Source organism: Vigna unguiculata, chromosome 7, assembly GCF_004118075.2.
Source record: "Vigna unguiculata cultivar IT97K-499-35 chromosome 7, ASM411807v1, whole genome shotgun sequence".
Taxonomy (NCBI): domain Eukaryota; kingdom Viridiplantae; phylum Streptophyta; class Magnoliopsida; order Fabales; family Fabaceae; genus Vigna; species Vigna unguiculata.
This window is the reverse complement of record NC_040285.1, coordinates 13,782,449-13,849,609: the sequence shown is the minus strand read 5'-3', so window position 1 is coordinate 13,849,609 and position 67,161 is coordinate 13,782,449. Positions and strand designations below refer to the sequence as shown.

Genomic DNA, 67,161 nt, shown 5'->3' with positions numbered 1-67,161 from the left:
ATTCTTTAATGGAAATCATTTAACTGTTTGGAGGTTGGTTATTATTTGCACAACTTTGGTTTGCTCTCATGGTTACTGTAAATTTTTTTTCCTGCTTTTATAGATTTTTCATGTAGTAACTTGTGATTAACAAAACTTAAAGATGTTAACCTAGTTAAAATGATAATATTTCATAAGGTATCTTAATATTTCACACTGATGTTTAACGTGATTTTAAAAAAAAGCTAAATGACTTTAAAGAATTTGATATCATTATGTTGATTATTCTTAAATTACTTTTCATTTTTTAAATTAAAATTCACCACAAAAATGATAAGAACTTTCATGTTTTAAATCAATTTTAAGATGTTTGCTAATTCAAGTTATGGTTAAAGAATGATGATTAAATTCTTTCAATATTAAATATAGGTCCAAAAATATCCTATTTAGGCTTGTCAAAATGGGTTCGGTCCACAGGTCAGCCCACTGACCCACCCAAAAAAATCGGGTCAGGATAAAGAACGCAACCCGTCAACATGCACCAACTCGACCGGCTTGGCCCGCTAACCTGACGGGCCAACACGTAGGCAAAAACGACCCAACTTGTGACCCGCACTTCTTAAAAATAAACTTGCACAGTATGTTGTGGTCAAACAATGATGAGTGTTAAGTGTTGTTGTGTTATTAAGGCATAAAAAAGAAGTTCTTTTACACTATCGCGAAGTCATTAGAAAACACTCTTCTTTTCTCTGCATTCACAACACTATTGCGTCTTTCTCTTCTCCTTCATCTTTCTCCTTCGTCCATCGCGAGACCTTGATGGTGTTGAAGGCAACACGACCACCACAGCGCAATGGTGACGGGACGCAGAGCCACGATACGACTACACCACGAGGACAACATAGAGCCACCACATCGCGATAACGGTGATTCTGATGAAGGGCTACCACCACGACATAGGTTCATTCCTAATTCGACATTTCCATCCCTAATTTTCAATTTTTAGCCCTAATTCGCAAATTTCCTAACTCTAATTTCGATATTTCCCCAATTGGAGTTGAAGGTGTCGTTGTGATTCATTGATGTAAGTTCGAGTTCCCCAATTCGGATGCTGTGAAAATCCATGTTTTTCTTTAGTAAGCAATGTGTTTGACAGATTGTAATGGTTTGCTGCAAAATTCTTATGTTTCGGATATTTATGTTGCACATTAAAGGACTATGTTATGTTATGTTTTGGATATTTCTACTGCACATTAAATTATGAGTACCACTCGTTTGTTCCTCGCTTCTGCCATCTAAAAGGTTGATGATGTTTGTTAAGGATTGATTTGTTTTGAAAAAATTAAATAATGATTCATTTGCGTCAACGTTTTGATTTGGGCCTCCACAATTTGAAATTTGATAAAAAAAAAGTCAAAGTTGACGGGTTGGCCCGTCAACCCACCAGTCCATGGGTCGGGTTAAATGATCGAACCTATATTTGTTTGTCAGGCCAACCCAACCTGTCCCATTTTTTGCAGGTCAGAATCGGGTCGGGCTGGCCCATTTCGACATCCTTAATCCTATTACATGTTACTTTTTTGGGGCTTTCTTTATGCATCTCCAAATTTTCTTGTTGTACTTCTAAACTTTTTTATATCCCTACAATAACCTTTGCTTTGATTTTGACTGCTTAGGTAAAAAGTTAATTACCTTCTCTATCCTCATTTATTCTCTCACCAACCTTTACTCGCTTCACATTTAACCTAGCGATGCTCCTTATTTCTTCTTCTCTTCTTAGCAACCCTCACCCCTTATTTATTCTCTCTCACAACAACCTTTATCCCCTAATCTCGCACAAGTTATTCTCCTTTACACCCAAAAAATCACAACCTTCTCCTCTACACATTGTCTTCTTGGCAAGCGAGGTAAGTTGATTTTTTTTACTTGCTTCTTAATTTAGGAATAATTTGTGTATGAAAATTTTGAGATCCAAGTATTTATATGTGTTCTTACTGGGACCCAGACCGAGGACTTTTAGACAAGTGGCAAGATCTGACTGGCTTGATGAATGCTCTTGAAGATTGGAACACAGAGGAAGATTGATGACATATGTCCAACCATGCTTTCAAATAAGAGTTATACAAAGATCAAATTTATTTGGGCCTAGTACACTAGCATCAATTTAATTTGAGCCTTGTATTTAGGCCTTACTTAAAATAATTGAGTTGCACATTAAAATTGGATCATGGAAAATCACCTAGCATTTAAATTAATTTAAATGCTAGGTCGAGAACTATCTTCTTAACACCACACATTTAACATATTTAGCACATGGTGCAAAGCATGGTAAATGTGAGGTGCCACTTGTTGTAACATCCCTAAAAAATATTACTTTTATAATAAATATAATAAAATAATTAAACAAATTATTAACGGTCAAATCTCATTTATAACAGTACTTTCCCAATAACGCGGGAAAATTAAAACCATGGAATCGCATACATTACAAATATTCGCAATAAAAAATTTATTATAACCATAAAACAACTAAAATAGCTAATGTTCAAAAACATAAAAAGATCAAAAGATCAAAATCTTAAAATGCCCATATATTCCCACTCTCTAAACTCAAGCGTCTTCTGGCTCACCTGTCAAATCATGTGCTCCTGGATAACAAGTTATCCGATCATCGCCACACACAAACAGATAGGCTGAGCTATGCACATATAAATATAAAATAAATATGACACCCATCCCAAGAAATAAATTTTACTCAAATGTGTCAACTTCAAATTACCCATCCCTGATCTCATAGTCCTTCATGAGTCATATGCATGAAACTAGGTCTTGGGACTTTACTGTGCTCCCACGAAACTATCCCGCTCATAGTCCAGCCCCACAGACTCCTCATCTGTAGTAAAACATCCAAGCCTTCCTAGCTTGGACCCTGGCACGCACGCAATCACCATACTATGGACTCCTCGCCCAATAGCAGCCAACGGGAATAAAACTACTCATTGCCCATCGTGCGTCCGACGCATGTAATCATCATACTAAGGACTCCTCGCCTCTTAGTAGCCGACGAGAACTAACAAGTTCCATGCCCATCATGCGTCCCACCACCAAGCACATCCCAAACACCTATTGGACTTAGTCCATCAAGCCCAAACACAAAGATAAGTGAACTTAGTCCTTCAAGTCCACTAATCAAAGCAACAACAAATTTCACAGCAACCAAAAACCGCCTGGCGCCGCCTATACACCGTTAGTCGGAAACTGGAAGCAAACCGCTTGGCGACCAAACCCCCACCGCGAGGCACCACTAAACAACAGGAGCCACATAGCTCTGTCACCACCTAGCGGACACAACCCTGCCGCCAGGCGCCTCCTGCAGACAGTGGCCACTGCCACTGCTTTAGAGCCCTATCGCTTGGCGGCTCGTCCCACATGGCCAGGCGCCATACCAGTAGCGCAATGCTACTAGTTTTTGGCACTATTCACAGATCTTAAGAGGACCCAAAATTGCAATGCATCTTTCACACATAAATCATAGCATTTAGAACATAACACGGCAACCACCACTACATATGTACAAGTATTTCACGCCCAACCAAGTAATTTCAATTCCTTAGCTTACTTTACTTTATTCACCGATTTAGGACAATTCACAAAATATCAATGTTGTAACCCTTCCCATTTGCCCCAATACAATTTTACAGTTTACAGTACCCTTCTTAAATTTCATTTACACCTAAGTCATACCACAAAATGATCCTTAGTACACACACACACGTTAAAATGTTCACCCTCACCCAATTCTAAAGAGGAAAGCCCTGACCACTAATCCAATTCTCACAGAAATCACCCGCGACTCCCTAAGAACACAACTCGCAGCAAACATCGCCAAGCAACCTCTACTCTGATGCGTCGCCTGGCGGCAACCTAAGTGCCGCCAGGCAGTTCGTGCCAATATTGGGTTCTGCCACATTTTACCCAATCCAGCAAGATTCACAAACACCCCCATTTTAGTTCACATTCAAACTGACATGCTTTCACGTACACACAGTATCCAGTTTTCATAATCTAATCATGTTAACTTCAATTTCCACATCAACATTGCTAATCACAAAGATCATCCACGTTTTTCAATTCCCATCCCACATGAACCCTAAATCCCCAATTCAAGTAAAAGTTCATGCAATAGTCCACCAATTACAAATTTACAGACAATAATTCGTCATACTGATTAATCTCGTATCATAAGAATCACTTTCAAGCGCCCCCACATCACGAAAATACCAAAATCATAGAGAACTGGGCAAGGTGTCGCCTGGCGGACAACACTTAGTCGTCAGGCAGTGCATAGTAGAAAACCCAGAAAATGGGTTCTGGAGGCATGAGCCGCCTGGCGGACCTTCAACGCCGCCAGGCAGTTTCTGGAAATTTCCAGAAACGCGACAGATTTCAACGAAAGTCCAATTTTCACAATCCATTTAATCCAGAATAGCACGAAAACATATACAAGATATAAAACACACCAAATTAACTCCCCTAACCTGGTTTCCTCGCTTAAAATTGGACTCCTTGAAAGCTTCCAATGATCACCAATGGCTTCCTCTCAACTTATTCTCCTATCTCAGCTCCCCTATCACTTCAGAACACACGTTTCTTTCTGAATTTTTGCTCCTCACAGTACCCTCTCCAATGCCAGCCAACCAAACCTTCCTTTTTACCACTAATAGGCCTTATAATGGAGGCTTAATGATGATTAATTGTCAAAAACACAAATAAGGATTAATGGTAATGTTAATTACCATTCAATTGTTTGATACCTTCTATTTTTTCAGCCATCCTTGGCTGCTAGGTCTGCTAGGGTGTCCTTTAACCCTTCAAATTCAAGCCAAAACTAAAAATAGCAAAATAGAGTTTAATTTGGGTTCTCCAAGGTTCGAACCTATACCATGATTGTCATCAAGTCAATGCACAACCATTCAACCAATTTATCTTTCATGCTAACTAATATGATTCAATTATTATTAGAAAACATGTGTTGAATTATTTGAATTTTTCCTCCAATAGTGTGGATGAAATTTGGAGCTCTACTTCCTATAAATTGAGAGCTCCACCTCATATATAAACACTTTTGAGATATTGAATGTTATCCTTCTCCAAGTTTGCTTCCACGCTGCTCATCCAATGAAGCTCTCATTCTCCATCAATTCATGTATTTGGAGCCTCATCAAGTGGTGTCAAGAGTCAAATCAAACCATGTTTGTCTTGGGTTTGAGCTAAGTTCTCGGTTCCATCTTTATTTTTGTGTTGTTCTTCATGATTCCTTTGATGTCTTATTGTTTCCACTATTTATTTTGAGTTTATATGCTTGAATGATGGTTCAACTTGTTCATCTTCTTGAATCCTTCGGTACAAATTAATTATGATTCCTATGTGTCATTTTGTGTGCTTTTGCACTTTTGTTTGAGTCTTCTTCATTTTATGTAGTGATTTTTTTAAATTGAGTTTAATTTTGATTTGAGCATCTAATCCATGTTGTTTTAGTCATGTGCATCAATTACATGTCAAATTCTAAGAGTTTAACCGATTAAAATCATGTCCATTTTGAGATCTCTTTGAAGGTCTTGGGCATGATTCCATCAACTACTCTGAAATTTGGTTTCAAGCATGGAAAGAAGGGAATGCCTTCTTGAAAGCACATCCTCCACTATGTTGGATTTCCCTTGTTTATGCTTAATCACATAGGGGAATTGTTCAAGAAACTCTACCCATCTTTCATGTCTCTTGTTCAACTTGCCTTAGCTTTTCAAAAACTTTAAGGATTTATAATTACTATGGATCACAAGCTCCTTGGAAAGAGGGTAGTGTTGTCAGGTTTGCAAAGTTCTCACAAGAGTATAAATATCTTTGTCATAGGTGAAGTAGTTAATGTGACTACCCTTAAGCTTCTCACTAAAGTAGGCTATGAGGTGTCCTTCTTGACGAAGCACGACCCCAATACCACATTTGGTGCATCACACTCAATTTCAAATGTCCTGGAAAAGTTGGGAAGGGCTAGAAGTGGTACATTGATAAATTTTTCTTTTAAAGATTCAAAGGCCTTTGTTTTATCAATTCCCACTTGGAGCCCACACCTTTCTTAACCAACTCATTAAAAGGGATGCTATTGTGCTAAAGTTTGGCCCAATTGTCCTATAGAAGATAGCTAGTCAATGAAAATATCTAAGCTCACTCACATTCTTGGGTGTAAGGCACTCCTTGATAGCCACTACTTTTTCTTGGTCCACATGGACCCCATGTTGATTGATTTTAAACCCTAGGAAGATCACATGATCCATTCCAAAAATGCATTCCTCCATGTTAGCATACAAGGACTTCTTCCTTAGGGTCTCTAGCACACTTTTTAAATGATGCATATGCTTCTTCCTTGACAAGCTATAAATGAGAATATCATCAAAGTAGACCACAAAAAACTTGCCTAAGTAGTCTTTAAGCATATGATGCATGAGTCTCATGAAGGTACTAGGTGCATTGGTCAAGCCAAAAAGGTATGACTAACCACTCATACAATCCAAACTTAGTCTTGAAAGAGGTTTTCCATTCATCACCTTCTTTAATTCTAATTTGATTGTACTGATAATTCAAGTCTATTTTGGAGAATATGGTGGCACCATGTAACTTATACAACTATAGTAGAAAACCATTTAACATGTTAAAAACCCAATTAACAAGCTAAAAGACACCAACCATACCCTAAACATTTATACAATGCCAAATTGTCTACACTAAGAGCACCAATCTTCAAGCTTTGTGATTTTCATGTGAAACCCAAATTTAGCACACATTCCAAGCTTGATCAACATTCAAGTCTCCAAGTCTTCACTTCTTCATCAATTTATCATAGCTTCATCACATCCCAATGTAATGTCTTCATATATCTTCGTCAAATCTTCAAGCATTAAATCATTTGTGCGAGCAATTTCCCCTAATTTGATGAAGCCAATCTCTATTGAATTGTATCATAGCTTCATCACGTCCTAATGCAATGTCTTTATATATCTTCATCTAATCTTCAAGCACCAAATCATTTGTGCTAACAAATCAAACAAGGAAAACATGGTCTCTTTATATATTAATCAAAATATTACACTAAATTGCTGAAAAAGTTCCAAATGGACAATTGCAAAGAATCATCAACCCCAATGTTTATAAACTGTTGTTTAGATGCTGATGAATCTGGAAAGAATGTTGATCAAACCAAATACAAAGGTGTGCACAATGTTTGTGTGTGTGCCAGATTTCAATCATGCCTTAAGGAATCACATTTAATTGTTGTTAAAAGAATCTTAAAATACCTAAAAGGAACCAAATCCTTAGGTTGTGGTATCCTAGAGGGGCAAATATTTTATTAACTAGGTATAGTGATTCAGACTTTAAGATCTACAAAACTGGTAAGAAAAGCACTAGTGGGCACTTTCAACCATTGAAGCCTAATACATTGTTGTTTGTAGTTGTTGTGCCCAATCTATTTGGATTAAAACCCAATTAGAAGACTATGGCATCTATCTAGAACATATTCATCTCAGATGCAACAACACTAGTGTTATAAATCTAACCAAGAACCCTTCCTGCATTCTAAAACAAATCATATCGAGGTCAGACACCTTTTCATTAGAGATCATGTACCTAAAGGGAGTGCAAAATTGAGTACATAGACACCTTAAATCAACTAGCTGATGTGTTTACCGAACCCTTAGCATGAGAAAGATTTTATACAATCAGAAATGAAGTAGGCTTACTAGATATTCATGCTCAAATTGAAATACATGCATCATATGTGCTTCTGCACAAATTAATTGATTATGGTCCACTTTAATTGATTAATATATGATTATCTAATACTAAAATTGCTTTTTGTTTTAATTGATTATGACTCGTCTTAATTTATTATACTTTATTGACTATGTATCCCTTATGTAGCTATACTCTTTAATCGATTACATTAGTTTTCCATTAATTAAATCTGTGAACCTTACCATGTGTCATGTAAGACCGGGAAAATTAATTAATTAAATAATTAATTAATTAATAAATGCCGGTAAAAGGCGTCTTTGTGATAATTGTTGTTGTTTAATAAGGTGTGGAAAAGTACTAGCTCATGTGGTTAAGAGTACTTTGGTTGTGTGAGAGGACTTAGGTTTGAGTCCTATGTATGCCAATTATGTATTGTTATTTTATTATTGCCTTTTTATAATACGTATGAGTATGGGATGGATGATGTAAACTGTTTAGGTTAGAGGATATCATCAAATGTGATTTGACATAGTGGTTGTGCTTTGGCCTTAGGAGTGGAAGGTCATAGGTTCAAACCTTGGTGGGGTAAAGCATAAGTTTTATTTGTTTTGCTAATTATTAGTTATGGCATGAATGTGAAGGGGTAAAGAAAACCTAGCAGTAGGAGGTGCTGAAAAATCACTCACTAAAGGACTTGAATAGTCATTAAGGCCACCCTAAAGCCAATCCCAAGGAAGGGTTTTGGAAATTGTGGTGAGCTGCTCCAGAGAGAGCACGAAATTGAGGTTGAGAGGTGAGGTTTGGGTGCAAAAAAGGGGTTGAACTAAGGAAATCTCATTTTTCTTCCAATTTTAATCAAACTTTCAGGTTAGGGGAGTTGTATTTTGAGTATGCTAATAAATTGCTATGTGTTGTGATTTTGAGTCATTGGTGTCTCAATTGATTTCTATTTGATTGGTAAAATTCGTACCTTATGCATTGTGGTTGTGAATTGGAAGTTATTTGGGGTTGGAAGCATGATTAAGTATGTGTAATAGGTTGTGGGATAAGGGTTTTGATAATCTTGGTTATTTCTGATTGTATTTGGGATTGGAAAGCGTGGTTTTGGGTGCTATTTGCCATTACAATTAGATTAGTATCGATTGCATGTTTGGTGGTATATTGTTGGGTATGAATTGACACTGTTTTGGGTAAAATGCGTGTGTGACAGTGAAGGAACTCTGCAAGTCTCGCCCAAGCGAGTCCATCTCGTCTTGGCGAGAGTTGTAGAACCTCACGTCTGGTTTGGGTCGCGTTGTTCGCCCAGGTGACCTTGGTTTGGTGTTGAGCGACTTAGTCTCGCTCAGGCGAGGGACAGCTCGCCTAAGCGAGGTCACAAGGAAACTTGGGCGCTTTTGAGCGCGATATCTCACCCAGGCGAGAAGTATTGGTGTTTTGAGCGACTCCGTCTCGCTCAGGCGAGAGACATTCGCCTCTCGCCTGAGCGAGGTCACGATGTGAAATGACATTGTTAAGTGGTTCTTCGTTTAGGTGAGGGGTGGGTGTTACTTTGAGCGATGGTGCAGCTCGCCCAAGCGAGGGAATCTCGCCTAAGCGAGATAACGTGAAGGTTGTGGCTGATTTAAACTCGCTCAGGCGACGTGGACTAGCCTAGGCGAGACTGAGGGTCTAGCTTGGGCGAGGGGTCCTAGCTTAAGCGATTTTATGTGATTTACTATGTTTCTATGTGCTTATGAGTGTGTTTAGCTGTTATACCAAGTTTAGATTGTTTATGCATGTGGTGTGATGTTTGGGCTTGAAGGACTAAGTCCAATAGGGGTCTGGGATGTGCTCGGTGGTTAGACACATGATGGACATGGAACTGGTTGAGTTCCCGTCGGCTACTAATGGGCGAGGAGTCCTTAGTATGGTGATTGCATGTGTCGGGCGCACGATAGGCAAGGAACTGTGATGTTCCCGTCGGCTGCTATCGGGCGAGGAGTCCATAGTATGGTGATTGCGTGCGTGCCAGGGTCCAAGTGTGAGACTTGGATGTTTATACTACAGGCGAGGAGTCTGTAGGGCAGGACTATGAGCGGGATAGGCTCATAGGATTGGACCACGAATGAGTTAGTTTCGTGGGAGCACAGGGAAGTCACAAGACCTAATACATGCATATGACTCATGAAGGACTATGAGGTCATGGTTGGGAGATTTGGAAATTATGAACTTAGTTATGTTATTTTGGGTTGGGAAACATATTTATACTTATGTTTTCTTTATATATATGTTTACATTGTTTTGTGCATAGCTCACCCTATCTGTGTATGTATGGCGATGATCAGATAATTTGTTATCCGAGAGCAGATGATGTGACAGGTGAGTCAGGAGCTGCTTAGAGACGGAGAGCATGGGCTACTTGGGATTTTGAAAGAAACTCTACTGTTTTGTTTTGATGTAAATATTTTGATGTTGAATTTTAATATCAGTTGTATATAACGATATGGTACATTCAGATTATGTATGGTACCAGTTATGTTCTTTTAAAATTTTCCCGCGTTTTTGGGAAATCGTTTTATGATTCAATGTAGTATTTATTGTGATTCCAATTTTATTTAATTAAAATAGGTAATATTCCTTAGGGATGTTACATGTCATCCTTTGATATACTTCACGTCATGCTTTACTTTACCATTATGTTTGACCGCCAGTATGTAAAAAAATTGCCTTGACCACACATTTAAATTTTACATTTAAGTTGACCAAGTCAAATACATTAAACCTTATGGGCCTGAAACCTTTTGCCCCACAAAACCCCTAATCTACATCTCTCTCACTACGAGAACCAAACCCTAGAAACCATACTTCATTTGTCTTTTCTACAAACCAACCATGTCTTCATCCTTGAAACCCAAGCGCATTTAGAGAAAGGCCCAAATACAAGTTTGTGAAGCTGATGTAGAGGGATGAATGAGTGATGAAGAGGTGCAATAAAACTTCATTTGCTTATGTTGAATATACAATGTCATCAATCACATGTATATAAACCTGCAATTTTATCAAAGTGAGGGTTCTCTTTTCTAGATTTGCTCGCCTATTAGGGTTTGGAGCGTTGTGCAAAGGACTAGTACGTGGTGTCTTGATTTAGTTAAAGTATTCTATGTTAATGTCATAGTGGTGGATGGAACCACTGTCTCTTGAGTGAAAGAAATACACATAGTGTTAGATTATGACATCTAGACCTCTATTGTTGGGTTTCAGCTGGACAGAGCAACATCCCACAAGGTTTTTCCAGGGATGAACAAACTACTGATTTTCCAATCTTGTTTAAGGTATCGTAATGAACCCAGAGATTACACACTCTTTAAAGTCAGTGGCATGAAAAGGGATGATTGTTTGTTGGTGTTTATTATTACATGGCTTTTGATTCCCAAGGGGAGCAATCATGCTTAGTTAACTAGTAAGACATTTATCTCATACATGCTTTTAAGGAACACATTCTCACTAATTGGGTTGAAGTTGTTAGTGATACCATCATCGAAACTACGAGGTTACCCATGGTTGCATTACCTTATGTTGTGTTTCTCTTTAAAGTATTTTAATACTATCATGCGAATTTAACTGATGAAGTATCCAGAGCCACTTCCAGTTCCCACAAAATTGAAAAGTCTACACTTCATCACAAGGGATTAAGATAGACGGAAGATGGATGAATTTTTAAAGATGAGCCTCAAGCTAACCTAGGAGAAGATGTTGATCTTGTTAATGTTGATATGTCTCAAGCTTTAGCTGTTGTGCATCCAAAGAATGATTTTCATAAATGTGTACCCCAAGCAACTAAATTCGCTTATCTCCGACCATCCTTTCTATCTAGACATATTTGATGGCTTAGACAAAGCAATAACAACCATCCAGAAGCACCTTGGAGAACACAACATTGGTAGTGGTAAGGATGATGTTGTTGAGGAGGAAGAAAAACATGAGGAGGAGGAAGCAAGTGGGGACTTTGATGAAGAATAGATACTATCGACCCTTCGAACCCTTAGGACATATTTTGTAATGGTCTCGTTTGACTTAGTTTCATGTTTACTTTCCTCTTGTTCATTGTGTCCTATTTTTTAAATATCATGAACTCTGTGACTTATGTTTTTGTTCATTGTTTTGCTATTGTTTGTAATATTTTGCATGACTTAATTTACAATTGCCTTTGTGGTTTATGACTATATTCTATCTTATTCCCATTTTTTGCGGATGCCCATAGGGGGAGAAAGACATGTTTTCCTGACCGCAAGTTGGCATCTAAAAAAAAGGAGATTGTTAAAAGGGGGTGCTATAGATCTTCAAGTTATTCAAGTCTTTGATTTTTGATGATGTCCATCTACTATCTAAGTCCAGATAAGTATTTTGAGTTTAGATAATGTTGTAAGCCATGCAAAATGTTTTAAAATCAAGTTAATCATAGGATAATCAATTAAGACCAGTTTTGGTGCGAAAAAGGATTCATTTTAAAATATATATTTGCCATTGACCTTCATTAACTAAGTAGCTCACTAATCCAATCAATTAAAACAGAACACTTTTATAAAGTTTGAAAGCTAAAGAATATTAATCGATTATAATATTTTTCATAATCAATTAATATCATAAGTAAACATATTCGCCTTTAAAAACCAGCTTCGTTCACATTTTGAAAATACAAATACTAATTTCAAGGAGATGTGATTGTGAACAAAAAAGCAATCTTGCATTTTGGTATGTACATTGATCGAGGTCATATCCAACCAAATAAAACAAATAAATGCAATACTCAAGAGTTAACCCAAGATCGTCTTCCAGTGACCATTGTTTTTAACCAAAGGTTCCAAATTCAACATAGGGGGGTTGGTTTAGCAGATTCGGATTCAAACACAAAATTAACAAAACGTAATTGCAAAATTTAATTAAACAGATTTCAAAGCGTATTGATTCCTTGATTCAACTAAAATTTCACCAATCACATATTACACAATTAATTGTTCTATCTAATTTTCTCTCATGAAATCCGAAATTAATCAACTAAGCGATAATTAACACGAGTTCAATATGTCATTAAGAAAATCATACTTGAAGCAACTAACACCCACGAATTAAGCATACTGTGAACAACTCATACTCATTAAGCATGATTATAAGTCGATTTAGGTGTAGAAACACAAAATTGAGATTAAACATACATCAATTTCGTGTTTTACCATGAAAATGCAACCTGAAGAAGGGCAAACCAGAACATAATTCGAAAACGAACAATAACCTCATGGTTTGATTTCAATTTCTTCAAGGAATCAATACAAAAAATTTAGCTAGACATGAAATTCGAAATACTCAAACAAAAACAAAATTGAATTATAAGAGTAAGGAAAGATTTTTGAAGAAACACAATTTAGATTGAATGGGACGAAAATCCTAAGTTGGGTGGTGCTCCAATGGTCTCAAAATCACCAAAATCGAAAAATCCCAACTGGGTGCTCTCATAAAAATGTGAAAACATAATGGAGGAAGAAGATGAAGTCTAAAACCCTCATAAAACCCTAGAAAAATGTGGTGCTCTAAAATTTGTCACTCATATTTACAAAAATGACATTAAAGACTTCGAAATTACAAAAATGTCATTGTAGGCCTAAAATGTTGGTCCAATGACATTGACAGATTAATTGACATGGTGTAGATATGACAATGATGTGGAAATGATGTGACAACTCTGTCTTCACCTTATGATTAGCGTCCAAGCTTCAAAATTGTTTCACAAAATACCTAAAAATATTTAGAAACAAAAATTAGACCAATTAATTTCAAATTAATCAAAATTTGGAATAATGACCCAATAAAGCCCATCGGATGAAAATGCACTAAAGATAGACAATTAAGCAGTAAACATCCATAAAAATGAACACAAAAAGGCAATGGAATAGGAAAAAATAATGACTCATCGTACATATATTTTATTATTATAGTTATTATTTTGGATAATTGTATCAATACTATATATATGAGTTTAACTTTCTATTTTGAAACACCGATTTTATAATATTTTATTTAGTAGTTCATGTTATTAAATGAGATGTTACAATAAGGCTACTCAAAACTTAGGGAGTTAGAGCAAGGTACCCAAACATTTGAATCACTTTTATCAATTGATCCCACCAATATTGACGACAAAATCCTAAGAAAAATAAGAGAAGAAAAAATGTACAGAACAAATAAAAACTTAATCTAAAATCAGGTCACACAAAAGTGTTCTCTGACTCCTCAACTATTGTGAGGTGCAATCTAATTCTGAAAGAGATGAAGATTGGAGGTGAAATTTAAAAAAATAAAGAAGAGGGAATGGATTTTTTTTCTTTTGTTAGAAAGATATTTTACAATAGTATTTTAATAGACAAAATCATCAGAAAAAAAAAGCTTAACTTACCCACCAAATCTATTAATGAAATAACATTACCACTAGGGATGTCAATAGGGTGGGTAGGGTACGGGTAGTAGCTCCCTCATACCCTACCCGCCGGATAAATATCTATCCGTACCCGTAACCATATTGGTTTGAGTATCCGTTATGCGGATACCCGCATATTTTTTTAAAATCCACGAATATCCACGGGTACCCGCGAGTATTTACAAAAAGAAAAATTTAATATTTAACAACAAATTTTAGCTATAACTTCAAATAAAAATACAATGCATAACATTTATAAATTTCAAACAAAGTGCAAATAACCTATTTAAATAGTGTTGAATGATAGTTTACAAATAAACGGAGATTTTTTAAAACCAATTGATAAAAAATAACTCATTCAAAATCAATGTGTTAATATTTTAATCATTTTTTTATTTTTTTATTTTTAATTTTAATTAAAGTATAACGGCGGATACTATGATACTCGTATATGTCCTGTTAACATGTAGGTATAAAAATTACTCGTACTTGTTACCAGCGATATCTATTTTTAATATTCATTCTCTATGCGTTATGAGTTTTATCCATAGATATCCACGGGTACAGATTTTTTTGACATCATATTGTCACTCATATTTTTAAATTATTATTTTTGGATTAAAAATAAAATATAGTGAAATAAATAAAAGAGATGAAATTAACATAAAACATAAAAGAAGATAGATGTAGAAGTGGTGGATGAAGCATTGCAATCAACCACCACGTCGCCCCAAAAATGAAGTCAATTATTATATTTGGCGGGTAATGCTGCTGTCATGTATTATTCGTCGAAAACGACTGCCTACGCTTTAAGACCGCTGCATGAAGGATTATTCTGTCATACAATTCATCAAATATTAATTTATTTTTTATTTTGTTAGGTTAATCTTCAAATTTCATAACTTTTGTTTGAATACTAAGTTTATAAGATTCGTATATCAATAATTTCTTTTTAAGTTTATTTTCTAAGTTTTAATTTGTAAGTTTTGAAAATTGTTTTTAAAATATTTTTTTTTATTCTAATAATATAAAAAGCTCATATTTTAAATTTATAATCTAGTAAATATGTTATTGTAAGGCTCAATTATTTTCTATTCTTATTTTTAAGGGCGGCCCCTAATCAGTTGGACCTAAAGGCTGACCCATAGGGTGCCAAGGTCTCTCATTCTGCACCCGCTTCGCTCTTCCTTTTTCTCTCCACAGTAGGTTTGCTAGGGTTTGGGTCTTACCCTTCTTTGCATTAACTCAACCACATTCTTCAATCCATGTAAGTTGATTCTCCACCATACCTTTTTCATTCCCAACTCTGTCATCATGATTCTAATTAGGGTTCACCATGGTAACCCATTTTGAATATATTCCACTGTTTTACAAATCGTGAATCTGCTCCGTGGTCGGTAGTACTCACTTGCTTGGGTGTCGGATATTCTGCTAACTTTTTTCCAGGTAATGGAAGCTAGGGTTTATATATTTAAAGTTATTTTGCCGATTTTTGGTCTGTTTGTATGGTTATGATGCTTGAATGATGTTGTTGGTCGAATAAAAATGTATGGTGTGTGAGTATGTTTGATTGATGTGGCGCTACTCTTTTTCTACATTGCACACTTTTCGTAAAATGAAGATTCCTACTGCGTTAACCGTTGGATCGAACTGATATTTTAAAAGTTGATCCTTAACACAAACGTCTTGACTTTGACTGGTCGGATCTTTAATCGGAGCTCTGTAGTGAGAGCAGTTTTTATCGCAAGGTCACTGTACTTTGGTTGTTGACAACACTGTACACTTTTCGTAAAATGAAAGTTACTACTTCGTTAACCATTAGATCGAGTTGATATTTTAACAGCTGATCCTTAACACATAGGTTTTGACTTTAACCGGTCCGATCTTGAATCGGAGCTCAGTAGTGAGAGCAGTTTTTATCGCAATGATCATTGTAGTTTGGTTGTTGACAACATTGACCTTTGTTGCTTGTTTGGTGTACAACCTTCTTTATAGTTATTCAATTAAGTTGGTTCTTGTTTCATTTGGTTCTTGATTCAATCATATTTAATTTGAATATAAATACAAAAATTTTCTGAGCTTTACACAAGCTGTGGTTTTATTTCTAAAATCCCAAAATCGTTTGCACAATGTGATGTTAAGTTGGATTGCTATGTTAAAGCATGAGATGAGTGAATATGCATGAGTAAAGATAGTTTATGGGTGGTGAATGATGAGTTTGGCATGATCTTGGTATGGAATATACATGAATGGTTGGTTATATATGTGGTCATGAATTTGGTATGAATAAGAAAATCTATAGTCTGCGATGAATGAGTTTAACATGATTTGGATATGCTACATGTATGGTTGGTTCCATGGTTTGAGAATGATGAGTTGGTATGGATTTGACATGGAATACGAGTGAGGGTTGGTTATAAAGGTTGACATAATATATATACATGCATGATAAATATTACTTGGTTGTTTGAATATGTTTGGTATGTGGTCATTGCGTAATTCCTTGAAATCTCTAGGTGAGATTTCAGGGTCGTGCTTCAGTAGTCGGGACGTAATTCCATGGCCCCTATTAGTGGGTGTCCATGGTGGTGCCCCATCTATATAGTCTGGTAAGGATTCAAGGTAAGGTTGCATCCTGATACTCTAAGGAGTAAGTTATCTCACTTAGAGCAGACTGACTCTTGTGGTGAGAGTAGCAGGAGGCCTGAAACTCATTAAGGGCTAACCTTGTGTGGGGGGGATTGAAACATTGTAACACTTATAACACTTAGCTCGGGGGTGAGCAGAGATATGCACCACAAGTGCAAGCATCCGCTGAATCCGACTAGATTATATGTATCCGGATGAGTTGAGTCAGAGTCTAGTGTATTGCTTGAGAAGTCATAACATGATTGGATGATATATGTACTGCTTGGATTGTGTAATAGTATGTGACCGCTTGATGTATGGTTTCTACTCTACCTTACCCTATTTGTTTGTTTGATTGTCTTGTATGTGGTTCTTCTTCTTTTACGATGATCATCAACTTGTTGATGTGAGTAGATGCGAGAGGCACTCGAGGTCAACCGGGAAAAAATGATTCCGCTACATAGTCTGCTTGGGTTGGACATTATGTTTTCTTTGGGCTTTTCGTTAGGGATATGGCCCATGTATTGCTTTACTCTTTAATATTCTATCATCTACTGTTAGTCTTTAGTTCTTGTATTATGTTATATTTTGGCATCATGGTATGTGGTGTGCCTCGAATATCGTAAGGAATAAGGTTTAAACTCTTGGATCGCATTTCTATATTATTCAGTGTGATACTTCCTTTAATTATATTTATTAATTAAATGGGACGTTACTTTATAAAGACGCAAAAAATTATATATTTTAATATGTTCTAACATGTAATTAATGGAAGACATCAAATACTTTTATAATTATTTTATAATTAAAGTATTTTTTTAAATTAATTTAGTTAAGTTTTAGTTTATAATTAAAAATGATGTTATGCACTTAGCTGAAGTTAGAAATATTTTAATATGATATTGAAGGGATAATTGAACTAAAAATAATAATATCTCATGTAAACATGAATCCTTATATTATATTATCTATATTATATTACCTCTCACTAATTTTGACTTTATTACCCCTTTATTATTTCTCATAAACACTAACTTCTTAATATGTTAATAATAAAAATATTAATTTCGTTTGAAATATGTTAATAATAGAAATAATTAACATATATTTAATCTTCGGCAATTGTTACTCGTATTTATTAAAAGAAAAATTAAGTTTAGTATATAATTAATCTTTAAGGACTATTTTACTCTTTTTATTTTTTATTTTGTAAATTTAAGATATTTACTGTTTTTTTAAAAATTAATCACATGTTATTTTAATTTGTTTTAACAAATACACAGACTAATTTTAAAGTTAGAATACTTCATGAATTATATTAATTATTAATACAAATTAGAATAAAAATAAAATTATTATTACCAAAATAAAATATATGATTATTTTTTTATATTTGTCAGACCATTTACTTTAAAGTAATCAGACCGATACAAATATCTAATATAAATAAAAATTCAAAAGGTGGTAGTTGGGAAAGTTAGTCCAAAGAACTTTGTAGCAACTTTCAGTTAATTTTACAATATTAAATTTATTTCACATCAATCCTCTAAGACAAAAGTTTTCCATAAAAAAAATACAAGACTTAATTATTTTTGTTAATTTTAGCATTTATTTGTTTTGTTATTTTTTGTCTATCAATTAAATATTCAATCAATATTTTAAATTTAAAAAATATATCATTTTAAATTTTTACCGTCTTGATTGATTTGATTTTTGGTATTTTAAAGCAATTTTACTAGATGAAGAATCATTAAACTAAAAGTTGATATTACTTTGAGGTACATTAATTAAAAAAATCTGAAGCAATAATGACTACCCCTATCCTTCAATTCAAATGAATTGCACGATTTGAAAAGAAAAATCAAAGGGATGAAATTCAAAAGATCATAACCCTTACAAAGGGCAACATTGATTTTTCAGAAGTCAATCTTTAGCAGGACCTATACCAAACCAAAACCTTAATGGTGACAACGATTTCACAGTCAAAACTTAAAACCCTTTGTCTATTGTTTTCACTAATTGCTCTCTTCATCTTCACACACACCTTCTTCCACTTTTCCTCACCACTTGCCACTTTTGTGCTACCATCATCACAAGGTTTCTCTGGTAAATTGAAGTACACTCATTTCTCATCTCACGTTATTCTTCTTATAAATATAACATATGGTACGATGATATATGACATGATTGCTAACTTTTCCCAGGCTGAAGAACAGATAATGTCTTCTGATTCTGTTCTTCCTCTCCTCGAAACTCCCATCATTGTGAGCATCATTACTACCATTCTGATTCTCATAATGATTCTTCTTAATTCAATTTATGAGTGTGTGTTGTGTTTATTTGGCAGGTGGGGTTTGGTGGGGTTGGGGTGGATTTTCTGGCAGTAGTGCCATTTTTTCCTAAACCTGATGCCAAGATCAGAACCACTGAATTCAAGGTTTTTCCTTCTCTAGCTTCCACTCACGCTCTTTTCTTTCCTCTTTCTTCTATTGTTGTTATTATTCTTGATGCTATCATGGTTACTATTCTTCCTTTCCAACACCTCAGATTTGTGATAACTTTGAGCACATCACACCAAACATCATTAATTAAAATTAAAATGATGTGGTTTTTGCTTCTGGGTCCAGAAAAGTTTTTTTGTTTGACGTTGACTTTAACATTAACTAAACCAAGTAACCAACTCTAACCACTCACTTTCGGTAGAGTGGACCACTATTTTTTCCTTTTAAAACTCAAATAGATTAAATGATTTGCCTTTGTTTATTTAAAATAATGTCACCTTGATCACAACTTTAATTATAAAGTGTGGCTAATTGTAATTTAATTGTTGCTTTTTACTGTATAGTACTGTATTATTATGGATAACCATTATCATTCTTGCTTGAGTGGCACTACTTCTATATATTTTTCTGTTTTAATTCGGGCAAATTCACAGTAGATATCTTTTTTCTTTTACTTTTTAAACATGAAAAATTATTATTTCTTGTTTTTTAAAATTACTTTTCCAGAATGATCACTTCCTAACAGTGGTAATGTGATGATAAGGGTGATTAATGTTTTTTGTGATTTTCGGTTTGGCAGGTCCAAGGTGGTGGAAATACTGGAAATACTATGACATGTGCTGCCCGTTTGGGCTTAAAGCCAAGAATAATTTCAAAGGTTTCTCTTGTTTGCATGACCTAAGTTTATGATAGAGCACTTAACATCATGATTGGGGTTAATTTCTTATGATTATGCAATTTGAAATCTCTAGGTTTCAAATGATGCTCCGGGTAAGAGTATGATGGAGGAACTAGAGGCTGAAGGGGTGGATACCTCCTTTTTAGTGGTATGTATATGTCGATGTTTTTTTGTTAGTCTGAAGAGCAGAGAGTTACATGCACCTGGATACTCTTCCTCCTACAAAACACACACACACACACAAGCATATGTTGTAAGATAACATTGTAGTAAACTTTAGTCTTTGACCATCGATTTTGATAGTGCCATGAAGATTGAATCTTCTAATGCTTTGTCATTTATACATGTAGTTGTTGAATCATAGTAAAATACTCTTATTTTTGGTTGCTTAAATTGCTACTTGGTCTGTAATAGAAGTATGAATAAATTCATGAAAAAAGTTTTAAATGCCACTTTATCCTTTTGTCATTTGCTCCTGGTTGTGGCAAGCAAAACAGTGCTCAATCCAGTCTCTATTTTGAGGTTGTTCTTTCATTGATTCTTTTTTCCATTTCTTTTCAGGTCTCGAAGGAAGGGACTTCACCATTTAGCTACATCATTATTGACAGCCAAACGTATGTGACATACTTAAACAATTTTTAGACAAGATTTATGTGTATTATCTTGTCTAAGTCTGTACGGTTTCTCACTTGATGGGCTTTGAAAAATGAAAGTTTTGACAATGACATTTTTTGTAAGCACAAAACTTTAATGCAGTTCTTTAACTATTGTTCGTGTTGTTCTTTAGTCAGAATTAAAGTTTCACTTTAATCTGCATAATATATTTTTAACCTCCAAAGTATCAAAATACATGGATCAGATAAAATTCTAATTTTTGAGTTAATTTTGACCGGAGAACAACACTAAGAGTATTTTAGAAAATTGCATTTAAATTTCGTTCCTTTATCTAAATTTCTTTTGAAATAATGATAAAACTAGATTAAAGTTGTGAGGTTAACAGTGACTCAACATTCTTGTTTGTTTATATGTGCAATTTATACATTACAAAGGACATTTGCAAGAACATGATGGAAATACAGTAGAATAATATCTTCATATGAAAGTTTCTTTCTTTATAAATTGTCATGCCTAACTGAAATGATTTAAATGACTCCTTGTACCTGATTGATTCAGGTGAGCAAAATGATTAAACCTAGAAATTTAAACATTCAGGAAAACAAGGACATGTATATTCACCCCAGGATACCCTCCAATGGTTCCAGCTGATCTTCCAAAAGCCAATTTGTTGTCTGCACTGGATGGAGCAAGAGTGGTCTATTTTGATGCAAGGATGGCTGACACTGCTCTTGTCATTGCTCAAGAGGTAATTACATCTTAGTTGTTACCTAGTTTGGGTAATGCAAACTTCCATATAGAATTATTCTCATTAGATTTGTGCTCAAGTCAAATTTGTGACTGCTATCAATACTTATTAAGGTTACTAATTCAAATCCTAGCAATGATTGAAGATAACAGATCATAAGCCTCGTAATTAGGATAGAAAACTTCAAATCCCTTTTTTGTATGAAGTATTGTGAAAATACACCTGATTATGTATCTGTAAATGAATCATTACTAGACTCACAAAAGTTGTCCTTAACGTGATTGCGTTTGATATTTGAAGAGAAAGCATTGTGGTGAAACATAAGCTAAATTTAATTATATTGTCCTTTCAGGCATTTCGGCAGAATATATCTATCTTGATTGATGCTGAAAGGCCTAGGGAAGGGTTGAACGACCTCCTTGAATTGGCTGATTATGTTGTATGTTCTGAAAATTTTCCAAAGGTAAGTTACTCATACTATCATGAAGTAGAATCCTAGAATATCTCAAATACTTGGGACCTGTGAGTCCTTTTTTGGCTTGCAGATATATTGTATAATTCTTAGATTCCAACCATCTCATCATTAGATGATGAACTCTCTTTTGCAAATTCAAAATTGTTTGTCTTATAGTCAGAAGAAGGACCTAGGAGAACTATTTAATGAATTTTATTTTGCAAATTCAAATTGTTTCTGTCTTATAGTCAGAAGAATGACCTAGGAAAACTATTTACAGCTTATAATAAAATGGAAATATGATTTTGTTCCCATCTAACATGTGAAAGGACCTCCTTGTAGAGTAGAACTTGGGACTTGCTTTAGGGAACATCATACATGCATTGCATCATAAAGCATAAAAAAGAGGTTTATGTAACATGCATGGTGTATGCATCTCCCAGCCTCTTTCTAAAGGCATCCACCAGACTGTCCCATGGTGGATCTACGTTAGGAATGTGCCTTGACATCTTTCACAACAGGTGCATATGTTTAGTAAAAATCAGGTCAACCTGATGTTTAAAAGGAGCAGGTAAAGGAAAACTGGTAAATCAGATCAAATAAGACATAACTAGTGCATCAGGGCATGTAAATGGACAATGGTTGATCAGTTCTGTGAGTGAACAACTGTCACTAACCATTTCCTTCCAAGTCTAACATGTGACCATTTTAAGGGCTCGTTACTTTGAGAGAAAGAGAATGTGTTCTATTTCCATTTTCTGTTTTCACTTGTAATTACAAAACTTTCACCATTTGTTTCCTAATTTCAAAGATTTGTACAAGAAACCATGAAATCAGATTTCATTGTTTTGAGGAATTCTTTCCTAATTTCATCTTTTTCGATTTTAAAGTTGAATGTTTGTGCATTATTATATTTCATGTATGGTTCTCTATTCTACTTGGTTGAGCTGGTTATGTGATATTTCTTTCTATATGAATTGTATTTTTGATTTGTGAGTGACAATTTTACAGGCCTGGACAGAGGCATCATCTATTCCAAGAGCACTAGTTGCAATTATTTTAAGGTTGCCAAGACTTAAATTTGCAATTGTAACTTTGGGAAAAGAAGGCTGCATAATGCTTGAGAAATGTGTAGATGATGGTAAAAATACTTGTTTACTTGTTTTGGGCGCTATCAAGTTGAATTCATATGAAAAAATAGGCAGAAAGTGTAGCTTCTGGATAAATAATATTTTTTATTTTTACATTTAAGTTCTTCTGTAGCATAAGTTGCAATTACTTTCTGGCAGAGAGTTCTCATATAGAAGAAATGGATGTTGACAGCTGTTTGACATCATTAACAAAAACAAAGGACGATAGCATAGCCATGCCAACCTGCATAGCCTCGGTAATAACCTGCTATTTATTGTTATAATTCTAGGTTAGCTCTGATTGTGCAATGTGTTCTCTTATTTCTTAAGAGATGATCTTCCATGTTTATTACCCCACCATTGGACCCTTTAGGGATATGGACTGAACTGCTTCTAATAATCTGTCATATGAAACACTAGTTGTACAAAGTCGTCACTTACACAAGACAGTCTTTTTATCAAATGGCACAAGAGCTTGTCCAACTGGTAGATATATACATGTTTCTGGTAGAGACTGTCCAGACCAAAAAGTGTCACATTTTAAATGTCCAAAATGGGAGAAATTTAATTTAGGTTACTATTCCTGGGGCAAGATAACATTGGTTAACAGAATAATGCAAAAAAAAATAAATAAAACTGATACTTTTCCCATGGATATATGGACATGGCAAAAAAAATTTGAGACTTTGCGCTCAACTTATTTTGATTGTGGAAAGAGAGTTGATCCTTTTGTAATTAAGATAAGTACAGATCAAAAGTTCTTTTCATGTTGATCAAATGATGGGCAACCTAAAAGTATGCGATGGGATACCTTTTTTGCAAAGGCATTTTGATTCAAATGTCATGGAACTTGAAATTTCTAGCATTCTATTAATTGAGGTTAAAATTTTCTATACCTGTAACACCATTTTTCATAGCTCTGATTTATGGTAAATGTTGTCTAAACAATGTCTGGTTGCGTTATATTCATGTAAAAATCCTCTTGGATTGATCTTTTTGCTTAATCCTCCCAGCCAGTTACAAAATTAACAGCTGAAGGGATAGGATCTGTGTGTGGGAGGTTATATTTTGGGACAACTGAAAAGATTCCACCATCAGAGCTTATTGATACAACAGGTGCCGGAGATGCATTTACAGGAGCTGTTTTATATGGTAAGTGCAATCTCTTCATATAGGAATTTTCTGTTTTTTCCTCTATACAGATTCTACCCAATTTCAGAGATAGAATTATATTGTTCACCATAATTCTATTATATCCATCACTTCTACCCTCTGTAAATTTTGATCATGTCACTTGTTAGTTTTGCTCCTTTGATGCTACAATTTCAGAATTTACATGGTGCTTATTTTATCTGCAGCGATCTGTGCCAACTTACCACCAAAAAAAATGTTACCTTTTGCTTCTTATGTGGTAAGCAAGAAACAAGATGGCTTAATTTGGATTTATAATGTAATCAATGTTATCACATACAAAAAGTTGTACACAAATACAGAACATTAGAGAAACACATACTTTTCTATGTTCAACTTAATTGGAAATTTGAAGATAATCAAGGTTGCTTTTGATGCTAATTACAGGCAGCTTCCAAATGTAGAGCCCTTGGAGCTCGTGCTGGCCTTCCATACCGCACCAATCCATACCTGACATCTTTTACTGAGAGTATAGTAGAGTCCTAAACAGTTCATCTAAATCGTAGATTAATCATGCAAGAAACAAGGCTTCAGTATAGGAATTTTTCTGCTGTCTTCCAGTTTATAATTAATCATGCAGCTCAAATGTTTGTGTATCTAGTTGTAGCTTAAATTGTATAGATGTTGGGAAAAATGTGTGTCGTCAAGGTCCAAGTTACTCAGATCTTCTTTTTGCAATAAAGTGTTTTTCTGTAAGATATAGGGTTGGGTTAAAAAATGACCCAACCCTACCCATAAACAAGGCCAACAAACACTTCTTGTATCTTAGACAACCATTGGAGCATTCACGTAAAGCTTCACTGGCAAGTCATGACAATTGTAGTTTGTGTTGCCTTCATAATCAATGGTGTTATCTTTATAGTTGTGAACAATCATTTTCTATTCTACTCACTCTTTATTTTGTTATTCTTCTCGCTTCTTTTTCTTGTTTTGTTAGCTTCTTTTCCTCCTTGAGTTTCTTATTTTTGTTTAGAATTTGAAGAAAAAATGGCATTCAGTGGTTCAAGTAATGCTTAATTTTCAATGTTATTTTGAAATCAAAGCATTTAAGTTTTTATAAAATTTTGTAATATAGGTTGATTCTCAACAAGCAAATTTTTATTTATTGTATGTAAATTTTAATATTCTTTTTATGCATACTAATTTAATAATTTTTAGAATTTAAATAAAATTCAAATAGAATTAAAAGGCAAAGGAAGATTAAAAACAAAAATAATTAAAAATGAAAGGTTAATTCTCAAAAATAAAAATGTGAACAGACCTCGTCGATGAAAATAAAAATTTTACACAAAAAGTAATTTAATTTACATAAAAGTATCTTAATAATGGAGATATTAAAGCAAAAGTAATTAAGTTTTTTAGATTTTATACATTTAAAAAAAGTAGATTTTATTTTACGAAAGAGAAAAAAGAAACAGATTAATACAAAATAATTAGTATTTAAAATTTCCATAAGAAAATCATTATGAGTTTGTTAAAGTTTAATTTGTAGGAATAGATTATATACGTAAACAATATTTGTAACATCCCATTTTAATAGTTTCAAACTACTAAACAGAACATTATATCATGATTTAACAAGCAGGTAGTTGGAATAAACTATACACGAGTTTAATACAATCATTCAAATAACTATATGAACCTTCAAGCATAAGTATGGTCTATACTAGAGAAAGATCGAATATAAAATCAAAAGGGGACTTTAATCCCAAGCTACACAAAACAGAAGTCTACAAAACGCCTCATAGCGACGAGTCAACTCTGATCCTGAAGGGGAGTATCCTTTTCTTGATCCTTTCCTGCACACATCACAACGTAGGTGATCATCGCAAAGAGAACATACACAAAGAAGGCAAACCAATACAAGAAGGGTAAGCTAACAATATAAATCAAGCAATTTAATTATAATTATTAGTAAGGAAAATTCACTTTATCATAGGTATTTAAGAGACCAACACAGAACAAAACAGTTACATAACCTTAGACTCGACATCTGGATTATGTAAGCAACTTTGGATCTCTTGGTGGCTTGCACTTGTGAAGGTTCCCAAACTCTGCAGAGTTTGGGCTCAAGGGGTTATCACCCAACCACTCCCAAGGTAAGTCCCCTTTGCGTCCATGATTGATCGGGTCCATAGACTAGGACCTCCTACTACTCCTCACGACATAGTCCATCATACTCTACATGAGTCTTAATGGACTATTGGAGCGTCAGGATGCCAACCAAATCTGAGTCCTTAAGTGCTTACACATACACTACATACTTCTCCTAGAATTTCCGTTGAAATCCTAGTTCCATCACACCCCTTCACACTTCCATTCCTCAAGCTTTCATCATGCAATTATAGGCATACATCACCAATCACAGTTTTCCAGTATACCATAAACAAACATCACATTATCTCACTAAAATAAGGCTTTTGAGCATCTACAACAGGGAAAGGACATAACTCTGTAGTGAAAATTCGCTTAAGCTAGAGAATCTTGCCTAGGCTAGGGAGTAATCACGCTTAGGCGAACTACTCTCGTCTGGGCGAGACCCCATACAGTGGGCAACCCACAATTTTGGGCGAGTTCTCGCTCAGGCTAAACTGGTTCGCTTAGACAAGAAGATCTCCCGCTCAAGCGACCCCAGCTCGCCTAGACAAGACCTCGTGCAGTATCAGGGGTAACTCTTTGATACTTTCGCTCAGGCGAGACCTGCTCGCCTGAGCGAAAGTATCAGCATTCCACACTGTTTTTCACATGCAGAGCTACGAAAATCATGTAAAAATCCAATTCCAACCAACAAGCAATTCTCAAACAATGATTTAAACAAGGATCATACCATTTAAGCACTCAAGGATACTATATACTCGAATTTTAGTGAAGGTTAGCTTCCCTTACCTTTTTGCTAAGAAATTGAGTTTGGTGGAGGCAAACTAGTTGCAAGGAGGCAGAAATCTCAATTTGACCTAGAGGATTTATCACCAAGACGTAGAGAAGGGAGAATTTCACAATTAGACTTAGAATTCAGAGATTAAACGGTAAATTCGAGCTGGGATTGAGCCAGAACAGAAAAGAGCATACCTAGGAGGTAAGGAAGGGAAGGAGGATGCTACATAGGGTTCAGTTGGGCTGTTGCTTCCAAAATCTGATCACAGATTAAAGAAATGGTGAGGAAATTGGTTAAGAATGCAGAGCTTTGAGAGTGTTTAGAGCTGAAGAGAAAAGTGGAGGTGGCTGGCCATTTGGGTCTTTACCATAGAGAGAGCAAGGAGAGAACTTTTAAAAAAAGAGGGGTTTCACATTCTCCCCTACAACAAAAATTTTTGACCCAAAAATTGATGCTTACCCAAGAACATGTGGGGGTATGACTTTCTCACGTCTTCCTCAATTTCTCAAGTGGAATCGTCTGTTCTCTTATCCCATATGACCTGAACTAGGTTGATGGACTTCCCTTTGAGTTGTCTTATCTGGATATCACCAAGACCAACTGGCTGAGCTTCTACTGACAGATACCCTCTAATTTGCAATTCTTCTGCCTCAAGTACATGGGAGGGGTCAAGCACATACTTTCTAAGCTGCGAGACGTGAAACACTCGGTGAAGGTTGGCCAATTGAGGAGGTAAAGTGACTTCATAAGCCATTAGTCCAATCCTTCTCAGGATTTGATAGGGACCAATGAACTTAGGAGATAACTTCCTAGAGCGAATCACCCTTCCCACACCAGTAGTCAGGGTAACTTTCAAGAAGACATGATCTCCAAGTGCAAATTTTAAAGGCCTTCTCCTCTAATCAGCATAAGATTTTTGTCGACTCTGAGATGCCTTCTTTCTCTCTTGTATCAGCTTGACCTTCTCAGTAGTCTACCTCAGTAACTCTGGTCCCACTACCACTGACTCCCCATCTTGGTACCAGCACAAGGGAGTCTTGCACCTCCTGCCATAGAGAGCTTCGTAAGGTGACATGCCAATGCTTGCATCTCATCCAGGCACCCAGATGGTCAAGCACGCACGTCCGCAAGAGATCCTCAAGGGACTGGATGGTCCTCTCGGACTAACCATTCGTTTGGGGGTGGTAGGCTGAGCTCATGGCCAATCTGCTACCCAAGGCGCTCTGCAAAGTCTGCCAGAAACGGGAAGTAAAATGTGGGTCCCTATCTAAGACTATACTGGACAGCACCCCGTGCAACCTCACGATCTCACTGATGTATAACTACGCCAGCTTAGCCATGGACATCCTCAGATTCACAGCCAGAAAGTGGGCGCTCTTAGTCAGGCAGTCCACTATAACCCAGATGGCGTCGTGGCCTCTCGCAGTCCATGGCAAGTGTGTAACAAAATCCATAGCAATGCTATCCCACTTCCATTCTGGTATCTCCATTTGTTGCAGCATTCCCCCAGGCCTCTGATGCTCTGTCTTAGCCTTTTGACAGGTAAAACAAGAGGATACAAAATGGGCAACATCTTGCTTCATGCCCGACCACCAGAAAGATTCTTTCAAGTCATGGTACATTTTAGTCATGCCTAGATGCATACTAAAACAACTTTTGTGCCCCTCCTCAAGGATCATACCTTTCACCTCTATGTCTTCAGGTATACATACTCTGCCTCTGAATCTCAACACCCCATCACCTCCTATTATAAAGTCCTTGGCTTTTTCTGTACCAAGTAACTTCACTGTCTTCTGTAGCTTTGGATCGGATAGTTGCTTCTCTTTGATCAAGACAAGGAAATCATTAGACACAGTTAGATGGTTGCATCTAATGACACTCTCTCCTAAAATCACCTGTAACTTCATGTCTCTGAACTATTCCACCAAGTCCAACTCCTTAATCATCATGTGAGCCGCATGAACTATTTTTCTACTCAAAGCGTCGGCCACCACATTTGCTTTTCCTGGGTGGTATAACAATTCGAAGTCGAAGTCCTTCAGAAACTCCATCCACCGTCTCTGCCTCATGTTTAACTCTCTCTAGTCAAACAGGTACTTCAAACTCTTGTGGTCACTGAAAACCTGGAACTGCGCGCCATACAGATAATGTCTCCAGATCTTCAAAGCAAAAACCACAGCGGCCAGTTCCAAGTCATGTGTGGGATAGTTCTTTTCATGGTTTTTCAGTTGTCTCGAGGCATAGGCAACCACCCTTCTGTCTTGCATCAAAACGCACCCTAATCCCTGATGGGAAACATCGCAGTAAACCTCAAAGGGTTTGCTGGCATCAGGGATCACCAACACAGGGGCACTAGTCAACTTTTGTTTCAACTCAAGGAAACTTTCTTCACACCGGTCAGTCCAAGCAAAAGGCTAGTCCTTTCGAATCAACTGTGTCAGGAGTGACACTATTTTAGAGAATCCTTCAACGAACCTCCTATAGTAGCCAGCCAACCCTACGAAGCTCCTTATTTCAGTCACCGTTTTAGGACGCTCCCATTTCAACACAACTTCCACTTTGGATGGATCCACTGATATACCCTAAGCTGAGATTGTATGCCCTAAGAATTGGACTGTGGTCATCCAAAACTCACACTTCGACAGTTTCACATATAATTGTTTCTCTCTCAAGATGCCCAAAACTGTCCTCAAATGCTCTGTATGCTCCTCAAGACTCCGAGAGTATACTAACATGTCATCGATGAAAACCACCACGAACTTGTCCAAGAATGGCCTGAAGATTCTGTTCATATAGTCCATGAACATGGCAGGGGCATTAGTTACTCCAAAAGGCATTATTACGTACTCGTAATGCCTGTATCTGGACCTGAAAGTTGTTTTCTGAATATCATCAGACTTGACTCGAATCTGATGGTATCCTGATCTTAGATCGATCTTAGAAAACACGGTGGCTCCGTGCAATTGATCCATCAAGTCGTCTATCATTGGCAGAGGGTACTTATTCTTGATGGTTAACTTATTTAACTGTCTGTAATCCACACAGAGTCTAGAACTGCCATCTTTCTTTTTAACCAGCAACATTGGCGCTCCCCGCCTAGGCTAGAGTATCAGGATTCCACACTGTTTTTCACATGCAGAGCTACGAAAATCATGTAAATATGCAATTCCAACCAACAAGCAATTCTCAAACAACGATTTAAACAAGAATCATACCATTTAAGCACTCAAGGATACTATATACTCGAATTTTAGTGAAGGTTAGCTTCCCTTACCTTTTTGCTAAGAAATTGAGTTTGGTGGAGGCAAACTAGTTGCAAGGAGGCAGAAATCTCAATTTGACCTAGAGGATTTATCACCAAGACGTAGAGAAGGGAGAATTTCACAATTAGACTTAGAATTCAGAGATTAAACGGTAAATTCGAGCTGGGATTGAGCCAGAACAGAAAAGAGCATACCTAGGAGGTAAGGAGTGGAGGGAGGATGCTACAGAGGGTTCAGTTGGGTTGTTGCTTCCAAAATCTGATCATAGATTAAAGAAATGGTGAGGAAATTGGTTAAGAATGTAGAGCTTTGAGAGTGTTTAGAGCTGAAGAGAAAAGTGGAGGTGGCTAGCCATTTGGGTCTTTACCATAGAGAGAGCAAGGAGAGAACTTTTAAAAAAAGAAGGGTTTCACAATATTGGTAGATGAGACGAGTAGACGATACAAGTGAAACTCAATTAACTTAATATTAAAAAGATTGAACTATAAATAGAAAATTAACTAATAGACATTTTCTCTATAAAACATACTTATATTCTCTTCTTATATATTTCTCTACATTTGATCATCAATTTGAAGATTGGAATGCACCATAGAAGTCCTAATGCAGAGGCAATCATACTATATGATCAGAATCTAAATCAGAGTAAGTTTATCTTTTACCATTTTTTGAGGCAATTCGGTGAAATGCTTACTATAATATCCCGACCAGATATTACTAATTTAAATAAAATAGAAATAAATACAAACTCGCATTTATTATTATTGTCTTTTCCAAAACCGCCAAAAATTTAAAACATTTAATAAACTCATCCAATTAAACCACATTGTTCTAATAATCCATACTAGTTCATATTCGAGTAAAAATACGGTTTACAAAAATTTGAAAATAAAATGATATTAAACTTCCACAAAAGCTTTCCCACGCTAGCCCCTCTCTGGCTCTATGTCTCACCAGCATCATCTGGAACATCATCTGCTCCTGTGTGACAAGTCACACGATCATCACCAAACACACAAAAAAAAAGAGTGAACTCATAACAATACAAATATACAATTAATAAAAATAGAGATTCACCACAAACTACTTTATTTCATCTAAATTGCTTAATCTTAACACTCGATACCCAAGGATTTCAGATTCTCGTCTCATTATACAAATGAAACTACTAATCCATTTACCCATATAATTACTTGGTCATGGACCCAGGATATATCATGCTTCCACGAACATGTCCGCTCGTGGTCCAACTCTACGAACATCCCCCGCTTGTATCCTCACACGAGAGCATCATTAATATGAACCTCCCTGCTTATATTAACCATGCGTTCACCACCAATCATAAACCTACCCGCTCATGACCCTGTCAAGCATCTCCTGGTCCAAGTCCACATCTCAACACATCAAAACGAAATTAAGGAAAACACATTGCCCATACAAGATACACACTCAAGTTGGTCTTAGGAATTCCAATGCTTCCACGACCCTGCTCGCTCGTGGCCTAACTCTACGAACCTCCTCGCTCGTAGTCCAACTCTACGAACCTCCCTGTCCGTAGTCCAACACACATGATCCATTCAGCTAAGAACCTCCCTACTCGCAGCAACTCTCAAGTGTTAGCACGAAACATACGAACCTCCCCGCTTGTATCCTCACACGAGAGTATCATTAATATGAACCTCCCTGCTCATATTAATCACGCGTTCCAACACCAATCACGAACCTACCCGCTCATGATACGGTTAAGCATATCCCATATCAGAACCAACACAACAAGCCATGCAAAACACACCACAACGTAAATTGCCACAACACTATCGCATAACGCAACCACTACGCCACCAGGCAAAGTTACAATGCAGATCGCCTGACGGTTCCGATACACCACCGAGCGCCACATGCTTCAGAATCCTCCCGTTAGTAGCTATCGTCTGGCGGTCCAATCCATACGTTAGACGTTACACCAATAACTAGAGTTTCCTAGGTAAATCATTGAAGAACCCATTCTTGCTATCCCAATTAATAAAAAGTATATTATTATTATATACATATTCGTAAACATATTAACCTTTTATTACACCTTCATTAAATAATTCCATAACTTTAATTTAGTTTTATACATCTAAAATACGATTAATATACATAATATATATTATTCTTACAAACACCTATATGGAATAAATTATCATATCCCGATGCGATATGATATCCTAATCATTTAATAAAATATTATAATCTACGTTATGTATAATAAATTAATTATATACGAATTTCCCAAATTGCATCGCACATAATTACCTCTATGGCATATGTATTTTTTTTCAAATATAATAATGAATTTCACCCTATTTATAATACTACTCATACAATTTAATCTATATCATACGTAACATATAAAATAGAAGTATTCAATAATGTCCAGAAGCAATAGCTAATATTTATATGATAACACCTTTCCTTTTATATACAAAATTAATTTATTATAAATTAATATCGTACTTACTAGATTTACAGTACAATATATATAAACATTATATTTTAGTATAACTTATATGCTACATCTAATAGAATTATCCCGCAGCAAGGCCCCTCCAAAAATTAATTACATCCTAAAAATTTCATAATTGGAAAACGTGAAAATTCAGAATCATCTCCTTACCATTATATATAATTTTAAGGGTTAAATATATTTTTGATCCCTTAACTTTCAATGATTTTGGAATTAGTTCATTTTGAAACTTTAGACTAATTTAGTTCTTCATCTTTCGATATACTACCAACCATGATCATCCAAGCATACTATAAGCAAACATCACATTATTTCATTTAACAAAGCCTTATTTACCTAAAATAGAGAAAGCAACATAACATCTGCAGTGACACTCGCTCAAGTTAGAGAATCTCGCCTAGGCTAGAGGGTGATCTCGCTTAAGCGGGTCGTTCTCGCTTGGGCGAGACCCCAAACAGTGGGCAACCCCAAGTCTGAGCGAATTCTCGCTCAGGCTAAGTTGTTTCACTTAGACGAGAGGATCCCTCGCTCAAGCGAAACCAGCTCGCCTGGGCGAGACCTCGCGTAGTGACAGAGGTGAATTCTTTGATACTTTCGCTCAGGCGAGAGCTACTTGCCTAGGCGAAATCATTAGGATCCCAATCTGTTTTTCACATGCAAACTTCGAATTTCATACCAGAATCCCAATTTCACACAACAAACAATTCCAAACATCAATCAAACATAAAATCATGCAATCCAAGTACTTAAGGACACTTTCCGAAAATTGAGTAAAGAGTTAGCTTCCCTTACCTTTTCACTGAATTTTGAGCTTGGTGAAGTCAATTTAGTTGTAAGAGGCAAAAATCTCAATTCAACCTAGGGAGTTCATCATCCAGACACACGGAAGGAAAAATCTCATAATTAAACTCAGAATCAGAGACAAAATTGTGAATTCTAACTGGAATTGAAACAAAGCACGAGTGAAAACTTACATAGGAGGAAGGGAGTTAAGAGAGGAAGCAGCAGAGGGTTCTGTTGAACTTATTCTTTTAGAATCTGGTGACAATTCAAAGAAATGATGAGAGGGCAGTTTTTGGAAGAGAGGCTGAGGAAAAAATTAGAAGCAGAGAAGAAGTGAGGAGAAGTTGGCTTCTTCCAACATATGGAAAGAGAAGCAAATTAAAGGGGGTTTCACATTTATAATTGTATAATTTTTATTTGTTTTTGTAGTTTTTTATAAATTTTGTAAATTTTTTGTAATTTACAATTTTATATTTCACAGTTTTTTTATTTTATAATTTATAGTTTTATAATTTTGAAACTATAACATTGTAAAATTAAAAATAAAAAAATAAAAAAATTTACAATTTAATAACTTTATAATTACATAATTTCATAATTTTGTATTTCTATAAATTTTGTAACTATTTTTATAATTATATAATTTCATATTTGTATATTTTATAATTTTAAAATTTTAAAATTATATATTTTTATAATTTTATAATTTTGTAATTTATTAATTTTTGTTTATATTGTTTTATTTTTTTATTTTTTATTTTATAATTTTTTTCTCAAAATTTTAGAGTTAGATGTTTTATATTTTTGTAATTTTATATTTTTATACTTTTACTGTATTTTATGATTTTAATTAAATTTAAAAATAATTTTCATTAAATACGGTAAATATTTAGAAAAATTTCGTCATAACGTATTTTATAATAATATATTATATAACAATATTTATAGAGAATGACAATACAAAATAACTATATCAGAAAGTTAACATTTACACTTTGTTGTAGAAATTCAATTAAAAAGTTTTAAAATTTTAAGAAGATTCTATTAAAATTTTATAAATTTGTCATAGTCTCGAAACGTAATTAAACCTTGGAATAAATTGTCTTCTCTGCTTTATGATTGTGATTTTATGTATAATAATTGTGTATTGCACAAAAATAAAGTAAAAGCTAGAATGTTGATCAATGTGATAGCTGAGAACTATTTATTTTTTCCCTAAAGATATTGATACATATTTATGATCTTCAGACATGTTTTATCATAAAAAATACTTTGAAAATTTTAAGCGATGAAGGTTTTAAGTATATCAATAGTATAGTAATTTTTTACAATTGTGGGATGCTTAGAAGATGATCAGTATTGTAACTCTAAATAAGAAGTATTACATGATCTAAAGTTGTGTTTTAGAAAATAAACTAAAAAAATAAAATTTTCAAAGAGTTTTACTTTGAAAAGATATTTCTTTTAGTAAATAAATAAAACGGTACAATAGATGTATGAAAAATATATAAAGAACCGAAATATTTATTTTAGGCAAAATATGAAGCAAAAGAAAAAGAAAATGGTAGGTTGAAATAGAAGCAAAGTTGATGAAGTTGAATAAGGCTCACTCACTCACTCGCTAACAAACCAAAAGATGTGGAACCTCTGCGCTGTTATTCCCAATGCTTCTTCAACCTTCACATTCAGCGTTCAACATCATTCACTTCTCAACTTCTTCAATGTAATTCACTCTCCCTCTTTGCTAATTCTGTAACTATTTGTTCTTAATTTCCGTTTTTTGTCTCAATTACTTTGTTTGGGTCAAAGAGAAGGAGAAGGCCTCGCTGCAGGGTCACCATGTCCTCCGATCCTCAAAACGCCGTCGTTGTAAGCTCCCTCTCTCTCTCTCTCTATTTATTTATGATTCCATTTGAAGCATTGTCGTCAAAATTAGAGAGTTTATTTCTTTAATCTTTACATATGTATGTATGTGTGTGTGGGCAGGTGGGATGTGGAGGAGTGTCTATCGATTTCTTGGCCAGCGTGGCCGCTTATCCTAAGCCAGATGACAAAATCAGAACCACAAATTTGAAGGTGCCTTCTTCTTTTTCACTTTTCATGAATAATTTTGTTTTGTGCTAACATTTGGTGGTGTGGTTTTTATCAGGTTCAAGGAGGTGGCAATGCTGGAAATGCCTTAACCTGCCTTGCTCGCTTGGGCCTAAACCCAAGGCTTATTTCCAAGGTTGCTTTTATTCATTTAAATAAACTAAAGTTTTAATTTTTATACACTTGGAATTAAAAAAATATTATACTGTCAATCAATCAGAAATCATTGTGGCTATGACTTTTAAGGTAATTTGTTGTATTACTCAACAGATTTAGTATACGTATCAGTTTGTCATTCGATGAAAGTGTAAAAGCCTTTAAATGATCAATGGTTCAGTGCACTATTTACTCATGTCCCTCTCAGAATTTCTTTTGTAAAAATAAAGCTATGGATAATATTTAATGGTTTAAATTTTATACTGATACACACACGGTTGGACAATTATTAGGTTGCTGATGACAGTCAAGGCAGGGGTATATTAGACGAGCTGCGAGCTGATGGTGTAGATACATCCTTTATAGTGGTACTTTTTAAGACGGTTCTGTTTGTAATTTTTAATCTTTGTCAAGGTCATCGGATATGAGCAATATTATGATTCCATTGCGAAGTCGCTATTAGCTTCTTTTAACTCTTCACCAGGTTGTGTATGTATATGTATGCATACATTTTTTTTAACTTCAATGCTATTGATGCTCTCAATGTTGTCTTTACACTCCCCACTAACTACTTATTGTAATTTCCTCCGATGTTTGTTCTGGATTTTGCAATTAAAAGCAGTTAGTGATGGGTGAGAATAGATAATTGAGAGGGCATCTGCCATAACTATTGTTTTTAATACTTTTTCAGTGGATGCATTCCCTGTTATTTGCAGGTGTCTAAGGAGGGAACATCACCATTTACATATATTATTGTCGACAACCAAACGTAATGGTCATTGGCTTACATATATATTACATATCTTGACTTTACTGAGTATATTCATGACCTAAATACGAATAGGTGGGGGCATAGAGTATGATTTGTGTATCTAATCAAGATTTGGGTCACTGTCATCTGAATGTTTTTAACATAAAATTCTAGACATTGCTATTGTACTTCTATTTGCATTGAAGAATAAAAATAGAAGGAAATGAACAGAAGCTGCAAACTTTTCAGTTTTACTTTTACATGTCTATCGACTATAACTTGCATGTCTCCATTATCTTGTGTTTATCCATAATTGGACACTTGACAATACCCTACACTTGTTTCAACGAACCTTCACTGCATGCATGAGACAGAAATCGCTCATTAGTTGTAAGAATACAAAAAAAAAAACAAAAAACTATTTGCTATCACTATTCATTATAAATTGAGTTCTTTATGCATTGTGACCTGATTTCATTGCTATCTTCTAGGGAGATTGTTGATAATTTTAATGGTAACCTGACTCATTTTAAGTGTGATTTTTCAGGAAGACCCGTACTTGTATACATACCCCAGGATATCCTCCAATGATACCAGACAACCTGCCAAAATCAAGTTTGTTATCTGCATTGGATGGAGCGAAAATTGCTTATTTTGATGGCAGGTTGCCTGACACTGCTCTACTTGTTGCCCAAGAGGTTATCATCTGTACAATTTATTTGCAACTCTGATGCAATTTATAAGGCCTAGTCATATTTCATAGTGGAATCAGCAAGAAGGAAAATAGAAGCTGAAGGCTTGAAGCATGCAAAATTTAAAAGAAGCATACACTTATTGACTCGAAAAAGGGAAAATTTAAGGGGGAGCGGGGTGGAACCCACCAACCAATCTTAGGGAGAGCTTTTTACGTGTATAGTTTTACTAGTTTGTGAATACTACAAGTACCGTTTATGTAATTTCCCTTGGTATTCTTTTACACATTTCTCTCTTTTATCTGTTTTCCCCTGCTGTTAAAGGAAGTTGGGGATGGACAAAGAGAGCTTCATCCGAAGGGAAGCAAACAAAATTTTATATTTTTTCAGTGCAGGCAGTTAAAAAGAATATACCCATCTTAATTGATGCAGAAAGGCCAAGGGAAGGGTTGGACGATCTCCTAAAACTAGCTGATTATGTTGTATGCTCAGCGAAGTTTCCAAAGGTAAGTGTGTTTTTTCTCTAAAATTGATGACAAATGTATTATACCAGATTTTCTCATCAATATTGTTTTCATTTCAGAAATGTTGAATTGATTTTAACAGTCCACTTTGCTGTTCCCAGCCAATCAATAAATGTTTTATTTACTTTGTAAAATATATGCTGTGTCATCTCTCAAGAAAAGAAAAAACTATTCTCTTCCTTTGTGCGTGTGGCACGCTCATATTTGTAATTAGGCACATTAGCACGCTATTCATTTCAGTTATCTAATCTGTATGCTATTTTTTTGTGATGGAAAAGGGACATTGCTTTCCTGATTCCAATGGTACATATCATTTTCCTTTTTTGGTTGCCGTAACTTCTTTTTTTTATTTCATACACCTATATACCCATTTATTTTACTGAAACCTTATTTTTACTCCATTCTGTGGGTTTAATTATTTAATAAATATGTACTCTTTTCTGCTGACAGGCATGGACAGAGGCATCCACTGTTCCACAAGCACTTGTTTCTATGCTTTTAATGTTGCCCAACATAAAATTTGTGATTGTAACTTTGGGAAAAGATGGATGCATAATGCTGGAGAGAAGGGTTGATGGTCCGTATAGATGATAGTAGCCATATTATATTAGCATGTTTTATTCGGTTTTCATGTAAAGAGAGTTTTATTTACTGAGCGTTTTCTGGCAGCAGGTCCTTCTGCAGAAGAAGTGGATGCAGACACCTTATTGGAATCATTGGAGTTAAAAAGGAATAAGAGTCTATCCACTCCAACCTGCATATCATCAGTAATGTCAACAAAACCCAGAATTATTTTTCCTCGATTTTGGTATTACTGAAATCTCACCCAAGCTTTATGACACTGTATGGGGTAGGCTAGGCTACTTAGAACAACTGATGTTGTTGGGCTATATCAAACACCCAGCTTTTAGTAAGGCAAATGTTACTCTATTTTATTGGCTGAAATTTATTGAAAATCACAAATCTCTATGGTTCCCACTTCTTTTCAATTAATTTTAACTAATACTACTGAGAGTGTCAATAGTTTAACTGGCTACGAACAAGTACAATTTTTCCGTTAAAAGATTTTAAATAGTGTCTGAGCAGTGTGTTGTAGAAGTGTCTGTGTCCAACTTGCAGACACAGCACTAAATGGTGTGTTTATACTATATGAGATCTTTCTATAGCTCTTATTTTGGATTATCTTCCGTTTGAGCCAATTTCAAATCACTGAAGTGAATTGTTGTGTGCACAATTTACACCAGTGTTATAATGCGTAAACCAAGCATTGGAGCATGTTTTTTAGACATTCACTGCAACACCTCTGGCTCGCCCAGACCATGTCAGGTTACTACAGCCCGATGCACCCCAATCCCTCACCCTTCTCCGTCCATTCATACTGGGTGGGTTGTTGCCAGTGGGGATCGAACCCCCAACCTGAGGTGTTAAAGGTGCAGCATAACTGGTAGCATCTGCTGGTGAGCCAGAGGTGTTAAAGGTCAGGTTGGGGGTTCGATTCCCACTGGCAACAACCCACTCAGTATGAATGGACGGAGAAGGGTGATGGGTTGGGGTGCATTGGGCTGTAGTAACCTGACAGCCTCTGGGACCCGAGGAGGGGTAGCCAGGGATGTTATATTCACAAGGTGAATATATTGTCTCACTAACATGAGCTAGACATTTTTTGCAAACCGTTATGATCATAGCCTCTAAAACTCATATTAATAAAGGATAGGGATGCCAGAAAACCTTTGCAGAGATGACCAAATTTAATAACCTACATTCCTTTGCCAATCTTTGACATGGAAGACTCTGAAACCATTAAACCGCCAAGGCAATCTTTGTCTACGTGTAAACCAATACAAAGGAAGATTGAGCAACTTGTGTTTAGTATTCCTTGCCACTCTATGTTTAATCTTTGGGATTGCAGCGTTCAACTTAATCTCTTCTACATACTAATTTCTTATATTTTCAGAGTTAATTGTGTAAATTGATAACAGTGTTAGAGATAAATAAAAGTATTCTACAGTCATTCAAACTAAAGCCAAGTGCTTGGATCCTTGCGGTTCTAGGAACAGGGATTGTAACTTAAAAAAATCACGTCTTTGTTTGGATTTTGTTCAACTGAGTCATACTTTTTTCCCTTTAATTCACCCAGTCAGTGGCGAAATTGAAGGCAGAGCGGATAGGAACAGTTAGTGCGAAGTTATATGTTGGAACAGCAGAGAGTATTCCACAGTCAGAGCTTGTTGATACCACTGGTGCTGGGGATGCTTTTATTGGGGCTGTAATCTATGGTAAATTCTACAGCTTTGCTATATCTTTTCCTCATAGTCTTTGGCAAGGCCATGATATCAGGATGTACGACTTGCATATAAACTTCCACGTGTCTTATGTTTATTCTTCCTGAAACCGTATTTAACTTCTCTGAATACACCGATGACATCTGTTCTGTGGTTATTATTTTCAGCTATCTGTGCCAAGTTTACACCAGAGACAATGCTATCCTTTGCTGCTAATGTGGTATGCGATCTTATACTCAATTGTCATTGCACGTGCACACACAAATACAATGTAGTATATGCATGGCCTTATTTTGTACTGCAATTTGAACAATCTATTGAACTAAAGTATATTTTTTATTATTCGATTGGATAATTTTTTGCCCACAAATGACTCCACACACTGAACCCTTAGCATTGATGGAATGGGTCAGGTTGAGCTTATTCATTTTATTGCCACTTCAGGCAGGTGCCAAGTGCAGGGATCTAGGAGCACGGAGTGGTCTTCCTTACCGTGCGGATCCACGCATAGAATCCTTTATATTGGAGAAATTGATTACTTCATCTTAACATGTAATAACAGGTACCTGTATTCTGTTTCCAAAGCTAGGTTTTCCGTTAGTTAGTTATGCAATAGTTCCAAGTATAAATGGTTCGTATTCTTTCATTTCAGATGAGATGTCTTCATTGGGATATTCGACTGAGTTGTTCAGTGGAGCTATTGATCATCGACAGTTTAATTTTTCATAGTCGAAGTGAAGATATAATCTGCTTTTTAATTTTTACTTTGCTTTTGAGTTAACTTCCTCATGGATTACAATGAAATCATAAGATAGTGTATTTTGGTGATGTGGAAGAAAAATGAAGGTTTAGATACTATAGAAAAAAAATAAATGAAAGGGTGTTACTAACAACTTTATTTGATCAGTATAAAACCTAGAAAGCTAGACAAATTTATAAAATGGAAACTCGTGTCCTTACATCTTTATACAGAATGTAATTAAAAAAAGTATTAATAGGAAGTTATCCTTTCATATACAGGTTGCTTTTAGGTTGCGGATGTTTAAAAAAGTCAGGAAAATTTACCAGAATGTGTTTGTTATACTTTTGTTTATTGTAGTCATGTTTATTAAACATATTTTTTACTATTTTTTAGTGAAACCGTACTTATCAGGTATAACTTTTATTTTTATTTATTAAAGTCGTATTTTAACAAATATAATTTTGATACAAAAGGTAGAAGTTGTATTTTAATAAAAAAATATATTATAAAATAAATATAACATTTGTGTTATTAAAAATAATAAAAAATAAAAAGTTGAAATCCTGATTTCTTGTTATACTTCATACTTCTTAAGCATGACTTTCCAAATTTTGATAATTTCTTAAAAAATTGCTGCAGAATGATAAATTTTCCAAGAAATTAAAATGGGTATTTTGTTATCTAACGAAATCTAATTTTTAATTTTCCAATTGTAACAAAAGTTAATGTGTTCCATCTCAACAAACAATCTCCAATTCTCCAAATGTGGAAATGTTCAAAGATAAAAATAGCTAAGTATGACACAAATAAAACACTAAGATAATTGAAATAACTTGATGCTAACAAAAAGATTCAAAACATACAACTAAAATAATGCATCAATACTCTAACTAAAATAATACATAGAAATGAATAATGTAAAAAATATAACCCAATATTAATAAAAGAGTTAGTAGCATAAAAATAGCCTTCACCTGATACAAGCCTCCTCCTCCAATATACAATTCTTAACAATCAAACCCATCTACAATTATCCTGGAAAGTCTGCTACCATGTCTTTTTCAATTTCATTTTATTTCAAATTTAATATTTATCCTTTATATTCCTTCCAACCCATAATTTCTACTCCTAAAGTAATTATTTATAAGAAACAATTAAAAAAACGTCAAATAGAGTTGGAGAATTTGATTATTCGCATAACATATCCCATTGCAACGCAAAGGCGACTCATTCTTCTTTTCAGAACAAAATCACAGCATAGTACATTTTTCTAAGATGATTAATTGAGCATGAAATGCCCATCTGAATTGTGCACAATTAGCCAGGAAAATGTCATCCTGTATCATCTATAAGGATACCCTTTATTTGAGCGACCGTATATGCACCTAAAAGATTTTGTTTCTCACCACATTGGAATTAGCAAGACTAATAATAGACAAAAATCCAACAACCAGCGATAAGTAGCATTCTCAAATAACTTGCAAGGTAAAGTTCAATATAAGAAAACACTACTAAAAACTAACTGCAAATAGAATACAGTTTCTGATGTGTTGGATGATCCCACAAGAACATAATCATAAATCAATACATTTTTAAAAACAATAATCTCAACAAACCAAAGGTTTTGCATCAAATGCCTCTCTTACTTCCAATAAGTCGGGGCAATATCTTTTTGCAAGAATCTCAACCTGCTCAGCAAATGACTTCCCTCCATGGTCTCCAATATATCGGACAATTTGGTTCCACCGTTTTCTACATGCCTCACCAGTCCTATGCTCAAGCAGATGGTCCCAATCCACCTCCTCCATGCAGCAGGCATCCAAATTATATAAAGCATCAACAAGGCGATAGTCATCGGTATCACTCCATGCACCAGCAGCAACCATGGGTGATCTTAATTTATCATACCACTTGTGGCAGCAGCTCACGGAGTTTCTACTGACCAACTTCTCACCAATTGCCTCCCAACCAATATTATCTCGTAACATACCATGTTTTGATTTTCTATAACCCTGTGAAGCCCTCACACGTAGGTCCAGGTTCACTAAATCAAATAACTTTTGATACTCCTCTTGGGTCCATCGTCCTTTATTTGTATTACTTAATTTCACTCTGCGCCATGCATCCTTTACATGAATTCGATTTTTGCCCAATGCATCCGCTACTTGTCTCCAATTAGATCCATGCTGTTCCTTCACCTTCCGTAAAAATTCATACTCTTCAGGTGTCCACTCTCGCTTCTCACTCCTTTCAAACAAAATATGGGCACGAGTGTACACACTATAAAGTGGCCTGTGGGGTAAGGCTGCTGCAATTTCCTTCCAACAATATCTAACTTCCCTATGAGCCCTGCAATGGAGAACCATATCTAGACCTTCATCTCCCAAACCACGAGACTCTATAAAATTATAAACAGCAGATTTAATCTGCTCATCTTCTTCTGGTGTGAACCGTTTCCCACGAACTAAACCATCACAACAAACCTCCACTTCATCAGAAAAAGTTACCCGTTTGGGTTTGGATAATCCACTGTTTGCAGGATTAGGAGAGTCGCCATTATCTGCCTTGGCTTTATTCTTTGTCATCATATTTTTGTCCTTGCTTTTGCCGTCTTCAATCATTTTTCCTTTCTTACTCTTCCTACCTTCAACATCATCTTCACCTTCTTTACTCAATTTTTTCTTCTTCCTCTTCTTACCTTGGGCATCATCTTCACCTTCATTGTTTTCAAACTCATTATACTCCTTACTTTTGCCTTCTTCACCATGTTTTCTTTTCTTCTTCTTCTTCTTCTTACCTTTGGCATCATCTTCACCTTCATTCCTTTCAAAGACATTATACTCCTCAGTTTTGCTTTCTTCACAATGTTTTCTTTTCTTCTCCTTTTTCCTCTTACCTTTGGCATCATCTTCACCTTCATTCCTTTCAAAGACATTATACACCTCACCTTTGCTTGCTTTACTCAATTTTTCCTTCTCCCCCTTCCTACCTTGGGCATCATCTTCACCATCATTGTTTTCAAATTCATTATACTCCTTACTTTTGCCTTCTTTATTCAGCTTTTTCTTCTTCCTCTTACCTTCGATATGGCTTTCACCTCCATTCCTTTCAAAAACATTATACTCCTCACTTTTGCTTTCTTGAATCAATTTTTTCTTCTTACCTTGGGCATTGTCTTCAACTTCATTGCTTTCAAATTCATTATACTCCTTACTTTTGGCTTCTTCACTCAGTTTGTTTTTCTTCTTCTTCTTCTTATCTTTGACATCAACTTCACCTTCATTCCTTTCAAAGACATTGTACTCCTTACTTTTGCTTTCTTTACTCAATTTTTTCTTCTTTCTCTTCCTACCCAGGGCATCATCTTCACCTTCATTGTTTTCAAACTCATTATACTCCTTACATTTGTCTTCTTCACTCAGTTTTTTCTTCTTCCTCTCCTTACCTTCACCTTCGGCATCACCTTCACCTTCATTCTTTTCAAAGACTTCATACTCCTTACTTTTGCTTTCTGTACTCAATTTTTTCTTCTTCCTCTTCTTACTTAGGGCATCATCTTCAGCTTCATTTCTTTCAAATTCATTATACTCCTTACTTTTACCTTCTTCACTCAGTTTTTTCTTCTTCCTCTCCTCCTTTTTGTCTTGACTATCATCTTTATCTGCATTGCTCTTAAATTCATTGTAGTCGTCCTGCTGCCTTTCTACATCTGATTTCTTCTTCTTCATCATCTGCATATCAAGCACCTGTTTCGACCATAAATGGAATATTTAAGTACCAAAAGGTGGTATGAAAAACATTTTATAATGCATATCAATAAAATAATTCAGGAATCATGACAAAAAAGAACCACAATCTTCTCTGTCCAGATTAAATGATTTAATGCAACTTTTCACATCCAAGCACCACTAAACTGTTTTTTCAATATTTTACGCAAATAAATTTTCAACTACATCCAGATGTGCACTGAATTTGAGGTCAAGCTACCTCCTAAGAAGGGATAAAAGAAGGAATAGGAAATACTTTTCTCTGCCTTCAGTCAATGCACAGTACAGAGTATATAAGGCCAAACAACAACGTTGCAAATCTTAACAAACTTCTTCTACAATGAAAATGAGTCCTAATAAAATGCATGGTATTAGTGAATGAAATCAAACCAACCAACAGGCCTATTGACCATCCTCTTGGGCCTTGTATTTCCCGCTATTGGGTCACATGTAACAATTTCTCACGCTATCAATGGTGTCATCAACCTTAATATCGACATTATCATCATGGTCCCAAGAATCAACGAAAAAGGTAAAGAGAGGCACACATCCTAACAAAATTTTGGTGCCAAAGGTGTTGAACTCCATATTAGATCAAAATACCTAGTCAAAGAGCACTTACCATAGAGCTACTAATTTATGAAATAATTAATTACAGATTGTGGTTAGTGATATCACCAACCAAAATCTAGCTATACTAAAAGAAGCAAACAGAAGCACCAATAAATATGCCAATTATCTACCAGTCAAAGACTCCAGTCTACTACCTAAGCATTTCGAACTTTATACCATATGCAAGTTTTCTTTTAACAGCTCACAAATAACTTCAGCCCACACGGCATGCCGTTTTCAACGATTATTACACTACTCTACTCCAATTACACATGTCCTTCCAAGGTTATCAAACTCGCGGGTTGACTTGTACACACGTACGAGTCTGCCCGTGATGCCATTGTTCACGAGTTCGAGAGTGAGTCAGCGAGTTCGAAGAACGAGACGAAACGACGAGAAAACATGTCGTTGGCATTCGCATTTTAAAACCAAACCAAAACCCCAACGACCCAAATCGAAAATCCAATCGAAAACAGAAATTGAATCCCAAATCGAAAACCCTAATCGAAGAAGAAGAGAAGACCGAAGTTGAAAACGCTGACCTATTTCGTGATCGAAAACGCTGACCTATTTCACCACCTTCGATATATCAGCTCCGTTGTTCCGCGTTGCAACTCCTCTCGTCCACGACGAAGTTTCAGGCGCAACGACGCAGCGTAGGTTCGGCTGTGCAGTGCAGTGCAGGTGCAGCGGAACGGTGCAGGTCCGGTGGTGCGGTGCGATCCCGTGCGGTGTACTGCGATGGAGATGAGGTGCGTGAGTTCCTGTGAGAGCTAAACCCTTAGTTTAGAAAGAAGAGAGAGGGAAAAGAAAAAATTAATTCATAATTTTCAATTTAAGAAATATTTTTCTATTTTACTGATTTCGAAAATCAATATATTATATTATTAAGAGATAAACCGGTTATATTTACCTTATTTTTTTTAGAAAAAGCAACATAAATAGGAGTGATAAAGCTGATATCTCTTCCCGGGTCAGCGTTATTCAAACCCATTTCATTCGGAACTAGTTGGGTACTCTGACCCATTTTCTAAGGTTATTACTTCCTGCACCTCTATAATTATTAATTGTACCCCTAATAAAAATAACTTCCTTTCATCGTCGTTGTCACTGGTTTCACCATTGCCGTTGCTTGCCATTGCTGCAGAGGGAGAAAAAAAAGAGATAAGGTTCTTTTCAAAAGATAAGGTTTTTCACGAAATGCATTTTATGTGGAGTGTTTTGGAAAACCCATTTCAGAAATTTTATTCAGAAAAATTAGTTCTGCAAAAAATCTTATCCTAGAAATTCCGCACAAAGTAAATTTGTGAAGTATTTGTCTTGTTTCTATGGATTTTGTTTAAGAAAAAGATAAAAGAAAATATATTTCTAATTAACAAAAAAATGAATGTGAGAAAAAATGAAATATGCAAATGGGTGACATAAAATCGATGTTTAGGAATGAAAATTATGACAGTCCTACATTTGTTTGTTGCGGGCACGTCAATGTAATGCAAATCTAAACGGATAATAACAAAGTGAAATTAAGTATATTTTATGACCAAGTACAACTCAATGACCAATAAGTCTAAAGACCGAGTCAAATGTGTTTCTAATTGATTACTAATTATTGGTTTGGAATTTTTTTTGTTCTTATTTATTTCTGCACTTTAAAACCAAATCCTTTTTGTTGATTTATTCACATTTGGGTTCTGGTGCAGTTCTTGTTAGGTGTTAAAAATAATAGTATTTTATTGAAGTTCACACTTTACTTATCAACTGCTTGCACTTAATTTTCTATATGTGTCTAACATTTACCAAAATCATTAATTGATGTCATGTGAATGGATAATAATATTTTAATTATTTTTTTTACTCATTTTAATCTATTATTTTAATCACAGGATCATTATCATATATAAATAAGCATATGGATGAGTTTCACTCTCCTCTTTTCACCTACTTTAATTTCAACGTAAATTTAAATGGAAAATTACCTCTTGACAAAGAAACTTTTGACAAATTTAACAAAGTTTCTAAAAATAGAATTAAAACAGATTAAATTTTTATTTTTTAATTAAAATAAAATAATAAAATAATGTTTTTTTACTTGAATAGGAAATTTTGTCAAAAACTTTGTTAAAAAGTTTGTTAATCTATCATAACTCAATTTAAATTTCTCTCATTTAATCTCCTTATCATGGAATTTCCTAAGTAATAATATATAACACTATCTTTACTGAAAAATTCTTATGGTGAAAAAAACTAACTTCTTAAAGGAATTTTTTTATATAGATAATTATATTTTACTTAAAAAAGGACATTTATGAGATTTATGTGAAATAATATTTTATTAATAAAATATCTTGTTATTTCTTGGAAAGGACGTAAATGACCTTTGCTCACTCTCTTCTACCTCTTTATGATATTATATTTCAAGTTCATATTTTTGTATACTACATGAAATTTTTTAAAGTTTATTTCCCAATTTTTGTATACTTTTTTATATTTATCTAAGTAACTTTAATAACATAATTATCATCCATTTTATTTTTATATGTCATTGTTTATTTTGGAAATTGTCCAAAATATTTATACTATTCGACAATGCAAAATTATATCGATAAATAAAATTAATAACTTAATGTAATCATATAATTTTTACATTATCATCAAATAGCGCATAATTTTAAAATATATATAAAGTATCAAAATAAAAATGTAATATATATATATATATATATATATATATATATATATATATATATATATATATATATATATATATATATATTTTGATGACTTTCACACAATTATATCATCTATCAAATAAGAGAGACACAAGATGTAGAGTTTAAATCAATAGCTTATAATTGTGCGTTCAACAACCTTATTGGGCCCAAAATCATCTTTGAAAAGGTCCAACTATAATGATTAGTAAAATGTAAAGATTAGATATCTTTGGGCCTTGTATTTGGGCCAAGTATATTAGATTTTATTAGGCCTTGTATTTTGGCCGAATAGAGTAGGATTTCATTTGGACCTTTTATTTAGACTAAACTTTATAGGTTTCTTGTCTTTAGGTTTGGATCATGAGATCACCTAAGGTTTCAATTAGGCTTCAATTAGCCCAATCAAAATTCTAGGCTGGTCACCTAAGTTAGGAGAACTCACATTGAACATATTTTCATATTTTGCAAAGCATGGAAGTGTTAGTGCCACTTGGCACTTGATCAACAATGTGCAGCACCTCTTTAGGAGCACATGGGGGAATTCATTTGAATTTTGTCTCCCCTTTTCATCTTGAATTTGGAGACCTTCATCCCTATAAATTGAGATATCCACCTCATTGTAATTCATTCATGAAGATAGTAAGAAAACTCTATTGAGATCACTCCATAACTCTCTTCTTTGTGAGTCATCTAGGCAAGATATTCCCTTAGGACTTCCTCGAGTCTCCTTCCTATAGAATTGGCCTAACCTTTATAAAGAGCACCCTTCTTACACCATACAACCCCCTTCCACTAAACCAAATCACTTCAAAGTGCTTTTGCTACATCCAATTCTACAATATTCCATTTGTCATTCTTGAGGGATTCATCATATATATATATATATATATATATAATTATGATATATTTTTACATCAGTAATAGTCCTAATTATATATTCTCAATTTAAAGAAATTCAACTATACATGATTTACATTACAATACTACATAAATCTTTAGTTGCATCTCCAATGACATTAAGGAAATTTGTTATATTCAATGTCTTTAAAAAAATTCATTTTATACGTCTGATAATAAAATAACACATAATCCATCTCAAAGAATATTAGAATCCACCTCAACTCTCTTGTGTTAGGATGGTTCATTGCACATACTCTACCAAAGTGCATAAACCTCATTCATTTTTTTATCACTTGATATCAATTTAAATTATGTATAAAATAAAAAATATATATTTTCCTTAATTAGTTCATGTACTTTGTAGTATAAAAAACAATAGGACACAATATCATTCCAAGTATTTATATAGCATACAATAATGTACATATAATCCATCATATATATATATATATATATATATATATATATATATATATATATATATATATATATATATAACAACTCATTTCGTATAATCATTTACATGCAGTAATACACATACGATATCGCATCCCATTTTAGTAACATAAAACTAATAAAATAAGATATTTCGTAATAATATTCAAAACCAATTATCTAGAGTATAAAATATATTAATACAAGCCTCCAAGAGATAGGACTATAAAAATATGACATTTATATAACCACATTAAACCAACAAAAGCCTTATACCAAAACTAACCACTATTGCTTCCAAAACATCCCACAACTCGAACCAATGGCTTCTCATCCTCCAAAGGCACCTTTATACCTGCATCTTCATTTGTTCACACTAATAAGACAATCATTGCAAAAGAGAGAGACAACCACAGATAAGATAAACAAACACAAGAGGGTAAACTAATTTCCAAAAAGAAAATCATATATTTATAAAATACGTCCTATCACAATACAATGCACTTCAACATAATCATATAAATATAAACCATATAATCAAAGTCTCTTCTAAACTCAATTATCTTGATACATGCATTGATATTAGGTTCACCATAAACATGCACTTGTGGTGGCCTCAACTACTCTGCAGAGTCATTGCCAATGGGTTTCACCCCACTACTCACAAGGTTAATCCTCTTCGCGTCTTAGGTCAAGGAAAAACCCTAGACTAGAACCTCATGTTACTCCCACCATATAACCCACTACAAGAATGTTTCCTTTTAGCTTCCAACAAAATGTGTTGGCCATATGTATGACGCTAATAGCATCGACCATACGTCGGCTAAGATGATGCTATACAAGACAAAAAAGGAAAAAAATTTCAAAGATAGTCACTAATTTACATTTCTAATTTATATTATTAATTAAGCTCTACAACATTCTTAGCGTCGTCCACGACGACGCAAATTGAGTAAAGAAAATTAAATAAATTTCGATTGAAACATGTCAGATAAAGTAAATTGATATTTTAAAGTGAAAACCAAGTGTAATGTCGTTCTCTCTATGACTCTATGCTGACATTGGGTTTAAGAAAGAAGTAAGAAGTAAATTGAAAAGGATTGGCATCAGATTAAAATTTCCCTCCTCTTTTTTCATCTAGAGCCCTAGCTAAGCCTTCATTCGAGCACCAGTCCATTCTTGCGCATTCTCCAATCTTATGACATAAGCCCAACTAGAGACCCAATTACTAGAAGCATGTTGAGAAGAATGCAAGAAGAGTGGGAGCATGTTGAGACACATGGGCTTCAACTTTTATTTACTTGGGCCAAGGAAGATATTAAGATATGATGGGCTTGTATTTAGGCCAATAATGTAGATTTATTTTATGTTTTTAATTGCTATTTTTGTTTTAAATATGTTGTTGTTTCCTTTTGTATCTGATTAATCGCAATTTATTGAGAGCTAAAATTGATATTTTAAGTTCAGAAATTGGTTGAGTGAAGTATATAGCTCTTAGATTTTGCATCAAATTGTGGTTGATCATTTGAATTTGCTCAAATAGTAGCTTGTTTTAATCAATCATAAATTTCGGCCTTAGCAAATGTGAGCTCATTCACTTGTTTTAGTTTGGATATTGTGATTAGAACAAGTTTCCTTTCATTCTATTGTGTTTTTACTTGTTGTTTTTAATCAATTCTAGTGTCATTCCTAAGCTTCCAATTTGAGTGTTATCTTGTTTCAAGTCCTTTAATTTTCTTGCTTGTCTTTATTGGCCATTACATTCGTCTTATCCCATTCAATCTCTAGAGTTTTGCAATTTAGCGTGTTATAGCTTTTCTTGCTTTATTTCCTACAACTCTCTTGGGTTTGTGTTGAATTATGGTATAGGGAAAAACTCTCTAAAGCCAAATTTTATACAATTTGAGACTGCTAGATGACTAGAAACCCAATTTCAAGCATCATGCATGTTCTAAACACGTCAAATTCGTGGTAAACAAATCAATCCAGCAAAAATCATCACACTCACCGCACATACCGTATAAAGCCCCAAATTTTATAACACACCAAAACCCTAAAGCATATTAATTTCATAAAATTGAAGATCACATACCTCAATTCAACAGTCCACAAAAAAAAAATCAAACATCTAAGACCAATGAATTAGCTTCCATCACCTAAATTGCTCCTTAACTTTTCCCCACCACTTTGCCCTTTGAAAACCTAACTACACACCACAAGAAGATCAAATCAATGACCCCAAGACATGGCAGAACTCACCAACATACAAAGAGAGTTCATGGAAGTAGAGGAAACTCACGTGCAACTCAAAAATGGCTTAGAAAAAATGGAAAACACAAAATTATATTCGACATTCCACATGTATATTCCAATTCCACTTATAGGAAATTTGATATCAATTTTCAACAAATCTAATTCAAAATTTGAATGAATATATATAATTAAGGTAAATCATTCCATTGGTTTCCATTTTCATAGGAAAATCTCAAGTAGGTCTCATTCTTTTTATTTGTCTCAATTTGGTCCCTATTTTGGAAAATTTGTTGTCATTAGGTCATTTCCATTAGTAATGCAGTAATATGTGTCACATGTCAACTCGTAGTTTTTTTATATTTTTTTAATTTGTTTAATTTTTTTATAATTTAAAAAAAAATTGTCACATGTTAAGCTGATGTTGTACTACGTGACAAAGGCAGTGTGATGTGGTAGTGTTAGTGCCACATGTCACTGTTGAATATGAAAATTATCGATTTAATCTCTATATTTGTTATTTTTTTCTCAATTTGGTTCCAATCTTTTTGAAACTAAAGCAATTTCATTCCTATTCAAATTGAGACAAAATTTAACCTTTATATAAATGTCACAATGATATTTTTAACAAGATTAAAATTATATTTTACATTGAACTTTATTTAAATATTATTTCAAATATTTATATATCAATAATTTCTAGAAAGTGTTAGAGTTGGTTTAAAAATAACAACTTTATAAATTTAAATGTAAAATTTTAAATAAATATATTTATTTTAAAGTTCAATGCAAAATATAAATTTAAATAAACTTAATTTGGTTTAAAATATCAATTATAATAAAAATATCATTGTAAAATTTATAAAAAAATAAATAAATTTGGTCTCAATTTTGATAGGGATAAAATTGCTTCAGTTTTAAAATAATTAGGACAAAATTGAGACAAAATAACAAATATAGGTATTACATTGAGAATTTTCATATTCAATAGTGACATGTGGCACTACCACTACCACATTACATCGCGCCTCTGTCATCTGGTATAATATCAGCTTGACACGTGACAATTTTTTTTAATTAAAAAAAATTAAAAATTAAAAAATAAACACGAACACGTGATACATAATTAATACATTATTAACGTGAAAGTCCTAATTAAAATAAATTTTTCAAAAAACAAAATTAAAACAAATTAAAAAAAGAAGACCTACTTGAAGTTTTTCTAAAAAAAATGGAAACCAACATAATTATTTAACCTTATAATGAATTACCTTTAGTTACCTGGACCAGCACACCTTCCATACAAAACAACAAGTCTATTATATCTTACAAACCTTTTAAAAAGAGTTGGTGGACAAGACTTTAATCATTCGCAACCAAACATATCCCATTATTTATTTTAAAAAAATAATTATCATATTATATTTCCAAAGAGATTGTAAAAAAACTATATTTAAAAAATGAAATACTAATAAATTAGATTTAAAGTTATTTATATTTTTTTAATATTTTTTAATTTACTTTAAACTCATACCTTTAATATATATAAAAAAAATATCAGGGGATGAAGTGAGTGTATCTTTCTCTCCATTGGATTCATTTAAAAAAGTATATTTTTAATAAATACTTTTTCATGCAAAGGATTGAGCACATGCTTTACGATTTAGGTATTTTGTGAAACACTTTGAAGGAGTTAGGTATTTGTGATGTCATAATGTACTCTCTTTTTTTATTCTTTTAGTTTCTGTTTTATGATTAAATATTTTTAACCTATGTATTTCTATTTCACTACAATTTTATTTAAAAAAAAAAAAAAAGAGTAAGTGGATAAGCTCGTGAATCAATTTACGTAACTAATCATCGTATCATATATGTAAGTCATTTAATTAACCTTAACGTTTCTACTTAAAAAGAAGTTAGGCATAAATAACATTCTAAACTAAGAAGGTTTTTTTTTTCTCCACATATTCAAAATGAATATCCCATGGTCTTGCTCACTTTTTCAAACATAGCATATATACCTACACATTGGTCAATTAATAGCATATTATTGAAAATTGGAATATGTCTTTCTAAAATATTAATGAGTTGTTAACTAAATTAATGAAGAAATTATATTTAGGAACAATCCAAGTAAACAGGGAAAAAATATTTTTTTTTAAATTAAATATATTTTTAATTTTTCAATTTTAACGTAAAATTGAATTTATTTATTCAAAACTTTAATATACTTTTATCCTAAAATTTAAGAAAGAAATGAATATAATATTTTTAACTCAATTACATAAAATTTAATTTTTTTATTATGTCAAATATGTTTTTTATTTAATATTAAAAGTAGAATATATAAAATGATATAAATAACTTAAAAACTAGCTTAAAACGTGTCTAGTATGTTAAAAAAATATTGACATAATATTGAGACAAAAAATCATATCTGTTAATTTTTGTTTTTAAGTTTAGAAAAAAAAATGTATCAAAATTTGTACATTAGACAAATTTTAGTTTTGAGTAAAAATTTCAAATTAAAACCGTATTTAACATTTTTTATTAAATGATAGATGAACAGATTATTAAGTTTAGAATTGAGTTTGGAGATAAGTATTTTCACAAGTAGCATAGCTTTATTTCTAAATCATTAAGTGTATTAAAACCAACGAATTTATCGTTTTCTCAGATACCACTAAATGCACACTTATTTAATGACAGTAGAATATTGTACCCGACATTTGTTGAGAAAATATCTTATTGTTAAAATAAAATTTCGATAGATTATCGTTTGAAAAGTTAAAACCTTATTGAACATACATTTTAAATACATTTTTTTTCTACTAAAACTATAAAACGGATAAATAATGAATTTGATTTTTAAATATATTGCTCCAATAAAATTTTTTCCGCCTAAACGTTATGAATACGAAACATCACAAATAAAATGTGACTGTGCAAACTTTTTTTTATGAGATCTCTCACAACATACGTCTCTTCAATTACTCAATCACTTTTAACAGAGTCTTAGCGATGTTTCTACTTCTCAAGATTGGGAGACTACTATACTCTAAGAAATACTAAAAAAGGAGTAATTTTTCTTGCAAAAGTTGCCAGAACAACATGACAACCTTCAACATGACCTATCTTGCCAAAGGCTTGGGGGCTGATGTACTATATCTAGACGGTCAATGCTAGTATGATTAACTACCCAGTTCAAACTGACAACATATAACCTTCGACGTGATCTATCTCGCCAAAGGCTAGGGGACTGATGTACTATACCTAGGCAGCCAAGATCGATATTGCTAACTACCCGGTCCGAACCGCCTACGACTAGTCCTATCATAAAAAGAATAGATGGTTAGTTAGCTGCACAAAATAATGACACATACATAACGGCTAACACCGCCTACTCTAAGAATAACACATAAGTAAAAGCCGTCAACTTCAAACTTAGGAAATAACAGTGGAGCTTCTAGTGTTAGATCACAAACTTGGAACTTGGGCTTGACCCGGACTCAATCAAATCCTGAACATTGGCCCAACGCAATAAAGAAGGGCTCAGCCCATAAAGGGGGTAAAACATAGTTAATAGCTCTATAAATACATGCAGACCCCAACAATTAAAGGTATGTTTTGAGAGTCTTTGTTGACTTGATGGTTAGAGTCCTTTCCGCAGGTAACCCCTAAGGGTCCAATTCACCAACATTAAAAGAGGACATATCTAAAACCAAGGAATAACCCGTTTGAAAAGTCAACGATTAAGAACCTGACTCATTCGGGTTAAACCCGTGATAAGCCGGGTTGACTCACCAACCTGCCAATAAATTTTAAATATTAAAATAATATATATATATATATATATATATATATATATATATATTATATGTATATATTAAGAGGCCAATTTTATAATTCTTTTATATATTTAGTAATTGAATAAAAATAAATTGCCCATCATTCAGTTCTGTGAAACACGTAACAAATCCAAACATAACATATAAGAACATTTGTGGTAAATTACAAAGTGATGCAAACTCTTGCATACGCAAAATGCAACATGTGTTATGTCTCTTTCCATAAGGCACCGACATGGATATGGGAAGTGCCCTTTCAGCTTTTACGTTTTGTAGGGTAGGAGTGTGTGTGGACCGTTATGAGCCCCAAATTAGAAATTAGAAAGTGACCTAATTAGGGTTCCGTCTATCAAGGCGGTGTCACCTTACGCCGTCGTTTGGCAAACTCTCCCCCAAAAAGCCACACTTCATTCCGATAATCACTCAATTTGTAGGGCAAAAGTGCATTTCCATTATTTTTTTCCATGCCCTACTATGAAAGTTTCTTTTTTTTAATATACTATTATTTACGAGCTTAATTTTTACATATTGTTTTAGTAAATATTGGATATAATTGGATGAGATAGACATTTTGATGACTAATAAAGAAGAGAGAGTAAATTATATCTCTAATATAAAAGTTTAAGATTATATATATATATATATATATATATATTCCTTTTTCTCTGGATTTTTAATATAAAATTATTTTCAAAAGAGGATACTTTTAAAAAAAAATTGAATGAATTAATATAATAAATATAATTTTTTACCGTAGCAATCAAGATAAAAGTATTATAACTATAGGTTTAAAATACTCATCATAAAAATTAATAAATTTATATACATACCACAATAATTTTTTTATAATGTTATTTAATTTATATTTCAATTGATTCTCTGACATAATATTCATAAGTAATACAATAATCTCACCAAAAGATACTTTCAAGTACCAAAATAGAAATAAAAAACAATTTAAGAAGGAAAAAAGAAAAAGGAAAATTTATGGCATGTTTGGTTTGGATGCAGCTCGTGAAACCGTGTCTAAGGAGCTGTCCCGTGTTGAACTTTTTTCGATTTTGTTTTTTATATTTTTTCTCTGGGTCCCAGAAAATGAGTGTGGGTCCCATTCAAACACAAAGCAGTTTAGGACAATTTTTACGGAATATACTCTTTACACGTGGCGTACTGTTATTGGGTTGTCTCCTTTTAGTTTCATTCTCTAAGGTTTGAATATCTTGCTTTCCCCAATTTGTTTTCTATAGCAGTAATATGATAACCGGTACATAACTACTTGATCAATTGTTTAAGTTAATTACATGTGGTCTTCTTAATGCCCTCACCGTTCACACGAATTACAAATTTGCCAAGTTAACATTACCCACGAGAGCCCCGTACGAAAAATTAAATAAATAAAGAATATATTTTGTGCCATTTTTTAAATAGATAAGTTTATATTTCAACATTAAAATAATTTTATCATTTAAATTTTCTATTTAAAAGTAGTAGCTATGTAATTTTTTTACTTAAAAATAACTATTATATATTTTTAAAAATTTTATTTTTCTAAAATTTATTCTTTTAAATAATAGAAATATGAATATATAAATGTGAAATGTACAAAATTATGAATATGAAGTTATTAACTTTCGTGTATATTAAAATAAGGATAAATAGTTGATTCACGGTAATAAGTAGTTGGTTTGTACCTCACTATGAGGGAGTTGTTGACATCTCAAGTTATTTTTCAACTTTGCGCTTCCATTGTCGATGTAAGTTTGAGCTTAGAGGTTGTGGTCTGTACCGCGGTATGAGGGCGATGTATGATGTTGTTCCTCTACTATGCACTTCCATTACTAATGCAAGTTTAAGTCTGACGGTTGTGGCCCATATCTCGGTCTAAGGGCAATGTTAGCAACTCATGTTGTTCCTTGACTCTATGCTTCCATCACTGATGCAAGTTTAACCCGGGAGGTTGTGGTTTGTACCTCGATTTGAGGGCAAATGAACTTCAGTTTGGAAATTATTGTCACAAGCTTGTTGGTTTCGGTCGTGGTGATGACATTGACCCTTTTCCAGTTTGGTTACCAACATATCATAATATAGGCAATACAACTTTGATTATGGTTATAAACCACTCCCTATATTTATGCTACAAGGTAGAAAGGTAGTTATCGTAGAAGGACAATCATGGGTTAGGTTGTGAGGACCTAGAAAATATAATTTTAAGAGTGACAGTGGTTTTAAATAATGAGATCATATTATTTTAATAATAAAAGTTTACATATAAATATAAAGTTCATAAAAAGATCTTAAGTTTCTCATTGTGCGCTCGTCTCTTTGAAGATCAGAGGCTGCTAGAGTGATCCCTATGGTGAGATCTCCATATCTATCTGATCAGTTTTCTCAATTGAGTAAGTTGATTTTCTATTTTTTTTTCCTTGGTCCGTTGTTCTTGTGCATGCATGTGAGCAAATATAGCTCGCATGTGGCTTCTAAATCTTCCTTATGAGTTTTTGTTGGTCAATGGTTCTTATGATATGCCCTGATCATATTTGTGTTGTTCATAGGTTGAGTTGTGCATTATATTAGTTGGAAGGGAGTTTCGTTGTCTTAGGATTTTAAGGTTGATTAGCCAAGGTAAGGTAAGGGAAGCTAATAGTTTTTAGAGTGAGTAAGTTAGAGGTTGCATGTTTGTGGTTTACCTGAATTTGATGATTTAATATTTTTATGGTGGTAAATTATTGAATGTTTATGCTTGTGGTATGCTGGATTTGTGATTGAGCAAATTGAAATTTGTTTACATTGTTTGCATTTGTGGTAATTAAGGAAAATGGAATTTTGGGTCATTGATCTAATTGGTACTAACTACTGTGATTTTAAAAATGTTTTAGACCAATACCTAAAGTAGAAGCACCAATTAGAACCATGAAACAAGTCAAAATTGCTCAAGAACCAAAAATTGAAAGTGTTGATATTTGGAGTGACGTTGAGCGGTAACCTTCACCATTAAGCGCTGAAAAATGTGAATCGTTTAGCATTGAGCGGTGCTTGAGCACTTAGGACCTCTACAGGTCTGGAAGCATTTTAGCTATAGGGCATTGAGTGGTGAAATCTAGCATTGAGCGCTAGTTTTTATGAGGCAAACAACGTTGAGCGCCAGATTGCCCAGTTTTATTGTTTTGATTTATTGAAGGTCCTGAGCATGCTTGAGCTGGATTCAATGGTTGTAAATGCTATAATTAAATTGGTTAGATGATTTTAAGCATGTGTTGTGATGGTGATTGAAAGTATTTCAAAGAGGAATTATAAGTATTGGTATTTTAGTGTATGCATTGACATAAAAATTCATTATTGGGATCATTTCTCTAATAACTACTCACACTCATGTAGAATAAAGTAGGTTATGTGGTGAAGAGAAGGAGGTCTTAGTCATTGGACTTGATCAGGTCCTAGGTGCAAAGGGGATTTATCTTGTGAGTAGTTGGGTGATAACCCCTTGAGACCAAACTCTACAGAGTTTGGGAATCACCACAGGTGTAGGTCACCAGGGAATTCGATGTCAATTTCATGTATCCAGATAATGAGTTTAGTGTCAACTATTTATATATTTTTAGATAGACTTATATGTTATCCTGTGGCATGAAGTTTGTAACATGATTTTGATTTATTTGAGTAACTCTTTTTCACATTAGCTTACCCTATGTTGTTTTGTGTTGCTTGGGCTTGGTTAATCCTTTTGCAATGATCACTTAATTGTGTGAGCAGAGGAAGATGCAGGTGAAGATACTCCCTAAACTATCTATTTTGATTAGAGTTCTAAATCTTTTAGAGTCTAGTGATAGTTGGTTTTGTGTGTGACACACACCCACACCCATCCACCCCCCCACACACACCCCCATCCACAAGTACAAATACTATGATACCTGTACCTGTCCCGTTAACATGCGGGTATAAAAAATACTCGTACCCGTTACTCGCGGATATCTATTTATAATATCCATTTCCTACCCGTTGTGGGTTTATCCACATATACCTGCGGCTATGAATTTTTTTGACATCCCTAATTATATATGAGATAACTATATTAATATCTTTATATTAGTATTGCACTATCTATTTTGTGTTATCATTATATATAATATTTTGTTTAATAATTTAAAAGTTATTAAATGAGATGTTACATAGTTAACTGCTTAGGTAAGTATTTATAAATAAAAGATAGTTCCCTAAGGAAAAGGAGAAATTTGACATTCATAGAGAATTCAAAAGAGTTTAGAAGAAAAAGAAAGAGAGTTATTTTTTAATATTTTTGCGGTTTAAGCAAGAAAAATAACAATAATAAAACTACATTCTTAGTTATATTAGTTTTATTTGAACTCTAATAACTATTATTATACTTGAGTGTATGTTTAGTTTTTAATAATTAACATATTTATTTAAGGAAAAAAATTAATATTAAAATACAATTAATCTTAAAAGAGTATAATTTTAAATTTATAAAATAAAAATATAAAAGATAAAATAATCACTTAAAGAATAATTATATATTAATATTAATGTTCTTTTTAATAAATATGTGTCAATTATTAAAAATTAAACATAACAAAATTAATGAAATAAAAAATTTTGTTCTATGATCATAATTACTTTTTTAGAGACTAAGCTAACGCATGGTATGTGGGAGTGTAAACTCATTTGAAATATTTTATCATTTTTATTGTGAAATTATAATAGATATAAGAAAGAAATGTATTATGTATTATTTATTTATTAAACATTTAGTGAATAAAAGTCCATCTAATTTGATCAATATAATAAAAATTTAATCTAATTTATCTCTTAATATTTTTATGGCATGAGTATCCCACCCTTCAAAGTTTTAAAAGATTGAGTTAAATTTGTTAAAATAATTTCACAAAATTTTAAAATTTATTTTTATTATTTAAAAAAATATATTTAAAATATTTAATTATGTAACGGTTTTCTCTCTATCATTTTTCTCTCTCTCCTAAATGTTTTTTATCCTTTTTTCAATTTAGTTAAATTTATATTAAAATTTTGTTATATTTTCATTCTCTACTATATGATTCTAGATTTTGAGTATGTGCTTGAGCTAAAACTTTATTTGAAACAAGGAATTACATATAAGAAAAACTATTTATGTTATTTTGTAAACTTTAGGATAAATTATAATGTGAATATGACTTGGTTATAAGATTTGTTCTTCTATGCAAGAATGATGTTTTGGTTCAAAGTTGTTAAATGTTTGAAATTGATTGTAATTTGAGTTTTTTAGTTAATAAATTTTTGTTTAGAATATTTTGAATCGAATATTTATCTATAGAAGTTGATTTGGCCATTAGATTATGCATGTTAAGGTATATAGTTTATTAATTTAAGTTTTTTTAAATATAGTTTTTGTTGAGTATACAAAATTTTTATAGATTTTCCTTATATTCGTTTTGAGTTTGAAGTGAAGAAAATGTATTGAGCTTGATGTGAATGAAATGTGTATTAAGTTTAAATGATTAAAATCGAATTGAAATGAGCAAAAGATGTTGTTTAACAACTTTGGGATTGCACTACTAATTTTGTATGTGTTTATAAGTTATGTTTGTTAAATTTTTTTGGATAAAACTTTTTGATAAAATGCATAGTTCGAGCATTCTGCTCATCTATGTTTTCCTATATATGTTTGTGCCCTTTCCTTCTTTATACACAATTGTAATACTTTTCGTATGCAAGCTTTCTCTTTCCGCATTTATTGCAAAGTGCTCTTCTCTCTCCTCCTTAACTCTCTTTGTTTCAACGTAAGTATCATCTCTCTCTCAATTCACTTTCTCTTACCATGCACATGCATATCACATAACATGGTATCAGAGCTCTTCGTATTCGTATGAAGAGCTCTGCTGCGCACTCACTTTTTCTTTTCTCAATCTTTTCCTTTCTTGGTTTGTTTGCACTTTTTCTTTTGCAGCATGTTTGAGCAAAACTCTGTCGTCCAAAATCAACCCCAAACCATGCAAGAACAGTCCATGCATAACTTTCTTTACCTTCATCCGAACGAAAATCTAGCAACGACCTTAGTCTCCCCTGTTCTTGATCCTACAAATTACCACTCATGGAGTAGATCCATGATCACATACTTAAGCGCGAAAAATAAAGTTGAGTTCATCTATGGAAGTGTCCCTCAACATGCTAAAACTGATACCTCTTACTCCTCTTGGAACAAATGCAATAATATGGTAATGTCTTGGATTGTTCATTCCGTTTATGTGCCCATTCGCCAAAGCATCATTTGGATGGACGTTGCTGCAAACATTTGGAAAGATTTAAAAACAAGATTTGGCCAAGGTGATCTTTTGCGCATATCAGATTTGCAACTTGAAGCCTATTCTTTTTGCCAAGGTGAATTAACAGTGACCGAATATTTTACGAAACTTCGGGTTTTATGGGATGAGTTAGAAAATTTTAGGCCAGACCCCATTTGTTCTTGCCCAACTAGGTATTCTTGCAAGGTTTCTTCTATCATCGTTCAGCGGAAGCAAGAAGACTAAGCTATGCAGTTTCTTCGTGGTTTGAACACCCAATATGCCAATGTCAAATCTCATGTGCTTCTCATGGAACCTTTACCTCCCATCACAAAATTTTTTTCTTTTGTTGCTCAACAAGAGCGTCAGTTGAGTAGTAGCAATTTTGTTGCTAGTATAAAAAGCACTAACGTCAATCTTGGAAAAGAAGGTACATCTTCTATCACTTGCAGTTTTTATGGTCGCCTCGAACATAGTGAAAATACGTGTTATCGCAAGAATGGCTTTCCCACCAACCAAGAAAACAAAAACTCTAGGTTCACCAAGAAAACTTGTGCCCACTGCGTCAAGATTGGTCATACCATTGATGTTTGTTATCGGAAGCATGGGTATCCTCCCGGTCACAAGCTTTATAACTCCAAGAATGCCAATTCACTTTCTCTTACCATGCACATGCATATCACATAACACTTTTGAAAATTATTTTGTTAGGTGTATTTTCTAATCTTTTTGCTCAAGAGGATTTTCAACTCAAGTAAGAATAGAATGAAGATTCAAACCTTATTTTCCGTCCTATTTTCATTCAAGCAAAAATGGAATTGCAACTCAACTTTTGCTTATGCTAGGTTTTATCTCAAATGACACAATTTTTGCTCAAGCTAAAAATTATTCCTTTGGAATTTCTCCCCTTTTATGTACTTGTTTTTTTTTGATAGATTGTATTTGAATATTTATTATAAATGTAAAATGAGAATTTAGTTTGTATATTTAATTGGTTTGTGATTTTATTTAAATGAATTGTGTTGTATAGAGATAAAATTGGCAGATAAAGATTCATTTTTTTAAGTATTTAACATAACTATATACTTATGAAACAAAAATCATGTTTAATCTTAGAAGATAACTTGGGGTTATTATAAACTAAACTAAAGAGTTAAGCAGGTACATGGGCCATAGCCCAAAAAGAAAATCCAAAGTAGAAAGATCCAGATGACTAAGCAGCGGAACCATCACCTCACGGGTGTTCCTCGCATATGCTCACATCAACAAGTTGATGATCATCGCAAAAGAAAGAACCACACATACAAAACACACAACAAACAACAGAAGGGTAAGATAGAGCCAAAAGTGATTTTATCATGAAGTCAGACATACTTTCATAGTCAACAACACATACATCATCCAAGCATGTTATGAACATTCCATCGATACACTACGACTCGACTCGACTCATCCGGATACATATAATCTGGTCGGATTCAGCGGATGCTTGCACTTGTGGTGGATACCTCTGCTCACCCCCGAGCTATGTGTTACAAGTGTTACAATGAATCAATTTCCCCATGCACAAGGTTAGCCCTTAATGGGTTTCGGGCCTCCTGCTACTCTCACCACAAGAGTCAGTCCGCTCTAGGTGAGACTAACTGACTCTTTAGAGTGTCAGGATGCAATCCTTACCTTGAATCCTTACCAAATTATATAGATGGGGCACCACCATGGACACCCACTAACAGGAGCCATGGAATTATGTCCCGACCACTAAAGCACAACCCTGAAATCTCACCTAGAAATTTCAAGGAATTACGCACTGACCACAGACCAAACATATTCAAACAAACCAAGTAATATTTATCATGCATATATATGTATCATGTCAACCCTTATAACCAATCTCTTTCACGTTCTAGGTCAAATCCATACCAACTCGTCATACTCCACCCATGAATATAGGGTTTCAACTCATCTCATTACCATGCCACATCCATAACCAACCAATCTCATATTCATTACATGCCAAGAATTTATCCAAGTTCATCATTCATAACCCATGCACCCTCCCGCTCATGCATATTCATCCCCCCTCATGCCATTATACAACAATCCATTCACTTACATGCCAAACATTCAAAAACAGGAAGGGAAACATCAAATCAGAGCGCACCCTCGCCCAGCTCTTCGCTCAAGCTGAAGGGCCTCGCTCAAGCGAGAAGGTCTCTCGCTCAGGTGAGCTCCCTTCGCCTAGGCGAGAGCACGACATCCAGGGACAGTGGCCTCTGCACGTTCTCGCTTAGGCGAGACTCCCCTCGCCTGGGCGAGACGCTCGCTCGCTCAAAACTGAACTGGTCGTTTAAGCGACCATTCGCGTGAAAAAGCCTGGGCGAGCCTCTGCTCACCTCGCCTAGGCGAAGCAAGCTCGCTTGGGCGAGATTAACAGCCCTCGCCATTGTTCACTCGCGGAACATACCAAAAATCCAATCCGAACCATGCAATAATACATTTCATCAGCTCAGAGCAGTAAATAATCCATCAAATCACGAAAATATCAACAAAGCAAACTTGGAAACCAACGATTTAGGAAAATCCTAACTTCCTTTACCTGGAAAAGGACTAGCGGAATACTCCGATAAGCACATAGTGAGTACAACTGTCCTAAGGATGGCCAAAGAGCTGAAAATAAACGGTAAAAACAGAATAGGAATGAGTTACTACGAAACCCTAACGGTAAAAATGGAAAATAGGCCCAGAAAAGGGGAATCGTGAGCTGAGGAATGATTTACGTGGAGTGGAAACCTAGCTTGAGCTAGCTTGAAGAAGGTTGACGGCTAACCCTAACAAAGAGTTATGGTTGCTCAAGGAGGTAAAGAGGAGCGTGTTTCTATAAAGTGAATGAAAGAATGGAATTATGACAGATTAAGGTCTGAATCCCCTTTTGGGCCAGCCCTTAGGCCCACTACGTTAGGGGCAACCCTTTTAATTTAGGGCAAAAAAGAATAAAATTTTTAATGGACCTTACATCGAAGATGGACTAATTCCAATTTTAATTAAAAGGTAATAAGACTAAAAACATATTTAACCTTTTTGAAAAATATTTAGTGAAATTAGCATATATATATATATATATATATATATATATATATATTAAAGAGTTTTGATAAAGGTATAAAAATAATGTAGCTGTTACATGGTGTGTAATTATAATTTCTTAATAAATATAGGCAAAAAAATAAAATAAAAAGAAGATACTTTAATATTTTTTTAAGGGTTAAATATTTTTTTCTCTTAAATTTTAACGAAAATTATAATTAGTCATTTTTGAAGTTTTGACTTAATTTAATCTCTTTAACCAAATTTAAAAACCTATTCAACCTTTTTTTATTGAAAGTTGAGAGACAAATTTTTTGAAAGCTGAGGGACGAAAAACCTATTCAACCAGGGGCGGATCATCATGGGTGCAGGGAGGGGCCTTGGCCCCCCCAAAAATTTTGAAACTTTTTTTACAATAAATATTTTGATTTTTTTATTATAAATATTAAGTATTTTGATTTTATTTTGTTATAAATATTAAATTAAATTAAATATTTTATTTATTTTATAAACATAATAATTAATACTAATAAATAATAAAATATAAAATCAAATATAATAAAGAATAAAGATTAAAAAGATTTATCAAGATATTTTTAATTATTTGTTTTCATTATAGATTGTGTTTTTCATAAATTGTTTTCATATTTTATTTTCATCTGTTTTCTTTTGTTTCTGAAAAGACAAAGATCTATTTTTTTCTCTTATTTCTCCTTTATTCTCTTCCCTCCTCAAGGAAGAAAAGAAGAAAGTAATTCTTTCGTCTCACTTGATAGTGAAATATTAATTCAATAATTTATTTAATGAGCCTATTTTATATGTCTATGTCTTGAATTTCTTACAAATTGTTCTCATCTTCCATTCTTACCTATTTTCTTTTCTTTCGGAAGAGAAAAAAATCAATTATTTTTGCTTTCATCTCTCAACTGTTATCTTCCATTCGAAGAAATAAAGAAGAAGGTAATTCTCTTTTGTCTCACTTGATAGTGAAATATTAGTTTAATAATTTATTTAATGAGTCTCTTTTATATTAATTTTTTATTTTATCAACATAGAAGAAAAAATGATTGTACTGTGTGTTTTTTATAATTGAATTTTAAGTGTGGTTTGATTATCATTGAATTTTCTTTTGGTATTTATGTCTCTCAATTTTTTATTAGATTATGATAAATCATTTTTTAGTATTTTTTTAAAAATAGGTATATTGATGAAGAATAAAGGAATAGATTATTTAAATAGGTATATTGATAAATCATTTTTGGTATTTATGTCTCTCAAATTTCTTCGTACACTTCATTTTTTATTGTATTAGTGACAATAATGAAATGTATAAATTTTGGATGTATTATTTGGGCACCCCCAATAATGTTGGTCAAGATCCGCCACTGTATTCAACCTTTTCTTAACATACATAAAGTTGATTGTTTCTTATTTTTTTTATGTGCCGTTTCTCTCATTGTTAATATTTGTTTAATTTTGTGCAAAAATATTTATGAAATTTTCTTGTATTCTAAAATGAACTCATACATTTTTTCTTAATTCATATAAACTAAAGTTGTTTACAATTAAATTCATAAATATTCATATACACGCAAAATATAATTATGTTTGGTTGGTATCATTTGGGCGTCTTTTAAATTTCTCATAAAATGTTAAAAACATTTGAGAAGAGTTCAGAAGAAAAAAAATACCGAATATTTTATAACTGTTGTAAATATAAATGTGATGAAAACTCGTGCAAAAAGGAAAGTTCTACACATGCTATCAATTTTAGATGAACTATTTTTTACTAAAATTTATAACTTCTTTTTATAATTTAATCAGTTTATTTTCTAATATTAATATACTACATCAATAAAGATGTTGATTAATTATTTATTATATTAAGTGATATAATATAAGTTATATTTTATGTATTACAACTTTTCTTTCAATTAAGAAAAGTTAGTGAAAAGTTTTTCAAAAATATTATTTTCAGAAGTTTTTTTTTTTCTCTAAAAAATCTAAACATAACAATTATATATTTTTAATATTTTATTTTTAAAAATCAAATTTCTTTCTTAATTTAAACGTTCTACGTGTGATAGAAACGTTATATGGTGTGTTATATAACTGGCTGATTAAATAAAAAAATAGCAGATTTTGATTTGCCACGCAACCACAGCATACAAGTATTAGAAAAAAGAGAGTAACATATGTGATTGGACAAGAAGGAAATTTTATATGCAAGTTGTCTCATTTTGAAGAATAAGATTTTATTTCGTTGAATTTAAGAATGGGATTAAATCTATAATTTAGATTTTTTTGAATGAGATGAATTTTTCAAGTATTTTTTCTTCTTATCTAATTACATGTCTTTCACCTTTTATGTCACATCTTAAACAGTTTTTTTATTTTTTATTTTTTACGTAAAATCAAAATAACACTCA

At 33.7% G+C, this 67,161-nt stretch overlaps 4 protein-coding genes across 10 annotated transcripts; 2 read left to right on the top strand and 2 right to left on the bottom strand.

Moving 5' to 3' along the window:
- The first annotated feature begins 18,775 nt into the window (after positions 1-18,775).
- Positions 18,776-25,036, top strand: LOC114192099 (ribokinase-like). 3 transcript variants are annotated; one of them, XM_028081679.1, is made up of 13 exons: positions 18,776-18,949; positions 19,048-19,107; positions 19,191-19,280; positions 19,925-20,002; positions 20,097-20,171; positions 20,585-20,637; positions 21,236-21,386; positions 21,739-21,849; positions 22,852-22,981; positions 23,130-23,227; positions 23,984-24,122; positions 24,329-24,381; positions 24,549-25,036. In XM_028081679.1, exons 2-13 carry the CDS (start codon positions 19,063-19,065, stop codon positions 24,645-24,647), a joined length of 1,122 nt encoding a protein of 373 aa, XP_027937480.1. In that variant the 5' UTR covers positions 18,776-18,949; positions 19,048-19,062; the 3' UTR covers positions 24,648-25,036. The 3 variants fall into 3 exon arrangements, with proteins under 3 accessions (XP_027937480.1, XP_027937481.1, XP_027937482.1); XM_028081680.1 differs by having other exon boundaries at positions 18,811-18,959; XM_028081681.1 differs by lacking the exons at positions 18,776-18,949; positions 19,048-19,107; positions 19,191-19,280 and adding an exon at positions 19,687-19,777.
- A 2,505-nt stretch (positions 25,037-27,541) lies between these two features.
- LOC114191189 lies at positions 27,542-28,111 on the bottom strand. The gene is made up of 2 exons (XM_028080369.1): positions 28,014-28,111; positions 27,542-27,860 (listed from the first exon to the last, which is right to left on the bottom strand). Exons 1-2 carry the CDS (start codon positions 28,109-28,111, stop codon positions 27,542-27,544), a joined length of 417 nt encoding a protein of 138 aa, XP_027936170.1.
- A 7,054-nt stretch (positions 28,112-35,165) lies between these two features.
- LOC114189730 (ribokinase-like) lies at positions 35,166-40,854 on the top strand. Of its 5 annotated transcripts, none has more exons than XM_028078392.1 (14): positions 35,166-35,314; positions 35,401-35,460; positions 35,578-35,667; positions 35,741-35,818; positions 36,132-36,206; positions 36,555-36,607; positions 37,137-37,287; positions 37,677-37,787; positions 38,256-38,382; positions 38,475-38,572; positions 39,943-40,081; positions 40,255-40,307; positions 40,532-40,639; positions 40,740-40,854. In XM_028078392.1, the coding sequence occupies exons 1-13, from the start codon at positions 35,228-35,230 to the stop codon at positions 40,634-40,636; spliced, it is 1,227 nt and encodes a 408-aa protein (XP_027934193.1). In that variant the 5' UTR covers positions 35,166-35,227; the 3' UTR covers positions 40,637-40,639; positions 40,740-40,854. The 5 variants fall into 5 exon arrangements, with proteins under 5 accessions (XP_027934193.1, XP_027934192.1, XP_027934194.1 ...); XM_028078391.1 differs by having other exon boundaries at positions 40,532-40,649; XM_028078393.1 differs by having other exon boundaries at positions 38,478-38,572; positions 40,532-40,854.
- A 1,417-nt stretch (positions 40,855-42,271) lies between these two features.
- On the bottom strand, positions 42,272-46,029 carry LOC114191578 (RNA polymerase I termination factor-like). The gene is made up of 2 exons (XM_028080828.1): positions 45,751-46,029; positions 42,272-44,575 (listed from the first exon to the last, which is right to left on the bottom strand). Exon 2 carries the CDS (start codon positions 44,564-44,566, stop codon positions 42,437-42,439), a length of 2,130 nt encoding a protein of 709 aa, XP_027936629.1. The 5' UTR covers positions 44,567-44,575; positions 45,751-46,029; the 3' UTR covers positions 42,272-42,436.
- Between the last annotated feature and the right edge of the window lie 21,132 nt (positions 46,030-67,161).

Bases quoted from the DNA above. Each gene is read 5' to 3' on its own strand.
- LOC114192099 (XM_028081679.1), top strand. From the start codon at position 19,063: ATGTCTTCTGATTCTGTTCTTCCTCTCCTCGAAACTCCCATCATT. The intron at 20,003-20,096 runs GTTTCTCTTGTT...TGAAATCTCTAG, and splicing joins AGCCAAGAATAATTTCAAAG to GTTTCAAATGATGCTCCGGG. The intron at 22,982-23,129 runs GTAAAAATACTT...ACTTTCTGGCAG, and splicing joins TGAGAAATGTGTAGATGATG to AGAGTTCTCATATAGAAGAA.
- LOC114189730 (XM_028078392.1), top strand. From the start codon at position 35,228: ATGTGGAACCTCTGCGCTGTTATTCCCAATGCTTCTTCAACCTTCACA. The intron at 35,819-36,131 runs GTTGCTTTTATT...GACAATTATTAG, and splicing joins ACCCAAGGCTTATTTCCAAG to GTTGCTGATGACAGTCAAGG. The intron at 38,573-39,942 runs GTAATGTCAACA...TAATTCACCCAG, and splicing joins CTCCAACCTGCATATCATCA to TCAGTGGCGAAATTGAAGGC.
- LOC114191189 (XM_028080369.1), bottom strand. From the start codon at position 28,111: ATGTCACCTTACGAAGCTCTCTATGGCAGGAGGTGCAAGACTCCCTTG. The intron at 27,861-28,013 runs GTAGACTACTGA...TGGTGTGGGAAG, and splicing joins GTGGGACCAGAGTTACTGAG to GGTGATTCGCTCTAGGAAGT.
- LOC114191578 (XM_028080828.1), bottom strand. From the start codon at position 44,566: ATGCAGATGATGAAGAAGAAGAAATCAGATGTAGAAAGGCAGCAGGAC.